The following is a 71,414-nucleotide window of genomic DNA, read 5'->3' on the forward strand; positions in this document are numbered from 1 at the left end:
TACAATGGGAACTTGTTTTGCGTAGATAGTAATGGAACTTTAGGAATTTTTTCTCCTGAACTCTTTGGGTGGTATGAACCTGGCAAGCTCCGAAGACCATGTAGTTCTATATATGAGTGTTACTTGATGGAGTGTGAAGGGAAGCTTTTATCTGTAGTTGTTGGTCATTCTGGAAGGAAAGTTCGTGTTTTCAAACTGGATTGGGAAGAGAAGGTCTGGGTTGAAGTTAAAAGTTTGCACAAGAATATGTTGTTTATCAGCAGTACCTCATGTTTGTCAGTAATAGCTCCAGATACTTCCATGGAGAACAGAATCTACTTCTCCAGATTCCACGACGAAAAGATTATATTTTTCTCCCTCGACACAGGTAAGTATCATTCTGTTGGGGGTCAACACTCTGCTCAGGATTTCACCAACTGCGATGAACAATTATATAGCAGTTGGATTGAACCTAGTTGGTCCAAGAACACAGTCGACGAGCTCAATTGGCTAAATAAATTATCTGAACATGAGGTAGAAGATGGTGTTACTCTTGAAAAATGCTGAACCAAGCTTGAACATCAACTACCCATCTTGACTTCTATCAGAAGCACCGAATTTGATTGATAACATTCATTTGCTTCTATAAGATTCTCTCATTTTGATGGGAAATGGCTGAAGATATTATATTGCGGTTAAGAATTCGAAGCTTCTTGTCAAATCGGTAGGTTCGACCCACGTCTGCTAGGGCTAAAGTTTTTTGTGTTAAACCTAAGCCGTTAGATATTGGAATCAGAACTACTCAACTGGAGTGAAATTAATTATCTCTTTCTTTGTTTTTCGTTCTGGGTGTTCACAGCTTATAGATGATCCACCTGAAATTAATAAAGTTTTATATTTGTTTTCTATTCTTGGTGTTGTTGTTAATCTTCTATTAATATTATTCTTTCTGGGGATCTCATGTAACATTACTGTTTCTACAGATGGTCAAGTAGATAGGGTAAGAGAATAGGGAGTTCAACAAAACGTAAAGCTCAATAACTATAAATGCACTGAGTGTCATCTCTGTTTTGAGACACTCAGAATTACAACTCAAAGTTCCTTCCAAAACCAAATAGCTTCCACAAAACTTACTGATTCTCGGGCTGATTCACCGAAGATTTTATCTTCTGTATCTGTACTCGAATCTAAGGTCAACCCATGAAACAAAATCCAACTCAAGTCCAATAACATTTTGAAAATCTCTTTATTGTCGGAAAGCCACCACCTTCTTTGGTTCATTCATATTCAGTTTTCTTTGATGTGAAGTTTTATTGCCTAGATCTTTATGGAAGTTTAGGAGTTTACTCTCCAACAAACTCTAGTTGGGGTGTCTTTTATCAGCCCAAAACGCCATGTCTATTTATCAGTCACTTGGTGGAGTGAGGAGGAAAGCTTCTCTGAGTATTTGTTGGTTATTCCGGAAAGTTGGTTCGAGTTTTCAGATTAAGAGGTAGAGTGGGTCTGGGTTGAAGTTAAAAGTTTGCAGAAGAATATGTTGTTTATTAGCAATACCTCTTGTTTGTCAGCAATCGCTCCGGATGCTTCTACGAAGAACAAAATCGCGAAGAACAAAATATGCTTTCCACAATGAAGCGATTTTGTATCTTTCTCGACACTGGGTATGTAACACCCCATTGGGGGGGTCCAAGTGTTGCTGCTCAAGATTTTTAAGTCTACTAAAGAACAACTATACTGCAGTTGGGTTGAACCTAACTGGTCCAAGGCCACACTTGAAGAGCTCAATTGGCTTGACAAATTGTCTTCCCATGCAGTCACCTGGAAAATGTACCTATCTTCTTAAAAAAGTAACCTTGGTTTAAAGGTTTGAAGACTGACCTCATGGTAATTTAAGAAATTCAAAATGACCAGGGACCTCATGGCTTTGGAGTTGTATTAAAAAACACTTGCCATCATCGATTGACATTGTCGGAAGTTGGATATGGAAATGATATAAACATCTGGAGTGAACCAGCTCATTACTCCTTTAAGAACACTTCCTACTTGAGTCTAACACTAAACCTCAATCAGTTGGGTCAGGCAAAATCAGGGGATTTTAATGGATCTTCCTTGGATGCAGGCCAGTAGATGAAGTTGAAGTTTGCCCGCTTTCAGTGCACTACCCTTTGCCAAGTAGATGCAGATCTCAAAGCTCATTTTGGGAGGGGATTCAACTAGTGTCATAGCATGACCAATCGAGATTATCTCAAAGAAGACTATTCATAGAGTGTATTCTTGAAATATCTCTAATTGTCCAACTCATCAATATTTGAATTTGAACAAAATAGGAATCAAGTCTTAGTATAAATCTACATCACCATCATAGTCCAGATCTAGGGCAACTCATTTATAAATCTACATCACCATCATTAGCCAACAACTATTCACACTTCAAGGACAAGCATCTCTACAAGTTATTGCTGATACAGAAGATTCAACTTATCGAACACCGGATGGGCGGAAAGATTAAACAAACTAGTCGATTTAGCTGCTACTTGGAGATCCCCTCAATTCAACTATCCAGGGAGTATTAATCCTCTATACCTATCTTGTTTTTCAAATTTCATAGGATGCATGCAATGGAATGACTATGTTTTGTGATGTCTTGTTAATCTTGATTTTTTATTCTTCTCAAGCTTTTAGTTCTGTATATGCTTAGTGGTATTACAACTATTTTGATGTCTTGTTAATCTTGGTTTTTTATACTTCTCAAGCTTTTAGATCTGTATATGCTTAGTAGTATTTCAACTATTTTGATCTCATTTTTAGTAGTTTTTTGGTGTCAGTCCTCATGCTATCTAGATCTTTAATATATCCTAGCTTTTGTTGCTTGACTCCATTTTAGCTGTACCACCTTTCTTTTCTGGTAGTAGTTGTGTGTAGTTTCTTAGGGTTGTTTAGACTTTGGTTTTTGCTTCGGTTTCAGTGTGCAGGATTCGATTTTGGGGGAGCTTTGTTGGGTTCTTCTCTTTCCCTTTCTTGAGTGAGTGCCTTTATTTTCAGAGGGTAGGATTAGATTTTAGGAGTGCTTGTATCGGTGAGTGGTTTTGGATCAGGTTGAGTTCAGAATAGGTACTAGGACCATTCTAGGGTGCCTTTAGAGTGGGGCTTAGTTTTGATTTTAGGTAGCCTGTTTTCTCTGGTTTGTGCAGGTCTAGTTTAGGGGCCATCCAAGAGCGCCTTTAAAGGGGTAAGTTATTCTTTAAGGTAGCAGTCTTTTCTTGGGCGGTATTTCCTTTGTGCTTCTAGGTTGTGCCTGTTCTTCGGAGGTTGCCTTGAGATATCGGTTCTTGCCTTCAGTGGGAGCGGTTTAGGTGGAGGGGGATTTGGTGTAGTATCTGGCCTCTGCCTTATGGATTTAACTGTTTTGGCTTGGAATGTTCGTGGTTGCAATAATTTTGCTAATCGCAAACATCTACTCGGCCTTATTAAAGCTCACAACCCGGACATTCTTTTTCTGTCCGAAACTAAATGCATGAATGTAAATATAGACAAAATGTTGAATATCACTAATATTTACAATAAACATGTCATTGAACCTGTTAATAAAGCCGGTGGCCTCGCCCTTTTCTGGTCTACCAACTATGGCATGGACGTTATTCACGCTGATAACAATATGATTCATGTCAAGAGTACACAGGTTGTTTCGGGTAGTAAGATTTTTCTCACGGGTTTCTATGGTTGCCCATATAAAAACAATAAGATGAAACCCTGGGAAACTCTAGCTAAACTGGTCCCTAATGACAATACCCCGTGGCTAGTTGTAGGTGACCTCAACTGCATTCTTGATCAATCGGAGAAGTCGAGAGGTCAACCGGCTCATCTTCCTACTATTCAACAGCACAAGAATATTATTAATAATCTGGGCCTACATGATTTAGGTTTTATTGGATATCCGTATACTTGGACTGACAGACAATTTGCAGGAAATCTTATTGAAGAGCGACTGGATAGAGTAGTGGCTAATTATAATTGGCTCACCAGTTACCCTCATTCCAGGATTAATCATCTCGCCACTCTTGGTTCTGATCATAACCCTATTCTTCTCTCTACCAAGAATCAGTCGGCTCTTGGCCGTAAACCCTTCAAATTCATTCGCACTTGGATGTCACACCCCAATTGCGCCAGCTTCATCAATTCCAATTGGCTCACTATCCCCAATCTGATTCAATCCAAGCTTAATTCCCTTGCCATTAAACTCTCTAAATGGAACAAAGAGATCTTCGGAAATCTGGAAACTAATATTAAGTAGCTCACCCAAAATCTTCAGATGATTAAAAACGCAGAAGAGTTCAAAAATACATATTCCCAGATCGAAAATCTCCTCCTTCAGCAAGAGAGTCTATGGAAGGAAAAATCAAGAATAGCTAATATTAACTTGGGAGATAGAAATACCCAATATTTCCATGCCAAGGCCACCACTAGACTTCGTAAGAATAAGATTCTGGCCATTAAGAGGGAAGATAATACTTGGGCTAATGATGAAGTGGAAATATCGATGATTTTTTCGAATCATATTCAGCAGATTTCCACCACAGCGGGATCTACGATATCCTCGACTATTAAGGATTGCTTCTACCCGCAAATCTCGGCTATCCAGAATGAGTCTCTCACAGCGCTTCCTCAGTATGATGAGATTAGGATGGCCACTTTCTCTCTCAAGCCTGGGGCGGCCTCCGGGCCCAGATGGCTTTCCTCCGTATTTCTACCAATCTAATTGGGAGACTGTCAAGGAAGACATTCAACTCATGACTTCCTCCTTCTTTCAGAACTCTACCTTACCAGCGATGTCTAACCATACTCATATTTGCCTTCTTTCCAAAACTAAAACACCCCAATCGCCGGCCGACTACCGTCCTATTAGCTTGTTGAACACCACATATAAAATCATTACCAAAATTCTAGTTAATAGACTGAAACCCATTCTGGCTGATATCATCTCTCCTTTTCAAGGAGCCTATGTTCCTGGTAGACAAATCACTGATAATATTATCATCAGTCAAGAACTCATTCATTCTTTCAAAAAAGTTAAGGGTGCCAAAAACTACTTTGGTCTAAAGTTAGACATGTGTAAAGCTTTTGACAGAATTGAATGGAGTTATCTGGAGAATGTTATGAATCTGATGGGGTTTTCGAGCACTTGGATCAATCTCATTCAAACTTGCATCTCTACCAGCTCTATGGCGGTGTTCATCAATGGGCGTCCTTGCAGTACTTTCAATGTGAGCAGGGGCATTAGGCAGGGTGATCCTCTCTCTCCATTTGTTTTTGCCATAGCCATGGAAGGTCTTAGTCGTCTTTTAGAGAAAAATCATAATGATTCCTCTTTCATAGGCTTTCCAATTCCTCACTCGAACTTCTCTATCAAACATCTCCTTTTCGCTGATGACTGTATCATTTTAGGGCAAAACTCTCTAGAGAATATTTTCAATCTTAAACAAATTCTGAAGGAGTTCAGCGAAGCGTCTGGCCAGATGATTAACTATACTAAATCGAACATCTTTTTCTCTAAAAACTCGCACCCTAAATTCAAACGTATGATTATTAGAGAACTTAAGGTTCATCAGTCGTCCTCTGGGGATAAATACCTGGGCACTAAACTTTTTATCGATCGTAACAAGAAACATGCTTTTAATTCCCTCATAACCTAAATAAAAAATAAACTTGCCAAATGGCAAACTCATCTCCTCTCGCAAGCTGGCCGCTCGGTAGTTCTCTCAACTATCGCAGCGGCTGTTCCCCGATACCAAATGCAGTGCTTTGCCCTTCCTAAAGGCATTAGTGACAGCATTGAGTCTATTCAAAGGACTTATTGGTGGGGAAAATCCAAAACTTTCCATACTATCAACTGGAATTCAATTTGCAAACCTCGCAAACATGGAGGACTTGGTCTGCGTCTACCCCAACTCGATAATCAAGCTTTTCTGCACAAATTTAACTGGCGCATTATCAACAACCCGGATGCTATATGGGTTCAAGTGCTTAAAGGGAAGTATTTTCATAACTCTCATAAACCCAAGCCACCCAAGAATCATCATTCTTGGCCTTGGAAATCTATATCTAAACACTACCATCAGAGTGAGAGTCTTATTTTTTGGAACATTAACAAAGGTGAACAAATCAATATTTGGACTGACTATTGGATACCTAATCATCCGCCACCAATTACGAATGATAGAGGTTGTACGTTAGATAAGGTATCCCAACTTATTACGAATGGTAAGTGGAACTTAAACGTCATAAATATGTGTTTTAACAATGATATTTGCAGTGCTATTCTCAGCATCAATCTTAATCCTAGCGAGGAGGATAAAGCCATCTGGACATTGACGAAATCAGGTAATTTCTCTCTTAAATCCATGTATAATTTTTTACGGAACAATACACTTTACACTACAAAAGATCAGATGGACTGGTTCTTTATATGAAATATGAACACAATTCCCCGGATTAAACTATTTCTTTGGAAATGTTGCACGAATAGCTAACCAGTAAAAGCAAAAATTGGTAAATTTATTGGTAATAATTACTCCTGTGTTAACTGTAATGAGGAGGAGATTCTTGATCATGTTATGCTGCATTGCTCTTTCGCGAAAGCAATCTGGTTTCATTTCCAAGTTAGAACGGATCATATTACTACCACAATTCAGTGGATTCAACAATGGAAACCTCTAGAGGAAGAAACTATTAATCTATATGCTAAAATTTTATGGTTTCTGTGGAAAGCCAGATGTGGGAACTGCTTTATGACGAATAAACAAAATCCATTACAGATGATAGAGAGGATTAACAATACCACAACCACTCCACTCAGAACTGAGTCTAGCATTACCACTAAATGTAAGGAAAAAACGAATATTCAAACATGGAGACCTCCATCGACACCATATATTAAGATCAATGTAGACGCCTCCTTCGTTAACTTAAATGAACAGGCTGGAATCGGTTACATTATACGAGATGCAGAGGCCAACTATATAATAGCTGTAGTAGATACGGTACGAGGGCAACATGCGGAAGAATGTGAAAGCTTAGCGATATTATCTGGTCTTCTAGGTGCTATACAACTTCAATTATCTTATGTGCATTTAGAGAGTGATAATCAGGCGATAATCCGAGCTCTCAATGGCAATGGAGGAAGTCTTCACTGGCAATCACAAAGTATCATCCAACAGATCAAAGACATCAAGGACAAATTCACAGGAATTATATTCACCCATGTGTCTAGAAATTGTAATACTTATGCAGATGCTTTAGCTAAATGGGGTCGAACCCACGGTCATAAGAAAATTTGGAATGATGTCGCATCCTTTATTTCCGAATTTTAGTTGGTTTGTAATAGACTCTTTTATTTAATGGTATTTCTCTTCATCAAAAAAAAAAAGTCTTAGTATATTTCCAAAAGGGACAATAACTAAAAAGGTCAAACTAACATTGAAAATAAGTAAAAAAAAACACAAAACATTTCATAATTATTATTTAGGTAAAAACATGCAGAGGCTAAAAGTAACATTTTATCATTTTGTGTAATTATTTGTTTTATACTTTTTTTAAACTTTCAACCTATATCACTTTTTATTGAAATGTCGGATTTTTATGAAATTTATATATTTAGAAAGGATTTTTCATTACCATTCTAACAAGATCCAATTTCAATGCATTTTTTTTCGAAAAAAACTCAAAAAAACATCATTTTTTCTTTTTTTACGCAAACTATGTTTTCAATATTGCAAATTCGAGTTTGCAAAATGTAAATTGCAAACTAGGATATGCATAATGTAAATTGCAAACTGGATTTCCAAGCTTTACAGAATGTAATCCCAGGCTCAGATTTTGCAAACTCGATTTGTAAATCGATAAAAAAAAAATGAAGTTTCTTCTTCAAATCTGAAAATTTCATTTTCATCACCATTGTTGCATCTGAGTCGACAATCATGTTCTCTTTTATTTGAATAAACACCCAATTCGATTTTCTCAAACTACAATCGTAGTAGCTAATGTAGTGAACTTCTCGATCGTCGCCCTAATCGTATTTAGACTAATCTTAATTTTGCAAATCCATGAAGATTTGAACCATGTAAGAAGAAGATTTCATCGTCCATTGAAGAAGAGAAGAAGATAATGATATTTTTTTAGAGAAAGAATGAGTTTTATCGGGTATGATTATTTTGGGAATGAAAAAAGATGACCTTATTGATAAGGCCACGGATTTGGGGAAATAAGAAAATTATCTGGGTTATCTGGGGTGAAATTTTTTAAATGGAAGATGAGAAATTTAAAAGATTTTTTGGAGAAAGAAACTTTCTGGAATAATCTACGTTAAATTTTACAAAAAATCCAACAAATTTAAAATTTTCTTATTTTGGTGTTTTTCCAATTCCCCCTTTCCCTCTACTACTTGTTCCCTTTTTCTTGATCTTCCCTCTTTAAAACAAAACAGAGAAAGCAACTTCTAGAGAGAGAGAGAAAGACGAAACTTCAACAATTTCGAACAATCAAAGTATGGGGCGTTCAAATCAAACTTCATCATCAAACAATCCTCCTCAAGAGAGGTAGTAATGTTTCTTCTACTTCCATTAATTGTTTTTCATGCCTAAAACCCTAAAAAAAATCCAATTTTGTAATCTAGGGCTCTTAAGGTTTAAATTTGTATTCGTTTTTCTTCCTTAGAAAATATTGGTTGTTAGGGTTTAGATTTGTGTTGTTTTAGAGATCATAATAGTGTGAGATGAGTCAATGAACACGAACCAAATTCTGTGGAACTGTCGAGCTTCGAGATATTTCGTGAGTCTGTAAGTCACAAAACGTTTCATGGGTCAGCAGTTCCACGAAATTTTTAGTGGGTTGGGTTGTTCACGTAATTTTTCGTGGGTTTGGGGTTGCTCACGGAATTTTTCGTGCCTCTTAGACCCACGAAATTTTGCAGAGTTGAGTTACATCAGTTCGACTTATTCAATGGTCCATTTTGGTATTAGTCAGTATATTTATTTAGAATATTTTGTTATGTAGGCGTAAAAAACCGAAAGTGGACGAACCTACTCAACCTTCCCCCACTCGTGTTGTGGTTCCTACCGGTAGGAGAACCCCTTACTATGTCTGAACGTGTCCGACATGAGGAATTATGCTCCAAAGGAAATGCTGAGAAAAGTTGTTGTGGAACCCACAAATTTTGGACGAGGAGGAATCAAACGAGGAGGAATCGGGCAAGGAGAAGTCGGTGAGGAAGAGCCGGTGAGAAGGAGTCGGACGAGGAGGAGTTGGCCGAGGAAAAGTCGGGTGAGGACCGGACGAGAAGAAATGGGCTAGTAAGCGGGCGAAGAAGCAGGGGAAGAAGTGGGAGCAGAAGCGGGAGACGAAGATGGAGAAGAAGAGGTAGAAGAAGCAGTAGGAGAAGTAGCGGGTAACGAGGCAGAACTAATTGTTGATAAGGACGGATTCCCTGCGGACTGATCCTTACTTAAGTACTACAAGTTGCACACTACCAACCATATATGGCATGGCAAGCTAAGTGTTTATCTTGGAATGATCAATTATTTTAATATTTTCTCTTACATATGTTGTTTAATTTTGGGTTAATAACAAGTTGATTTTCAGCTTCTGAATCGAGTTTTGACTGCCAAGCCCACGACTGGTGGAGTGATAAATGGAACCTCAACAAGGAGTACAATTTCGTAAAACAAAAGGTTCAAAATTATTGGTTTCAATCAATTATTGAACATGTGTATCGAAGGCTAGACGAGGCACTTATTAATGCCTTTGTAGAAAAGGTTTTTTTCAGAGACCAACACCTTTCATTTATCTTTTGAGGAGATGATGATCACACTTAACGATGTGAAACACATCGTCAATTTCCCTATTGATGGAAATGCGGTATATGGCGTGACAAGTGGTTTAATGTACTTGGATGATGTGTTAGATCTAATGAATAAAACTCTAGGACTTAGCCGTAAAGATGCGAAGGATGAATTAAACAACGGGAATTTGAAAACAGTGAAACTAGAATCTCTGATAGATATATTTGAAAAGTCGAAGAATAATTCTTCGAAGCAGAAGGAGTATTGCGCAAGGGCATATCTACTTTACATCGTCGGATCTTGTATTTGCACAAAATAGCTCTGGCGTGTTTAAGAGTTAAGTCTTTTTGTGTGGTTGTAGACATAGGTTCTGTTTCAATATTTTTTCGTGCAATTCAAACCCACAAAAATTTCGTGTCTCCTAAATCTACGAAATGGTATAGGCGTGTTTAAGAGTTAAGTCTTGTTTCATGGGTTGATACATGGGTTTTGTTTTGGTGTTCTTTCGTGTAATTCAAACCCACGAAACATTTCGTGGCTTCAAAAGTCACGAAATGACGTTTTTTTTTCCGATGTTAATTATTGACAAAAAAGGGTTGTTTTCCAAATGACCCCCTACTTTATAACCAACTTCCCACGTAGCCCCTTACTTTATCGAAAATACCCAGATGACCCCCTTTGACTGTTACGGTCCATTTGACAGTTAACTTCTTTTTGGATTTTCAAATATACCCTTATTTTTATTACTTCACCCATCAATCAAATTGTTTCTCTCTCTTCTTCAACTTTCCCGAATTGTATCTCTCTCTTCTTCAACTTTCCCAAATTGTTGATCTCTCTTCTTCATCTTCTCCAAATTAATTCTCTCTCTAAAATCAATTTTCAGGCCGTTCCTTGAAAACCCACATATACATATTCTCCATATCATATTAAACTAAGAAACGTCAAGTTGAAGATCCAATTTATCGAATCCAGAAACTCCGTTACTGTCTTTAGTGATCTTTCCTTTTGCTTTATCATTCAAAACATGCTTGAAGTATAAATAAATTCCCTCTCTCACTTTCTCTCTCTAAAACTTTACCTCTCATTTGGAACTTAGATAATAGCTTTCCCAAGCCAAGTACCAGTTTAAAAAGAAGAAAAAGCAAAATAGAGATGTCACCATCGTCTCATTTTCTTACTATTTTGTGGGTTTTCCGCGCAACCTTGGGGAGATGAAGAATTGTTTATGTGTCATAGACTTGAGATCCAAGATGAAATCTAGAAGATTACAATTATTAGGATTCCACGAATGAGGAGGTAGGTTTGGGTCAGCCGAAAGCGAGATATTATATCAGGTGGTCGGGAAAGAATGATTTGACGATTCATCTCTCTATTTAATCCAATGTGAGAAGCAGAAAAAAAAAATACATGGATAAAAGTGTTGATGGTTGGTGTCTTGGTGATGCTTCATTGACAAAGCTGTAAGGAGGGTGTTTGCCATTTACCCTTGTTAGTCACCTTCAAGATTTTTCTTGAAGGTGAGCGTGGAATTTAGAAGTCCCACCACAATCACCAAAAGGACTTCATAAATGAATCTCAGAAACCCACCAATTAACTAATCCTAGATCCATCAATTAATAATCTTCTATAACTAGGAACAAAACTAAACAGGGGAAGTTCAACTAGATCCAAGAGAACCCTATAAACATCATGAAGGGATATCCATACTAAGGGTCTGTGAAACAGTAAGATAGAACAATAGACTACTCAAGAAGCAAATTAACTTTTACTGGATGACTTTCTTATTATTTGAGAAAGCAAAGTCAGGCTTATAAGGCTTATATAGAGCCTTTACAACGGTTTGAAAAAATAAAAAACTAACAACTTCCCTCACTAAATGGGATTCACCTAAGAAACATTCAAACTAAGAGTTATTCAAAGATTTCCTGATTTCTAGGAATTTATTTGACTTTATCTAAAGTAGGTAACTGAAATCTTCACATCCTCCCTTACACTGAATATGGTTAAATAACGTCTATGTGCTTGCTTCTTCCATGCATAATAGGATTTTGGGATAACTTGGTAGCTGAACCATTATCACAAAATATTTGAGTAGGCTCACATTGTGAACAACCTAACTCCTCAAGAAATCTCCTCATCCAAACGGCTTGACATGCACATGTAGCTGCAACTATATACTCTGCTTCAGTTGTTGATAGTGTGATAATGAGTTGTTTTTTCAATGACCAAGCAATAGCCGCGACACTAAACATAAATACATAACCAAAAGTGTTTTTTCGATCATCCAAATCACCAACATTGTCACTGTCACTGTCACTGAATCCTACCATCCTTGCTTTTGATTTTCTTTTGTAGAATAATCCAAAGTCGATAGTCCCCTTTAGATAACGTAGAATTCTTTTTGCTGTTCGGAGATGGAGTCCTATCGGCGATTCCATAAATCTACTCATCAGACTTATAACAAACATTAGGCCAGGTCTCGTGGAAGTAAGATACATCAAACTCCCAACGATTTGTTTGAAAGAGGTGCTATCAACCTTAACTCCATCAACATCTTTGGTAAGTTTTGTTCCTGGCGCAATTGGATTTTCTACAGAATTACAATCACTGATTTGAAATCTTTTAAGAAATTCTTCATCAGCAGCTTGGTTTACTTCAATGCCTAGGAAATAATGCATTTTTCCTTAGTCCGTCATTTCGAACTCTAGCATCATAGATGTATTAAATTCATTGCACATAACCTCATTGTTTCCTGTATATATAGATCATCCACATAAAGACATTATTAAGATTTTACCTTCTTTTCCATGTTTGAGGAACAATGTATGTTCATATAGACATTTCTCTCCTTCAAAAAATATGACTCAATACGAATGTACCAAGCTCTAAGAGCTTGTTTCACTCCGTATAGAGCTCGATTTAACCTGTATACTTTATGTTCTTCTCCATTCTTTATATAACCTAGAGGTTGATGATGAGCACTTGTTCATGTAGTTCACCGTATAGGATAGCGGACTTCACATCAAGTTGGTAGATGAACCAACCGTTTTGAGCTGCCAAAGATACCACCAATCGAATCGTATCATATCTTACCACGAGTGCAAATACTTCTGAATAGTCAACTCCATACTCATGTGCATAACCCTTTTCCACTAATCTTGCTTTGTGCTTGCTATCTCTCCATTTTTGTTGATCTTTGTCTTATATTTCCATTTTACTCCAATGGTATTTACTCAAAAGCTCCCATGTATTGTTCTTCTCAATTGCTTCAATTTCTAAATCTCTAGGCTCATCCACTTTAAGTGTTTTACAACATCTTCAAACTTAATTGGGTCATTCTCAACAAATAATGCTAGTTGAGAATGACTTCCTTAATCTGATAATTCATTACCAATTACATAATATGTAAACCACGCCAGAGTTCTCCTTTGTCTTGATTTTATGGTGTCATGTGTGATTGAACTATCTTCATCTAATTCATTTTCAGCTAAGTCAGTATCTGACTTCGATGATTTAGAGACAATATCATCAGTTGAACTTTCTTCATTCGCTCCATAATCAACAATAATTTCTATTTCCTCTGCATTTGGCCAATCCCAACCTTTGCCTTCATCAAATATTACATCTCGACTTATTATGATTTTCTTCGTGACTGGATTATACAAATTATAAGCTTTGGACTCGTCACTAATTCCCAGCATAATACATTTTATGCTCTTGTCGCCAAGTTTGCTCCTTAGGTTGTCACTCACATGAGCATGTGCTAAGCATCCAAAAACTTTAAAATGTGACACCCGTGGTTTCTTCCCACTCCAAGCCTCTTCGGGTGTAATACTCTTTAAGACAACTGTAGGACATATGTTTAGAACATGAACACTCCATATTACAGCTTTTGGCCAAAATGTTTTTGGCACCTTGTCCTTGCAAGCATACATTGTACCATATTCATAATGGTGCGATTTTTTCTTTCCAATACACCATTCTGTTGAGGTGTATAAGCTGCTATTAACTGTCTTCGAATACCATTTATATCACAAAAATTGGTAAGTTCTTGTGAATTAAACTCACCTCCACAGTCAGTACGAACTACTTGAATAGACATCCATGTTCTTTCTCGACATAAGTTTTAAACTTTTTGAAAATGCTTAGAGCTTTAGATAAAAGATATACCCAAGTCCTTCTAAAATCATCAGTGAGTGTCATAAAATACCTTTTACCTCTGTTTGAATTAGGTTTTATCAGTCTGCAAAGGTTTGAATGAATCAGTTGAAGTATGTGAGAGGCCCTCTAAGTGCTTTTCTTAGGAAAACTTTCACAGTGTTGCTTCCCGATCACACATTCTTCACATATATTTGAGGGAGTATGCAACTGAGGTAATCCAACCACCATGTGCTTTTGTTGCAAAATCTTCAAATCGTTAAAATTTAGATGTCCATACCTGTAGTTCCACAACTAGCTATCATTTTGAGTGATGGATTTAAAGCATTTGTTATCTTCATGTATGAGCTTTGCTTTCATCTGAAACATACGATTTGATGCCATATCTACTTGTAATATTAAGCCCTTCTTAGGATGATACATTTTGCACATATTGTTTCCCATTATGACAATAAGTATTCTTCCTTGAAGCTGACCAGGGCTAATGAGATTTTTTTCAATTCGGGTATGTAAAATACTCCAGAGATACAATGTGCAACTCCATTCACTTCAATTTTAATATCTCCTTTTCCTTTCACACATAAACTAGATATTTGAATAGCCTCTTGTCTCCACTCATATGGTTACTACAACCAGAATAAAGATACCATAAATTCTTGGTTTGATCTTCTTTGGCATCCACATAAGACATCAGAAACATTTCTTCTTCGGCCTCAATGAAATTTTCCTTGATATCCTTTTATCTATGAGGACATTCATATGAAAAATGTCCCAACTCATGACAACTATAGCACTCTATAGTAGATTTATCACATGAACCTTGTCGTCCTCGTCGTCTTTCTCTAGATCCTCCACGACCACGTCCTTGCGTAGGGGATTTATATTCCTGACTCACCTTCAATGCTTGTTCTTCAACTACATGACCAATAATTCTTTGTTCATGGACAAGTAAGCTGCTCTGGAGTTCATCAATCGAGATATCATCTATCTCATTTGATTCTTCAAATGGAGCAAATAACGTAATCATATTTAGGCGTCATTGCTCTCAAAATTTTCTCAATGACCATCACGTCTCTCATCTTTTCTCCATGAATCCGCATCTTGTTAGTGTTCGTGCAAAACAGTCGTTAATAGACTCTCCTTCCTTCATGTGAAGCATCTCAAACTCTTTGCGAAGAGCCAGAAGCTGCGCACTCTTAACTCTAGCTGTACCTTGATACTTTTTCTTCATTGGATCCCAAATATCCTTTGTTGTATCCTTCTTTAAGATAGTTTCCAATATAGATCTATCTATAGCTTGAAATAAATAGTTCTTGGTTGTATCCTTTGTTGTATCCTTCTTTAAGATAGTTTTCAATATAGATCTATCTATAGCTTGGTCTTCAAGTCCTTCAGATTTTGGTCTTCCAAGGTTTTAACTTGTCAATCAGATAAAACCACCTCTTCTGGATATTGCACGACCCTACTTTCAACTAGACTCCAATACTCCTTCAACCTCAAGAAATTCTACATTAACATACTCCAATGGTCATAATGACCATCAAATTTTAGAATTTCAGGTTGTACAAAGTTATTTCATTCTGCTGCCATAGTTTCCTCTGATACCTAATATGAGATAGTAAGGTAGAACAATAGACTACTCAAGAAGCAAGTTAACTTTTACTAGATGAGTTTCTTATTATTTGGGAAAGCATAGTCAAGCTTATATAGAGCCTTTACAACGGGTGACTAGCTAATTGAAAAAATAACAAACTAACAGCTTCCTTCACTAAGTGGGATTCACCTAAGAAACATTCAAACTAAGAGTTATTCAAAGACTACTTCTTGATTTCTAAGAATTTATTTACCTAAACTAAAGTAGTTAACTGAAATTTTCACAGGGTCCCAAAAAGGAAAACTTCTTCAGAAACCCTCACTAAATAAAAGGAAAATGTAAACCCATTTCTCTTTCTAGAAATGAGTGCTCGAATCAAAGAAATTAGCTGAGATTCATACCCAAATAGAGAAAACAACCCAAACATCATGAACATGTTATTTTAACCAATACTTTTATCAGGAAGTAAAAGGAAATTGTAACAGCAACCCTAATTGGGAGGGAAAAAATCTGAATCAGACCATCAAATCCATAAAGAAATTTGAATGAAATACCAACAAATTACGTTGTAAAGAAATTGAACGGGTAACGGGTGAGAGACCTTTGGGAGAATAAAAAAGTTACATTTTTTGGGTATGGATTAAAATCCACAGAAACAGAAGCAATGATCTTCTAAACCATCCTTAACTCTTCTTTCTCTATCTCTCTCTTCACTTCTAGAAATTTCAGGGAATCAAATTTTTTTTCTCTCTCTAAAAGAAATTTCTAGGGAGAGAGTGGTTTAATTGATTTTAGAGAGAGAAACAATTTGAGAAGATGAAGAAGAGAGAGAAAGAATTTGGAGAAGATGAAGAAAGAGAAACAATTTGATTGATATGAAGTAATTAAAAAGGAGGGTACTTTTGAAAAATCAGACGAAAAGTTAAGAGTCAAATGAACGGTAACGGTCAAAGGGGGCCATCTAGGTATTTTCGATAAAGTAAGAGTTATGCGGGAAGCTGGTCATAAAGTAGGGGCCATTTGGGAAATAACTCAAAAAAAAAAGTCAAATATTATTAACACATAAAAAACAACAAATGTAAAATCAAAACATTCAACTTCGTGTTAGTTATATATAATAAAAGTTCTCAATTACATCTCTAAAAAAAACACTAAACACGTGCATGTCGGAAACTTTACAAGCAAGAACGATCATATCCCATTTTTTGTAATTCGATGACCTTGTCAAAGTTGGCAAGAAGGTCCAATTCATATTGCTTGATAATATCACCACCGGGAGAGCAAAAGTCTTTGTTACAATGGGAGATTTGCTGTTTGAACCCCCTTTCATATAATTCACTTGTTGTTTGGACTCCCTTTTTCCAGGGTCGGCCCTGACTTTGTAGGGGCCCGAAGCAAAATCGGAAAATGAGGCCCCCTATATTGTACAAATTCAAAGTTCACCTTAGACCCTCATGGACCTAGGCCAACCGTGAGTCCATCTTATAAAATCTATATAGATATTAAACATCTCTTCCATCATTCACAAACGCATACATAATGGTATTTCTGTTCATTGTGGCTTCATTTATCGCAAAAGTTAGCCATCAGACACAAGGGCGGAGCTGTTAGTAGGCTAACCCGGGCTGCAACCCGGGTCAACCTACTAATTATTTAACCAAAGCAGTCATTCATTTTAACAAAAGCATGTGTTGGTGTAGTGGTATGATGGTTAGTTGTCCACCTCATTGGCACAAGTTCAAGTCCCTGTCCTTACTTTTTAGTCTTTTCTTTACAAACTAACAACATCAGAGCCTGTTTGGTTCTTAATTCTTAATTACCCCATGAATTGTGTGAAACGAGTTAAAGATTCACATGGTGAAAAGTTTTTTTGTGTATTCTTTATATAAAAATTTACTTTTTATCGACGTTAAACTTTTAGCCCGGGCCTGCATCAATTCCTGGCTCCGCCTCTGATCAGACATGGGTGCACCTTGATGCTAAAATGGGACCAGATGATATTTAGGCGATTTTGTCGTCGTTTTTTCCAGACAACTCTTGCTTTAAGCATCAAAGTTGTAGGGCTTCATTCAGTGACTTAAAGCATGAGGTAAATCTAGTTTTCAAACTACATTTAGTACCTAGAAGTAGGACCTAGCGCTATATAACATATTTGGAAGTCAAGTGGATACAAGATTCGTAGTAATGTGTTTGTTATCTACGCGGAGTGACATAGTAAAACATTGAATTTGAGATCTCATATTTGATTCGAAGGAGATAACTCTGAATAAGAAAAATAGTTTTATGTTTTACATTATCAGAGAGAGGACTACAAAATTTTCGCCACTGCGTCAAAATCCCCCACCTCATTGATGAGAAAAATCTGATTTCCTTGCAAAGAGGTTAGTATTTGGAAAGGTTGAAAAATCTTAGTTTTTCGGCAACTCTCATTTGAATATCTTTAATAGGACGAAAAATGATGTAAACCATCTAAAAGCGTAATGAACTCTTGCTTTCGGCACATTACATCGTTCTTGATTACAGCCTTAAAATCAGATAGACACGCAGGGAGGAATTGCCCAAAGAAAGGGGAATAACATGCACTAATAATAAGAGTGTGAAGAGACGATGAATTGAATACTTATAGACTTGCTTACACTCGGGAGAGAGTGCCTTACAAGCAAAGAATAGGAATGGAAAGAAAAAATGGCCGAATTCAGAAAATAGAAGCGGTCGATACTCCGGAGGACGATGCATTAATCGCCAATCTCACCGGAAAGAACGTACTTGCAAGGATTGGCAACTGGAAAGGAAGACTTCTCGCACAACGAAGATACACATACGAAACACCAACTTTGTTAAACTCCTCCTCACACGCGTAAGACGAATATTAATAAGTAAAATTCAAGTTATAATAACTTTAATATATTATACGCAATAACGGTAATGAACTCAATTGATAATAACATAACTAAACATGTACTAATAAAATCAACAGAGAGATGAAGATGGGGATATACCGAGAAAGAGTGGCTTAGAGAGATTAGAAGCGGAGATGGAGTCGGGAGAGATGCACAAAGAGTGCTAGTTAAAAGAGACGTGTCAAATTAGAGTCAATTTGTTGAAAAAAGTTAACAATTTGGTGGGTCCAATTTTCTGGAAAAGAAGTAAAAGGATTAAGACCAGCCCAATCTGACCGCACTCTTAGGTTACTTATGTGCTGGGCCAGCTAAAAACTTTGATTGGTAGGCTTCACTGAAGGCACCTCCCTAAATGTGGCCCCAAAAATGTGGTGGCCCAAAGCGAAGCTTTGCTCGCTTTGGGCCATGGCCGGGCCTGCTTTTTTCCAGAGTTGCATTTTGGACTCCCTTTTTCAAAAAAATAGTTAAATATAACAGTGTAAAAATATTTTTGAGATGAAAGTACTATTTTACCCTAAGCAAATGAGAAATACTATTTTACCCTCTACATAACCTAACCTAACCTATTTTTTAACCCACATGTTAACTAAACCTAAATAGTCAACCCGCTAACTGACCCTGGGATAAAGAAATCCATCGACTGTCAAAACCCTCCATCGACTTTCATCTTCTTTCATTCGAACTCTAGCTTGCAAACAAAATCTGACTGACTGGGAGAGTAAGCAAATGGATTGAGAAGAAAAAAAGAAATGCTAAAAGTAGTATTAGTAATAAGTTGACCTAATTAACTATACCATTATGAACTTACAAGAATATCTGAAGTTCTATTATCAAGACCAGTTCCAGCTGAAGCAAATGTTACTCCGATGGCAAAATCTTTTATATTATACATAGGATCCAAATAAGCTGGTATAGCCGGTTTGATTCCAAATGCTTCAGAAATGAAATCAGTAGCAATTCTACCATTACTAAATCTTCCGGTCGCTATTCCACCTTCGAACTCTCTTATGTAAGGAGCGAAATTGCTCTTCCCTATTGTCGGAATTTGATTATTATTTCATGGTAAATGAATCGAGATTGTTATTTCATGGAAAATCTATTTGTAATGGTATAGTTAATTAGGTTAACTTAAATCTCTCTCCACTTTCTCGCTCTAAATCTCTCTCTCTATCATTTTCTTTCATGGCTGAAGTTGAAGAGTGAATGGAACTCTATTTTTGCTTTCTCTCTCTAACTCTTCGGATTGAACAATCTTGGTACAGATTACAAGCACTAGAACCTGGTTCATTTTGTTACTCAATCCTCATTTAAAGGTAAAATTGTTGTTCTAAAGCTTTATTTATTTGATTTCTGTTGGAATTGCATGTTTATTAGGGCTAACTCAACTCTGCTTTTGTTAGTTTGAACAGAGATAATGGAAGATTGAATCCAACTTTTGTTTTGATTCATTTAGTAGTCAACGAAAATTAAACAGAACGTAGAGAAGAAGAGACTTTGGCCAATTTCCGAAAGAAGAACAAGAAGAGACTTCAATCCAACTTTTATTTTGATTCATTAGTAGTCAATTTGATAATTATCCATTAATTGATGTAGAAGGAGAGCTCACGATGGTCTCTGAACTCTGAAGCCATAACCTAGGGCTAATAAGACATAACCGTGGGTAAGAGACGGGCCAACGAGTCTCCCATTTCATATGGACCAAATCTTTGGATCCTCGATCTCCGTTCACATGGCACACATCGGCTTGCTTGAGTTAAATAAATTAGGGAGTCCGAAGTGCAATATCAATTATATAAGGGTAAACCGGGAATTATTTAAAGTATAACTTTAGAGACGGAATATTCTCTTTTGATTCTGTCAAAAGGGAATTCAAAGTGCAACTCTGGAAAAAGGGAGTCCAAACAGCAAGTGAATTATATGAAAGGGATCCAAACAGCAAATCTCCCTACAATAAATCCACATTATGGCATCATAAACCAATTTTTACAGGGAGGGATATCCCCCATACACATTATAACTTCTTTTAGTGCAAGAATGATATTATTATGCACATTAACTTGTAAAAATCTTCATTCGCAACACTGTGATCATACATCTTATGCCAAATTTCTTTACCCATCACTTGACGTCCTTCGGTAATTGCTGTATCTACAAAGTGAAAGCCACAATGCCCGTCCCCCGGGAAATTTATTATGTTGTGGACAAATGGTTTCATGTGATTAGGGATTGACTCCATAAGACATGATCCTATCATTGGAGGATATATCATTTGGAACATCCGTGGAATGAGTTTATGCCTTTCCAATGTCTCTCTATTGCTTTTAATCTTCAGATCGAGCTCTTCTTCATTCATTGACTCAAATGGTTCTTCATATTTGATTTAGTTATGGAAAACACAATCTCGTCGGACCCTTTTCTTTGCATATCCACCATTTTTTATATCTTCACTTCTTCTCCCTTGTGCATATCCACCATTTTTTTTTTTTTTTTTTGCTTTATTTTTTTCTATTTTTTCTCCAACTTCTCGTTTAATGTCTTTCTTTTTTAATTTCTTCTCTAATTTCTCTTTTAACGCTTGTTGTTTTCTTAAAATCTCAAAGCTAGATGGATCCCGTTTAGTCGACCTATCATTCTGACTTTGGTTTTTTGAAGGCCGACCTTTTCGAACAATCGGATCTTGAGGTTCTCTCGTGTTTGTTGTTTAGGAACATCGATTAACCTTAGTTCAATTCTCATTTGCTCCCTCTCCAGTTGTGAGGCTTTAACCACCTTTCTCTAACTATCATATGTTCAGGTAGATCATCATAGTTCATTTGCTCGACCTCAATCAAGACATCTTTGAAAATTGTCTCCAATATCTATTGATGGTATCAAGAGGTATATGTACTTTATTGCCAAGGTGCTCCAACAACTCATGTTTACATGGTAGCACATGCGTCCACCTAAGTATATAAAGGCAAACATTCCCGCTCCCGTAATGATCAACCTGGGTCATTTATGCCAACATCATAGTCATCGCGTTGTGTGCAACCACGTTCCTTAATTTATCAAAAGGTGTCTTTGATGGGCATGCATCACATTTCTCAAAATTTTCTGAAATTAGTCTGTGATGCCAAGAAACTGAAGATCTAAGCACTTGTATGCAGCTTCCCAACATAAAACAAAGTTTCCTGTCGAATTAGTCAAGAAACATTTTAGCCTACCGTGTTCTCCCTCAGCTTTACTTGTTGATGTGGTGTCGTAATGCTTCATTTTGTTCGTCCAAAAATTAACAAATCTCTCTTTGTAGAGTGACAACCATGTATCTTGACAGTAACTTACCAACTCTAAGGAGAATTTTGTCCATTTCTCTACGAGATTATTATATCGGGTCTTGCATACTTGCTCAGTGTCTGCCCACGTGAGAAGCTGTCATTCATTGAAAAACTCATCAACCATTTTATCTTTCTCAATTTTTTTCAAACTTGTATCCATCTTCTTATCCTTATCTACGTTCTCTAAGTGTTTTTCAGCCTTGGCCGGACATTCTTGTTTATATACGATCTCAATTGCATTTATCAACATGAGTTTCCTGTCAGTAATGAATACAGTAGGAGAGTCACCAGCACTATATAACTGTTGCAAACATTTCATAACCCAAGTATAGTGTTCTGTCTTTTCGTTGCTTATAAATGCGATTGCCACTTAAAATATTTTCCCAATCGACGCGACTAAGACTACCTAGAGCATTTGTTTGAACTTGTTGGTTTTATAAGTGCAATCAATGACAACACACTGAGGGAAACACCACGCAAGCTGAACAATTGTAGGATGTGCAAAAAGTAAATCATTCACCTCTTCTGAACTTCCATAGTCTCTATACTTGACTACATAGTGGTACTCCATGTACAACTTCATAGATTGTTGCATTACTGACCTACCTTCACTTTCCTCACACTTGACTTTTCGTTCTGCATTGTACACAACCCTCATAGTAGAAAAGTTATCTTTCTTTGTTTGTTTTATATGCAACAATATATCTCTTAGTCGTGATCCACTTTTGGTTAATTCAGTAAGTAATTTCGTCCATATTCTTTAAACCTAGGCGCATATGCATGACCTGTGAGATCTTTCTCTAATTGGTGGTTGGTGTCCATCGATTACTTCAAGAATCCACTTGCCATGAGATACGTTATATTATAACTTTATACATACCACAACTTCACACCACCACAACTTCACACCACCACCATTCCGATCACCATTGCCACCTCTTCTCTTCTCTAACTCACTGTAATTACCCCCTCTCTCTCTTGTTGCTTTCGTTTTCTTTCCCCCTTCTCTCTCTGATTATCTTTCTGTCGTTCTCACTCTAGATCTCTCCCTCTTTCATTGTAGATCACTTTCCTTATTTTTCTCGTTGTAGACATATCTCTCTCGCAGTCTTTCTCTCTATTTCTCGCAGTCTCTATCTCTCCCTCAGCTTGTGTAGATCTCTATGTGGAAATCACAGAGTTCGTGGCCACAAAATGTCTTGTGGCCAAGAAACGTCTAGTAGCCACGAAATGGTTATCCCCACAAAACGTTGATGGCCACGAATGATTTGTAGCCACGAAATAGTCATGGCCACGAAATCCTCGAGGAGGGTCTGACCAAAAACCCTCATCGATGTTAGGTTTCGACGAAGGGAACACTTCCCTTTGTAGGAACAGTGCCTGTGTGAGATAGGGAGAGAAACAATGAAGAGATCGATAAAGAAATAGTGAGAAATTGAGACAGAAATAGTGAGAAATCAAGAGCCATAGATAGTGAGATAATAAGAGATAGACAATAAGGAATCGAGAGAGAGAATAAGAGATAGACAATAAGAGAAGAAGAACGAAAGAATAAGAGAATAAGAGAGATGGTGAGAGACCGTGGAGAGAGAGATAGAGAGAGAGGGAGAGAGATAAATAGGGAAAGCTATAGAATCTAGTAATGAACTCTTCAAGGTTATTAAATATATTAAATTACATGGATTAAGGGAAATTATTGATTTTAAAGTCTTCAAGATGAATTTCTCTGTGATGGTGTGGGAAGAAGTTCACGACTTGGGTGATCATGTACTTTTCTGTGGCGAAAAGACTACAGCATCTTGTTCATCTATGGACTTGGGTCTAACAAGGGGTTGTATCTATTACCCTCAAACGCGTAAAAATATCTTGTACAAATTTGACCTACTTTTGCAAAGAATTTCAGTTTCTTTATCATGCATAAATTTAACAGCGCCTTCGTATAGGCCGTCTTGGATGTCAATGCCTACAAATTTCAGGTAACTTTAAACAATAACACAGTGTTTGATGTATTAATCGACTTTGGGTTTACTTATATGCATTGTTTTACGAGTGATATGTTTGATTTAGTTGATCATAATATGATTTGTAAATTATATCTATTGAATAGTTAATAATCTTTTGGTGCACTTAAATCTTGTAGGGTTGCTGAGGGAAGCATAGAAACAAATATATTAGGCAACGCTAAAGTTGAAGAAAATGACGATAGTTATGATGAGGGCAGCAAGAGGAGCAATGGGGGAGAAATAAAACAGACAGGAGTTTGGGCTACTCTTAATGAAAATGTTATAGGCTTAATTGCTAGTTATCTCCACGCTGTAGATTACCTGCGTTTCCGTGCGGTTTGTGGAAAAAATCGATTAGCAATCCCTGAAGTAAAGTCGAGAATGTCATCTGCAGATATCTTGCATGCCACTGTACCTCCATGGTTGGTTTTCTCTAGAAAAAACGATACCATCTATAACTTTGTAGATCCAATGTGTAACAACAAAAGGTATCTCATGAACCTCTCGGAGTTTTTGTTAGATTCTACAATACGATTCTCAAAGGGTGGTTGGCTATTAATGTCAAAAGGAAAGAAATCCATATTCTTCTTCAATCCTTTCACGAGGGATATTATCCATCTTCCGCAGTTACCAGTTATACCCTTTAGCATGTTTGCTGGAATGTCATTCTCGTCCGTACCAACGTCTTCTGACTGTAAAGTTTTTATCTTCACAGTACATCGTCTGGATACAATTCATTGTGAACTCTTAATCACTTCACGAGGAGATGCTGCTTGGGTCGGGCGAAGCGTTCCTTCGACTGAGTTACACATGGAATTTGTTGGAGGGATTAATAATCCAGTTTTCTACAATGGGAACTTGTTTTGCATAGATCGTGATGGAACTTTAGGATTCTTTTCTGCGAAAGACTTTAGGTGGGAAGCACTTGAGGAGTCTCGAAGGCCATGTAGTTCTATATATGAGTGTTACTTGGTGGAGTGCGAAGGAAAGCTTTTATCAGTAGTTGTTGGTCATGCTGGAAACGGAGTTTGTGTTTTCAAACTGGATTGGGAAGAGAAGGTCTGGGTTGAAGTTAAAAGTTTGCACAAGAATATGCTGTTTATCAGCAGTACCTCATGTTTGTCAGTAATAGCTCCAGATACTTCCATGGAGAACAGAATATACTTCTCCAGATTCCACGACGAAAAGATTATATTTTTCTCCCTCGACACAGGTAAGTATCATTCTGTTGGGGGTCAACACTCTGCTCAGGATTTCACCAACTGCGATGAACAATTATATAGCAGTTGGATTGAACCTAGTTGGTCCAAGAATACAGTCGAGGAGCTAAATTGGCTTGATAAATTATCTGAACATGAGGTGAAAGATGGTGTTACTCTGGAAGAATGCTGAACCGAGCTTGAACATGAACTATCCATCTTGGCTTCTGTCAGAAGCACCTAACTTGGTTGGTAACGTTCAGTTAAGAATTCGAAGCTTCTTGTCAAAGCGGTAGCTTCGACCCACGTCTGCTAGGGCTAAAGTTTTTTGTGTTAAACCTAAGCGGTTAGATATTGGAATTAGAACTACTCAACTGGAGTGAAATTAATTATCTCTTTCTTTGTTTTTGGTTCTCGGTGTTCACAGCTTATAAATGATCTACCTGAAATTAATAAAGTTTTATATTTGTTTTCTATTGTGGGTGTTCTTGTTATTCTTCTATTGATATTATTCTTTCTGGGGATCTCATGTAACATTATGTTTCTACAGATGGTCAAGAAGATAGAGGTAAGAGGATAGTGATTGATGTGGTGTGGAGGAGGAATCCTGTACACATCTTTTTGTTCAATGTGGGGTGACAAGAGGAGTGTGGAACAAATTCTTAGTTAGTCTCAATATTGCTTGGACTTTTCCCGAGGCCATTGCTGACATTTTTCTGGCATGGAAAGGAATTAAAGGCAACAGCCACAAGAGAGCTATTGTGAATCTCATCCCTTTTGGGCTATTTGGTTAGGAAGGAACGAAATCATCTTTAGGGATAAGAAGCGATCCCTAGACTCTTCATACTTCGCGGCTAAATGTCTCATTTTCCAATGGAGTAGAAATCTTAAGTGGGCTTGCCCTCTTTCATTTACAGAATTGGTCGTAGGGTGGGATGCTTTCATCTTGAGTTTGTTACTCCTATAGTACTATAGGGGCAGATAGTTTTTGCCTGTTTCTTTTCTTGTGGGTTTTTTCTTCTTTAGTTTTCTCGCCCCTGCTTTGGGGGCTAGCTTTGTATTGATTTTCCCTCACTTTTAATATTAAATCATCTTATTCAAAAAAAAAATGACTATAAATGCAAGAGAGTCATCTCTGTTTTGAGACACTCAGAATTACGACTCAAAGTTTCTCCTTCTCGATTAGGGTTCCTTCCAAAACCAAATAGCTTCCACAAAATTTACTGATTCTCGGGCTGATTCACCGAAGATTTTATCTTCTGCATCTGTACTCGAACCTAAGGTCAACCCATGAAACAAAATCCAACTCAAGTCCAATAACATTTTGAAAATCTCTTTATTGTCGGAAAGCCGCCGCCTTCTTTGGTTCATTCATATTCAGTTTTCTTTGATGTGAAGTTTTATTGCCTAGATCTTTATGGAAGTTTAGGAGTTTACTCTCCAACAAACTCTAGTTGGGGTGTCTTTTATCAGCCCAAAACACCATGTCTATTTATCACTGTCACTTGGCGGAGTGAGGAGGAAAGCTTCTCTGAGTATTTGTTGGTTATTTTGGAAAGTTGGTTCGAGTTTTCAGATTAAGAGGAAGAGTGGGTCTGGGTTGAAGTTACAAGTTTGCAGAAGAATATGTTGTTTATTAGCAATACCTGATGTTTGTCAGCAATCGCTCTGGATGCTTCCACGAAGAACAATATATGCTTTCCACAACGAAGCGATTTTGTATTTCTCTCTCGATACGGGTATGTAACACTCCATTGAGGGGCAACCTTGTGCTGCTGCTCAAGATATCTAGTCTACTAAAGAACAATTATACTGCAGTTGGGTTGAAACCTGACTGGTCCAAGGCCACACTTGAAGAGCTCTCAGTTGGCTTGACAAATTGTGTTCCCATGCAGTCACCTTGAAAATGTACCTATCTTCTTGAAAAAGTAACCTTGGTTTAAAGGTCTGAAGACTGACCTCAAGGTAATTGAAGAAATTCAAAATGAGCCAGGCAAAAGCAAGGGATTTTAATGAATCCTCCTTGGATGCAGGTCAGTAGATGAGGTTGAAGCTTCACTGGCTTTCAGTGCACTACCCTTTGCCAAGCAAATGCAGATCGCAAAGCTAATTTCGGAAGGGGATTCAACAAGTGTCGTAGCACGACCTAATCGAGATTATGCTGTCATTGGACAAGCAGGAAAACTATCGGAAAAAAAACTGAATCTCTGATATATTCTTTTGATCTTTCATCCATTAAGGATGTAAATAGAAAAGCAAATGATTTGGCAGATAAGGCTGCTAAGAAATCTAGACAAAAAACAATGTCTCACAAGAATGGCATAACGTAAAGCCGAGCTTGATGATAAACTGCTCAAATATGTCTTTTGCAAGCAGCTTCTTTGGAAAAACAAAAAAAAACTTCTGCCGGAAACAGTGAACTTTATCTGTCTTGTTCATTTACTCTATTAGACTCTTTCATCATAATTTACATCTAACTTCCTTCATAGTTTGGAGGGCTCTAGAACAGAATATCAGGCAACACAGATATGGGCCTGCAAATTTTTGTAGCTTATGGATCCATGGGACATTGCCCACACTTTTAACTAGGACTTCCCAGACGCGTCTAGGACGTGTTTGGTCAAGTCCGAATTCATGGTGTCTCGGTCTGTAAGACCGAGACCCACTCGGATATCCTTGGGCGCGTCCAAGACGCGTCTAGGAAGCTTCCGGCACTCGTTTCGGTCACCAGGACCAGACGGTCTCGACCAGATTTTAGAAACTCCCACGTATTGAAAAGCTTCCTTTTTTTTTTAGTTTCCAAAAGCTATTGTTCTATAGATTTAGAAAACTTCTAAAAACCCAAATTTTTTGGTTTTAAACAACTTCTAAATTTGATAACAACAACTCTTTTCAAAAACCGAAATAGATCAAAATTGAACCTTTTTGAAATTTTTCCAAGAATCAACTTGAATAACTTTAAATCACATTCAGAACTAATCAAATTGATGCGTAAAATACTTTTAGACACAACTATCTATCTAAACAAGCATAGATTGGTCCGAAACATGGCAATAATTAGCAATATGCAAGAGGCTCCGACGCCACTGTTGAGTTATGGTGTCTCCTAGTTTGGCAGCGGAATCTCAGACATCTAATGTCTAACACTAGGATCCACAGGATCTCATGCATAAGCTAACGATTTTACCTAAGTTAACTACTTTGAAGATTACCTTAATCGTTAGTTTTCCCTCGAACCTTTCCAATCACTTTTGGGAAGACCAAGAGTTGCAATTGTAGCTCCTCTACTTGGGACACCGAGCAATCACCTTGATCTCTCACCTTGTTGTTAGCTAGAACTTCAATGGTGGTTAGATTGAAGAACACTTCTTATTTGACTAGATAGATAGTATTGGGAATTATCTCTCTTTCTTCTCTACTTGATGTTGTAGAGATTGAAAGCTTCTTGAGAATGTATCACACCTTATTCAACTCTTAAGAGACATTGTAGAACCCTCAGTTAGAGTAAAACCCTTTAGGTTTCTTAAAAGCCCTTTTGAATAAGATTTAGGGAATAGTCAAAAATAACAACTAGTTGTTATTTTCTCTTTCCCTCTCTCTTGGCCGAACATAGCATGCCCATCTTGGGCAGATCTGGCCGGCCCCTGTAGGGGCACACGGCGAGCATGGCCAGTTCTCTTTTGGGCCCAAAATCTCCCTCTTGGTGCCCGGCCCAAATTCCCTTTATTCGGGTTTTTTGTACTATCTTTGCCTAAACTTCTTTAGGCTTTTTGGGCATATTTATGGGTCTTACCCATGGTTATATGTCTCATCCCTCTAGTCATATCTTCCGATCACGTTGACACTCTGTGGTGTAACCCGTTCTAGGATCCAGACGAAGTTAGCCGCGAACCATTTCGCAGTCTGACGATCGTAGTTGATTTCTAGCTAAACACTACGACCCTAAATCATCCAGACTTGATGATCTTTTTCATCAATTGTCCTATCCGACAAGTTGCTCGCATTGCATCTTTAGCCGAAGGACATCTCCTTCACAGTGACCATTATAGTTAACCACAAGAGTTTTTTATGTAGATTTTGGCGGAAGCGTAAAACTAGAAACCTGGTCGTCAGACCCACTAATACTATGGCCGAGAGGCCCAAGAGGGAGATGTTCGCCATCAGTTTTACTTCCAAGCTCTGCCCTAGGCCTGACAGACAAAAAAAATCATAGCAAACAAAGCAACAATGTTAAGATAAGAAAAATCAGAATCTTTCTAAATCCATAACACACAAGTTAACCATTCTAGTTCTCTAACTATACAATAACATTGCAAATAAGTATTGTTCTCAAAAATAGGAGAAGACAATGCTCTCATTACAGAGTATGAACATTTGCAAAAATAAAGAAAAATATATGCTCTCTTACAGAACAACATCATTAACAACAATCAATTATGATATGGACTATCTCATACATAGCAACATCACTACCAAAAAAACTAAAAGAGAACATTGCAGGACGAGATGAAAACATCAATATGAAAGAAAACCCTAAACTCGAGACTGAAAATAACAAATATTGAGTGTATACAAAGAAATGACCCTCGCTCAAATGGTAAATAAACAAATAAAGAAGTTTGCTTAAGAGATACTTACAAACCTCGTAAGAATCAAACAAACCAAGATTACTCGACTGACCTAAAGGAAACAAAAACGGACATGAATATAGTGAAAGATGCTCAAAACCCCTTTGATTCGGCCCTGATTCAAGTTTGTAGATAAGAAATTGGTTTTAGGATTTCGTTCGTAGCTTTCGCTAAGAGAGAAGTCGAATGAGAAAAAGTAAAAGATGATGGTAGTTCCCGCCTTCAACTGGGTAGGTGATCAGTTGATGAGACAATTTTGAACGGAAGGATTCGATCTTGGTCGTCGAAAGTGTTAGCCTCCAGTGGTCGTCAGATTGTGGTGGGGTACTCTCTTCCGATAAGAAGCACGTGACTCGCACCCCACTACATAACGAACTTTTGACGTAAAAAAGGGCTTTGGGGGTTAACGCATGATAATATTTTTAGGGGTGTAGCCTAATAATATTGCTAAATAAGTGGGAAGGCGTTTACTAAAAAAAAAGGTTTCGAGTTTTGTATTGCAAAAATACAAGAAATAAGGTTGCATTTATAGCCGCCCTTTTTTACCTCTTGGGCCTCTCTTTCATAACCCCCATGGATTTGGGCGCAGGAAATTGGGTTGAAGACCTAAATTTCAATTTTTTTGGTTAAAAAGACAAGTTAAATTATTTTTTTGTTAAAAATCCAAATATTTGCGATTTGTTTGGTTAAAAAATCCAATAAAGGTGTTGCAAGACGTTGCAAAGATGTTGTAAGGTGTTGCAAGACGCTCCAAAGTTATTGCAAAACAGTAATAAAAGGTCAGCGCTTTGGGGAAAGCTAAATAGTTTCCGGGGTGTGAAGACTTGGTCAAAAATTAGTCAATTTTGTTTGACAATTTTATTTTGTAAGTTGTTAGAGGGAAATAAAAACCTCCACCTCACCTCCCTCCACCTCACCTCTCTCTCTCCACCTCACCTCTTCTCTCTCTCCTCCATCTCATCTCTTCTCTCTGCCACCTCATCTTCTTGCCACTTCATCATCTTCACCGGCAAAGGTCGCCGGCCAGCGACCTTCAAACATAAAAAAGTTTTTTTTTTTTTATTTCATCTCTCCTCTTTCTCTCTAAAAAAAAGTTTTTTTTTTCATCTCCTCTCTCTCTCTCTAAACTCCAGCAAAGGGGGTTTCCCTTCGCCGGAGTTTAGAGAGAGAGAGAGAGGAGATGAAATAAATAAATAAAAACTTTTTTTCCTTATTTTTTATGTTTGAAGGTCGCCGGCCGGAAAGTTTGCCGACCGGCGACCTTTGTCGGTGAAGATGATGAAGTGGCAAGAAGATGAGGTGCAGAGAGAAGAGATGAGATGGAGGAGAGAGAGAAGAGGTGAGGTGGTGACTGGTGAGAGAGAGGTGAGGTGGAAAATTTCTCCAGAATATTTTCAAAATTTTACATATTCCCTTTAAAATTTCACACCCCGAAAACTATTCAGCTTTCCCCAAAGCGCTTGTCGTAAGGCATTACAAAACTGTCGCAAGACGCTGCAAAGTTGTCGCAAATTAAAAAAGTGGTCAGAGCTGAAACCTAAAGAAAATGAGTAATGCTACTTGGAGCAAACTAAAAGTTAAATCTTTTAAGAAATTTTAACTAAATTAAAATCTTTTGAGCAAACCGTTTATTCCCACTCAAGAGGTTCGTCGTCTATCATATGTAATTTCAAAATTTTAGACTTTCTAAACAATGGGAGTCCCTATGGAATTAGGGTTTATGGTCGATTAGGAAGTTACTAAATTCAGATGATCCTACTGACGGGTATTACTAATTCAGAGTTCAACATGAAGAAGGAAAACCTTTTAATAATCTCAAACTCTTCCAATAAAAAGGTTAGACTTCTTCTCTTCTCCCTTGTATTTATTCATAAGTCAATACTCTCTGCTATACAATTACGTCTCTCTTTCTCACACACACACATCCATGGAAGAAAATTCAATAGTATCAGAAAATGGAAAGAGAACCTTACACCTTCAGCCACCACCTCCCATGGCGGCACCTTGGCTCGTCTACCCCACTGGTGAAGATGGAGAAGATCAAGATTTCGTTAATCTATGTGAACCCCACAACAAAATTTACAGAAAGTGTATACCAGAATTGAGTAGAACTTCTTATTGGCAATCTAATTCTCATCAAGGATGGTTTATTATACTTTTTAACAACCCAGATTATCATTACTTAAATTGGAAATATGGGGATTGTTTTTTATGGAATCCTGAGACTCTCGAAACAGTTGAGCTACCTAATATGCTTACATGGGTCGAACAGGAAAACTATATGGGATTCTATGGTTTTGTATTATCTTCAGCTCCAACTAATTCTGATTCCATGGTTTATTTCAACCTTTTTAAAAGTAACGATCTTATGTTTTGCTGTCCTGGAAGAGACACAAAATGGAGAACCCAGAAACTCCCTGTTGAGGATGATTATAATACGGGGTATCATAATATCTCTTCACATCTGATTTGTGTTGAAGGTAAGCTACACATTCCATACAACACTTTCCGCAAAAAATTTCACATCGTCGTGGAGAAAAAACTTGATCTTCATGATGATGATGATGATGATGGTGACAGTCTCTCTATAAAGCAGTTTGAAGTATGTGTTGAGAATGAATATTCAGCATTAAGAGGATATCATTTAGTTTATCCCCGCGTAAACTATATAGAATCTAGTAATGAACTCTTCGAGGTTATTAAATATGTTAAGATACCTGGATTTACAGACATTCTTGATTTTAAAGTCTTTAAGATGAATTTATCTGTGATGATGTGGGAAGAAGTTCATGACTTGGTTGATCACGTACTGTTTTTTGGCGGACAAACTACAGCTTCTTGTTCAGCTATGGATTTGGGTCTAACAAGGGGTTGTATCTATTATGCTCAAGATGGTAAAAATATCTTGTACAAATTTGACCCACTTTTGCAAAGAATTTCAGTTTCTTTATCATGCACAAATTTAACAAAGCCCGAGTATAGTCCGGATTGGATGTCAATGCCTACAAATTTCAGGTAACTTTGAACAATAACACAGTGTTTGATGTATAAATCGACTTTGGGTTTACTTACATGCATTGCTTTACGAGTGATATGTTTATTTGGTGTTAATATAATAATTGGTGCACATAAATCTTGTAGGGTCGCTGAGGGAAGCATAGAAACAAATATGTTAGGCAACGCGAAAGTTGAAGAAAACGACATTAATTGTGATGAGGGCAGCAAGAGAAGCAATGGGGGAGAAATAAAACAGACAGGAGCTTGGGATACTCTTAATGAAAATGATATAGGCTTAATTGCTAGTTATCTCCACGCTGTAGATTACCTGCGTTTCCGTACAGTTTGTAGAAAAAATCGATTAGCAGTCCCTGAAGTGAAGTCGAAAATGTCTTCTACAGATATCTTTCATGCCACTGTACCTCCATGGTTGGTTTTCTCTAGAAAAAACGATACCATTTATAACTTTATAGATCCAATGTGTAATAACAAAAGGTATCTCATGAACCTCTCAGAGTTTTTGTTAGATTCTACAATAAGATTCTCAAAGGGTGGTTGGCTATTAATGTCTAGAGGAGAGAAATGCATATTTTTCTTCAATCCTTTCACAAGGGATGTTATCCATCTTCCGGAGTTACCAAATTTACTTGGCATGTTTGCTGGAATGTCATTCTCGTCCGTACCTACGTCTTCTGACTGTAAAGTTTTTGTCTTTACCGCATTTCGTCTATCAGTAGATTCAATTCATGGTGAACTCTTCATCACTTCACGAGGAGATGCTGCTTGGGTCGAGCAATTCGTTCCTGCGGCTGGGTTAGGCATGGAATTTGTGCCAAGGACTAATAATCCAGTTTTCTGCAACGGGAACTTGTTTTGCCTAGATCATAATGGAACTTTAGGAATTTTTTCTCCCGAAAACTTGAGGTGGTATGCACATGGAAAGTCGCGAAGACCATGTAGTTCTATATACGAGTGTTACTTGGTGGAGTGCGAAGGAAAGCTTTTATCAGTAGTTGTTGGTCACGCTGGAAAGGGAGTTCGTGTTTTCAGACTCGATTGGGAAGAGAAGGTCTGGGTTGAAGTTGAAAGTTTACACAAGAATATGCTGTTTATCAGCAGTACCTCATGTTTGTCAGCAATAGCTCCAGATGCTTCCATGGAGAACAGAATATACTTCTCCAGATTCCACGACGAAAAGATTATATTTTTCTCCCTCGACACAGGTAAGTATCATTCTGTTGGGGGTCAACACTCTGCTCAGGATTTCACCAACTGCGATGAACAATTATATAGCAGTTGGATTGAACCTAGTTGGTCCAAGAACACAGTCGAGGAGCTCAATTGGCTAAATAAATTATCTGAACATGAGGTAGAAGATGGTGTTACTCTTGAAAAATGCTGAACCAAGCTTGAACATCAACTACCCATCTTGACTTCTATCAGAAGCACCGAATTTGATTGATAACATTCATTTGCTTCTATAAGATTCTCTCATTTTGATGGGAAATGGTTGAAGATATTATATTGCGGTCAAGAACTCGAAGCTTCTTGTCATGTCTAGTAGCTTCGACCCACGTCTGCTAGGCCTAAAGTTTTTTGTAGTAAACCTAAGGGTTAGATATTATTGGAATTGGAACTACTCAACTAGAGTGAAATTAATTATCTCTTTCTTTGTTTTTCATTCTCGGTGTTCTTATTATTCTTCTATTGATATTATTCTTTCTGGGGATTTCATGTAACATTACTGTTTGTACAGATGGTCAAGTAGATAGGGTAAGAGGATAATGATGGATGAGGTTGTTATCTCTGTTTCAATTGACTATAAATGCAAGAGTGTCATCTCTGTTTTGAGACACTCAGAATTACAACCCAAAGTTTCTCCCTCTCGATTTGGTTTCCCATCAAAACCAAATAGCTTCCACAAAACTTACTGATTCTCGGGCTGATTCACCGAAGATTTTATCTTCTGCATCTGTACTCGGACCTAAGGTCAACTCATGAAACAAAATCCAACTCAAGTCCAATAACATTTTGAAAATCTCTTTATTGTCGGAAAGCCACCGCCTTCTGTGCAGCGGAAAAAGGTTACCCATTATGTTCCTTCGTCTTTGGTTCATTCATATTCATTTATTCAGTTTGTTATGATGTGAAGTTGCATTGCCTAGATTTTTTGGAACTTTAGGAGTTTACTCTTCAACAAACTCTAGTTGGGGTGTCTTTTATCAGCCCAAAACACCATGTCTGTTCATCACTGTTCATTTACTCTGTGAGACTCTTTCAAGTTTCACCATGTCTGTTTATCACTGTTCATTTTGAAAAAACCTTCTGCCGGAAACAGTGAACTTTATCTGTCTTGTTCATTTACTCTATTAGACTCTTTCATCATAATTTACATTGCCCACACTTCTAACTAAGATCCACTGAAATCAGTACACAAGAAAGTGAAGGAAATTGAACCCAAAAGCTCATTTCTATTAAAAAAAATATATGAGACTACATAGTATAGCTATATTTGTCTTTCCTCAAACAAACCATGTGAACTAAATAACATTTCACCTGTAAATTTAGTTCTACATTCCCCCTGATACGACAGTTTCGGTAAACAAAAATATAGGCAGGAGTAGCACAAACTGGGTAGGTTGGACAACCCATGAAGAAATGCAGTTCTTTATTTATTAGATTAGGGCTCAAATTTCTTTGTGCTTATCACTTGTATTCTGAACTCTTTCATCTGTGTTGAGAGCATTGATTTGGTTAGCTTTGTCGACATCTAGAGGGCTTCCATTTTCGACAACTACTTGATCTTCACCATTTTCCCTATGATTCGCTTCTGTATCAGTGTCCGCTTTGGGAAGTTCCCTAGCAGGAGTAGGAGTTGGAGCTTGAGTCGGAACTGATGGTCAATAGTTGACTAACTCCATCAAATAAACTTTTCGAGTTGTGATCAAAGTCGCCCCACCAGGATAACATCGTCTAAAGCATGTGGCACAATGTGGATAGGCAACCTAAAGATTGAAAAATTCAGAATGAAATTTCCAAGCCAACAAGAGAAATGCAAAATATAGTTGCTAGTTGTCAATACGGGTACAGTGGATACATCTACTCGCCTATTCAACCTAGTTTCTCATTCATAATATAAAAAATAAAAATAGTTGTCCTTAAGTGAAAAGAGAGTGCAAAATTTGTCTTCAGGTCCGAAATGTTAATGAAGTTTCACCTCAAGAATTGCTCAGGAGAGAGAGAGAGAGAGAAAAAAAAAAAAAGTTGAGATTCGTTCGGTCTCAACATTCGAGTAGCATTATACAAGATTAGAGAATCCAAAACTGCTCGTAATCCCTCTATGACTTCCTGATCCAGCAGAACTTTTAAGCATAATGGAGCACAAGGTCACAAGATTAAAGAAGTTATACTGCAGTTGGGTTGAACCTAACTGGTCCAAGGGCACACTTGAAGAGCTCAATTGGCTTGACAAAGTAACCTATGTTCTTGAAAAAGTAACTTTGTCTGAAGGGACCACATGGTAATTTTTTTTTTGATGAGATGACCTCATGGTAATTTAAGAAATTCAAAATGAATAAGAACCTTATGGTGTTGGAGTTGTATTAAAAAACACTTGCCACCGATCGAGAATGCCCTAAGTTGGATACGAAAATGATATAAACATCTGTAGTGAACCAACTCATTGCTCCTTCAAAAACACTTTTTACTTGATTCTAACACTAGACCTTGGTCAGTTGGGTAAGACAAATTCAGGGGATTCTAATGGACCCATCCTCCTTGGATGCAGGTGTTATAAAATTTATCCTTAAATCATAATGTAATCATGCTACTAACCCGATTATGATCAAACAAAATATTATACATAAACTTATTAACATAACTCCATTAGACTCAAAGAGATGACGGAACATGAAAGCGGAAGCGTACCTTTTGGTTCATACCTTAATTGAGTTGATTGGCTTGATATGATCTTCCATTTGGTTCTTCTTCTCCTTAGAATTTCTCTTGTGATGAATGGACGTCATACAAATTAGAGAGCTTGAGAAGAAGCCCAAATGGAGACTATAACCCCTATTTATATAGACTTTTATTTCTAATTTGGCCCCTCATCAAATTAGAAATCACTTAATGGTCTCTACACGTTTATTCCACGACACTTTGATACCTTTGGTCAATATTTAACCGTATTAGATCACCATTTGACTTAACCATACTTTAAGATAGTCATACACACACCTTTACATATGTGAGCCCACATGTGTTGGATTTTTCCAACAATCTCCCACTTGGGTCACATATGTTATATGGAATACATCCTTATGAGCTCAAAATGCGCTATCATATATCAGCTATCCAAACACAATCTGGTCTATTAGTTGTGCTAGTATGGGATTAAAGGGACTTTCCTAACATTAAATCGTCACTAAATCCATCAGTAGTCACACATACCAACATAACCAAATGACATAGATTAATCATGGACGTGTAGCATGGAAATTACATGCAATGTGATCTTACCATGCCTATTTCCAACTAGTCTTTAGTGAGATCAACCTTAACATAATAGGATAGATTGTTAATTAGCTTTAATACTTTATTTCTGCAAAAAATACCAAAAACCAAAACATAGAGCAATGTTTGAATAACACCAACCCATATGTGTGCAAACTCCCACTAAACCTTATTATCATATAATGATATAGCACCAATGAGAACAATGTTCCCATTAAACACCTTTGGTGTTAATCCCTCAGTTAGTGGATCCACGATAATGGAGTTTGTTTTAATATGCTCTATCAGAAATCCACTCAGTGTCCTTTCTTTCACAACCAAAACTTTATGGCATAGCTCTCATTGTTGTTAATATGAAACAGATGCAAAATAATTGCCACAATATAACTTTAATGGTATTTTCATACCCTTAAAATGACATTTTTGGTGACAAAATACTGCAAACCTAATCCAAAGTTGGATGTACTATCAGTTGCTACAAATTCTACTACATGACAAAGAAGCTATGAGTATTTATTAATACTCTTCCTAACATAGCTCTTTCAGCAAATAGACGAATGTAGCCTTATACCGACTCTGCAATTATTTACATTCACTATGGTCAGAATCAAATGCTTTATGATCTCCCAGAGGATCCGACTTCTTGATGTGGGCACAAATTTCCTAATTCTTTGTAAATAGCAAAACTTATTTTGCCTGCTTTTAATAAATTGTATCATAATTAACTACAACACAAGCTAATACATATTACATATGCATTTTTTTAACTTTAATATCGCTTTAGAGCGCTGATTAAGACAAAATTTATCTATGTTGCCGACAAAGACGTCTCCTAGGTTAGTGTCTGCCAAACTATATATCTTACAAACTTTTTCTTTTGTAACTCTTGTAGGGTGATCTAAGAAAGCTCTTGGAGTGACTATGATATACTAATCCAAATCTCTCCTAGGTTAGATTTCTAAACTTTATGCAACATTTCCATTTTGATGATAAATCTAGAAATATTACTATACTCCCACTGAATCGTGATACTTACAATTTTCAACATCTATGTCAAAATCAAATGAGACTACACCTTGATGAAACTTGTAGTACCACTCACACGAAGCTTGCTTGAGCCCATAGATAGATTTATTTAATTTGCAGTCAGTTGATGGTCCAAGGCCACACTTGAAGAGCTCTTAGTTGGCTTGACAAATTGTCTTCCCATGCAGTCACTTTGAAAATGTACCTATATTCTTGAAAAAGTAACTTGGTTTAAAGGTCTGAGGACTGGCCTCATGGAAATTTAAGAAATTCAAAATGAACAGGGACCTCATGGCGTTGGAGTTGTATTAAAAAACTTGCCATCGATTGACAATGTTGGAAGTTGGACATGGAAATGATATAAACATATGGAGTGAACCAGCTCATTACTCCTTCAAAAACCTTAGACAGTTGAGTCAGGCAAAATCAGGGGATTTTAATGGATCCTCCTTGGATGCAGGTCAGTAGATGATGTTGAAGCTTCGTCAGCTTTCAGTGCACCACCATTTGCCAAGTAGATGTAGACCCCAGAGCTCATTTTGGGAGGGGATTCAACAAGTGTCATATACCATGATTGAATCGAAATTATCTCAAAGAAGATTCTATTTCTATAGTGTACTCTTGAGATATCTCTAATTGTCAACTCATCAATGTTTGAAATTGAACAAAATAGAGATCAAATCGTCATATATATTCAAAATAGCTAATTATTTCTTTACAAAAATAACCGTGCCACATAAAAGATACAAGTTTAGAACTGAGGGTACGTTTATAGGGCACATAAGCAATGATCTCTCTTAACGCCCCATGGATTGGTCTTTGGCATAGGAAGAGCATTGCTTAGTATAGGTAGTGCATTAGATAAGGAGATCATTGCTTTTAGTATAGGGATGGATACATCTTATTTGTTTGCAACATATCCCGAATTAATTGAGATAAAATAATCAGTCCTTCCCCTAAACTTTTACACGGTCAAAAAAAGATGGAAACCCTAACAACCTTGGCTTAGAAAGATAATGAAAATGTAAACAAATATCGCCAACATCAAATGAAATATGTTGTATTTTTTGTGATGAATGATTGAAAACGTAAAAGCAATTTCATCCGTTTTGGTAGAAATTGGGATTTTTTCACTCTAGCCAATTGAAAATCCTTTATGGGCTGGAACAAAAAAACGACCTAAAACCTTAAAAATGTTTGTCTAACTGTAGAGAGAATTTTTCTTTACCTGAGACATATATCTTCATTATATATGTCTTAGTTTAAGTCGATGCATGTCTTCGTTTGAGACGAAGGAATATTCTTTCTTGATGTTAGTTGCCTCTTACATTAATGGTGATTCCTCTCGTTCACGAGATCTTAAGACATTATTAAGATTTTGTATTTTTTTTTTGGAAAATCGACTACGATCAACGTTAGTCGTTACAAGGCATTGATACATCATGACGATGTGATGAGCACGATAACCGCCTAATTTAAAACCATAATGAAAAAGGCCTAAAGCCCGACAAATTAATTATACGATTTACTTTACATATTGCATAAATTACATGAGATAAATCTTGATGGCAAACTGCTTCCACCGAGACTCGAGCTTGCGACTTCATGGGCTTAAGAGGGGGTGTGAAGGAGATGTCCTTCGGCCAAAGATGCAATTCGAGCAATTTGTCAGATAGGACAATTGATGAAGAAGATCATCAAGTTCAGATGATTTAAGGGTCATAGTGTTTAGCTAGAAACCAACTTCGATCGTCGAATCACGAAGCAATTCGCGACTAACTTCGTCCGGATCATGCATCGGGTTACATCAAAGATTGTCAACTTGATCGGAAGATATGACTAGAGGGATGTGACGTATAACAATGGGTATGACCCATAGATAGTACAAAAGGCCTGTTGCACGTACCTAATTTTTGCTAAGTTTCAGACTAATCTATGCTTGTTTAGATAGATAGTTATGTCTAAAAGTGTTTAAGGCCTCAATTTGATTAGTTTTGAATATGATTTAAAGTTACTCAAGTTGATTTCAAAGTTGATAATTGAAAAAGGTTTCAAAAGATTCGATTTTGATTGATTTCGGTTTTGAAAAATTTCTCAAAAAAGTTGATGTTCATTTAATTTATTTGATTCTCCTGCAATAATTATATTTCTCTAGCATCTTATTGATTCTAACAAAATTTGTCTGGAATTATATTATGTTAACCAAATTTTTAGTATTTCTCTAGCATTTCTCTAGAAATATTTTTACAAAGTGAGTTTTTTTTTTGCATTAATATTTATGATTGGGCCTCCTTTCCTATTATCTCCCATATTTTGGGCCTTAGAATTACGGGCGCCCGAAAAAAAAAAATTTGGAGTTCCTTCCATTTTTCTTTTTTTATTTTTGTTTTTTCACAAATATGAAGTTACCGAGTCAACTCGGGTACTAGAAGGGCCACCATATATAACACAAAATTTCTCCTACGATTCCTTCTAGTCGAGCCTCTCGTTCTCACATTATACCTCGGGCAGTAGAAAGAATTACAATTCCCCTTCCTCTTAGGGATTCGTTGATAGTTAGAATAGAATCGTAGAGAATTTTTTTTTTGAGTTACACTAGAATTTCATTCATAAGTTGGAAATCAATCCAGAACATTAAATGGTTGAGAATTGTAACTCCTCTGAGTACAACATGAGAGTTACATAAGTATAGTACAACACATAACTTCCAAACGTAAATAACCTCATCAAGGAAAAGGAGTAACAACACAAAAATTAAATAAAAAATCCCTAAGAGTCATAAAATGAAAAAGACCGTAAAGGTCATATAATAAAAAGATCTTCAAGATCGCGAATGAAAAGCCCCTAAAGATCATAAAATTTTATTATACTAAAACACAAGTAGAATGGCAGGAAGACATGAATGAGATTTTCTCCACTTTTACTACTCACCTCCACAAACTCAACTCCACCTCTCAGGTGTCTACTGATCCCATCATCTCCAATCTTTTCCAACCTCTTATCTCTCACTCCCAGAATGCAGAGCTCATTGCAATTCCAGACAAATCTGAGATTGACTTAGCTATTAATTGGCTCAAGAAAGATGCAGCGCCTGGTCCTGATGGTTACCCTCCTTATTTCTTCCAATCCAACTGGGACACAGTCAGTGGCGATATATACAATCTTGTTTAGAACTTCTTCCATACAACCTTTCTTCCCCTGGGTACCAATCATTCTCACATCTGCCTTATCCCCAAAACCCCCACACCTCAAACCCCAGCGGATTATCGTCCCATCAATCTTCTAAATACCACTTATAAAATTATTACTAAAATCTTAGCTGAAAGATTAAAATACAACCTTAATCACATCATTTCTCCCTTCCAAGCAGCCTACGTCCCCGGGAGAAAATATCTGATAATATCATAATAGGTCAAGAACTCATCCATTCTTTTAAAAAGATGAAAGGATCCACTGGATACTTTGGCCTAAAATTAGATATGTCGAAAGCTTTTGACCGCGTCGAATGGTCTTTTCTGGTGGATATTATGAGGCGGCTGGGTTTTTCGGATCACTGGATTAATATGATCTCCAACTGCATCTCGACCTCCTCTATGTCTGTCCTCATCAACGGTTGTCCAATCCCCACCTTCTTCCCTACCAGGGGCATCCGACAGGGTGACCCGCTCTCTCCTTTCCTCTTCACTTTGGCCATGGAAGGCCTCAGCAGACTTCTTGCTTCCAACTCGGACCAAACACCTTTTTTGGGGTTTCCAACCAACAACCCTAACCTCACTATCTCTCATTTATTGTTCGCCGACGACTGTATCATCTTTGGCAAAAACTCGATAGCTAACATCCACAACCTCAAAAACATTTTGAACCTCTTCTGTGAATCCTCGGGTCAAAGTATTAACTATACCCAATCCAATATCTTCTATTCAAAAAATTCTCATCTTAAGTTTAAACGCATCGTTATGAGAACTCTAAAAGTCAAATATGCTTCCATCTCTGATAAATATCTCGGGGCCCAACTATTCATCGGAGCCCAGAAAACTAAGGTCTTCCACACTATTTTGGACCATATCAAATCCAAACTCTCCAAGTGGAGCCATTCTTTCCTTTCTCAGGCTGGCCGCACAGTTGTCATCTCAGTTGTTGCTTCGGCCGTTCCCCGATATCAGATGCAATGCTTCGCATTCCCGAAAAGCGTTAGCAAAAGCATAGCGACTTTGCAAAAATCCTTCTAGTGGGGAAAGTCCAAAGGTATATGTACCAAAGCATGGTCATATATATGTCTTCCGAAGAAATAAGGAGGGCTAGGTATCCATGATCCTCATCTCGACAACACCGCCCTCCTAAGCAAACTGGCTTGGCGCCTCAAATCCGACCCTGAAGCTCTGTGGGTCCAATTCTTGAAAGCCAAATATTTTCATAACTCTAATACTCCTGGGCCAGCCAAATCCCACCATTCGTGGAATTAGAAAGTAATCAAAAGACATTATGACAACATCGATCATCTTATTACATGGGAAGTACACTCGGGCGAAAACATTAACATCTGGACTGACAAGTGGATCCCAAATACTACCAGCACCATTCCTAACTCCAACAACTCTATTCTTACCAAAGTTTCTCAACTTATCACCAACAATCAGTGGAATGATGAGATTCTCCGCGCTACTTTCGATGTACATACCCAAAATCTCATCCACACCATCCCCCTGCATAATGATGGTCCCGATCAAATGAAATGGGCTCTTACGGAATCAGGTAATTTCACTGTTAAATCTATGTACCATCATCTTAGCATAACTAATCAATCTCAATCTCAATCTCAACCTCCTCATAACTGGAACTTCATCTGGTCTCTCCCAACTATCCCTCGAATAAAACTCTTCATTTAGAAGATTTGCTCGAAAGCTACCAGTCCGCGACAGAATAGGTAAGTATATCGGAAACAATTACACCTGCCCAAACTGCTCGGAAATTGAAACCATTGAACATGCACTATTACATTGTCCATTTGCGAAAAATATTTGGTTTTACTTTAATATCATATCGACTAACATTGACTCTCTAGTAGATTGGATCTTCTCTTGGCAGGATCAAAACCAAAGTAGTTGTACTTCAAATGATATCCATTTTGTTACTATATTATGGCACATTTGGAAAACCAGATGTGACCATTGCTTCCAGCATTCAATTAATAACACTAGATCGATGATAAATATGATCATGGCATTCTCAAATACCCATATAGTGCATGCAAAACCTATCCTTGATAAAACTGAGAAATGGAATCCTCCTATCACTCCTTTTTTGAAAATAAATGTTGATGCATCTTTTACTAATATTAAAACCAATATAGGTACTAGTTTCATTGTACACTATGCTCAATCTAAGTTTATGAAGGCTCAAGTAACTTCATCCCGCGCAAGAAACAGTGAAGAAAGTGAAGCTATAGCAATCCTCAACGGAATCAAATGGGCAGAGGAAAACTACCACAAATGTATTGGGATAGAAAGCGACAATCTCAATCTGATAAAACACTTGAAGAACCCGAGACATAAAATTCACTGACAATCGAAGATCCACATCAAAAAAATCATAGACATCGAAAGGAGATTGGACAACGTCATATTCAACTACACGAAGAGATTACAAAATGTTCAAGCTGATAAACTAACGAAATGGGCTCGCAAGAAGAATAGATCGAAAAACTGGAACAATGTTCTTTACTTTTTAGTTCATATGTACTGTAATAATACTCTTGTGGCTTAATGTAATTTTACCTTTCAACCAAAAAAAAAAAAAAAAAAAAAGAGAACCGGAGATTCATAAAGAGAATTAAGAGTGCATTTATAGACGCTTGGGCCTCTCCCTGCCATCGGACTCCCCCAATCCGTGAAAAAAGGACGGGTTTGGAGGGAAGATCATCTATGTAGATCTATTTGAGAGTCTTTAGCTTGTAGTATGAAAATTGTAGACTTTGTGGACAAGGGGAGTTCCTCTGGGACTAGGGTTTATTGTCGATTAGGAAGTTACTAAATTCAGATGAACCCACTGGCGGATATTACTAATTCAGAGATATCCATGTTAAACATGAAGAATGGAAACCTAATAATCTCAAACTCATCCAATAAAAAGGTTACTCTTCTCCTATTCTTCCTTGTATTTATTCATTCGATAATACTCTCTGCTATACAATTAAGACACTCTTTCTCACACACACACATCCATGGAAGAAAGTTCAGTAATACTAGAAAAGGGAGAGAGAACGTTAAGCAGTCTGCCACCACGTCCCATGGCGGCACCTTGGCTCGTCTACCCTACTGGTGAAGATGAAGAAGATCAAGATTTCGTTAATCTATGTGAACCCCACAATAAAATTTATAGAAAGTGTGTACCAGAATTGAGTAGAACTTCATATTGGCAATCTAATTCTCATCAAGGATGGTTTATTATACTTTTTAACAAACCAGATTATCATTACTTAAATTGGAAATATGGGGATTGTTTTTTATGGAATCCTGAGACTCTCGAAACAGTTGAGCTACCCAATATGCTTAAATGGGTCGAACAGGAAAACTTTGCGGGATTCTATGGTTTTGTATTATCCTCAGCTCCAACTAATTCTGATTCCATGGTTTATTTCATCTTTCGCAAAAGTAAGGATCTTATGTTTTGTCGTCCTGGAAGAGAAACAACATGGAGAACCCAGAAGCTCCCTATTGAGGATGGTTGTAGGTGGTATCATAGTATGTATTCATATCTGATTTGCGTCGAAGGTAAGTTACACATTCCATACTACACTTCCTACAAAAAATTTCACATCGTCGTGGAGAGAAAACTTGATCTTGATGATGATGGTGAAAGTCTCTCTGTAAAGCACTTTGAAGTATGCGTTGAGAACGAATATTCATCATTAAGAGGACAATACAGTTTAGTTTCTCCCTGCGTAAACTATATAGAATCTAGTAATGAACTCTTTCAGGTTATTAAATATGTTAAGATACCTGGATTTACAGACATTCTTGATTTTAAAGTCTTTAAGATGAATTTCTCTGTGATGATGTGGGAAGAAGTTCATGACTTGGGTGATCATGTACTGTTTTTGGGCGGACAAACTACAGCTTCTTGTTCAGCTACGGATTTGGGTCTAACAAGGGGTTGTATCTATTACACTCAAGATCGTAAAAATATCTTGTACAAATTTGACCCACTTTTGCGAAGAATTTCAGTTTCTTTATCATGCACAAAGTTAACCCCGCCTGAGTATAGGCCGTATTGGATGTCAATGCCTACAAATTTCAGGTAACTTTGAACAATAACACATATTTTGTCGGTTAAAAATCTACTTTGGGTTTACTTATATACATTGTTTGACGAGTGATATGAATTAAACTTAGGTTTTCTTTAGTTGATCATAATTTGATCTATGACATTATATGTATGTAATAGTTAATAGTTAATAATGTCTGGGTGCACTTAATTTTTGTAGGGTCACTGAGAGAAGCATAGAAACAGATATGTTAGGCAACGATAAGGTCGGAGAAAACGACATTAATTGTGATGAGGGCAGCAAGAAGAGCAATGGAGGAGAATTAAAACAGACAGGAGCTTGGGCTACTCTTAATCAAAATGCCATAGGCTTAATTGCTACTTATCTCCACGCAACAGATTACCTGCGTTTCCGTGTAGTTTGTCGAGAAAATCAATTAGCAATCCCTGAAGTGAAGTCGAGAATGTCTTCTACATATATCTTTCATGCCACTGTACCTCCATGGTTGGTTTTCTCTAGAAAAAACGATACCATCTATAATATTGTAGATCCAATGTGTAATAACAAAAGGTATCTCATGAACCTCTTGGAGTTTTTGTTAGATTCTACAATACGATTCTCAAAAGGAGGTTGGCTATTAATGTCGAGAGGAGAGAAATCCATATTTTTCTTCAATCCTTTCACAAGGGATGTTATCCATCTTCCGGAGTTACCAGATATAGTTGACATGTTTGTTGGATTGTCATTCTCGTCCATACCTACGTCTTCTGACTGTAAAGTTTTTGTCTTCACAAAATTTCGTCCATTACTGGGTACAATTCATTGTGAACTCTTCATCACTTCACGGGGAGATGCTTCTTGGGTCGGGCGAATCGTTCCTGCGACTGGGTTAGGCATGGAATTCGTTCAAGGGATTAATAATCCAGTTTTCTACAATGGGAACTTGTTTTGCATAGATCGTAGTGGAACTTTAGGATTCTTTTCTCCGGAAGACTTTAAGTGGGAAGCACTTGAGGAGTCCCGAAGGCCATGTAGTTCTATATATGAGTGTTACTTGGTGGAGTGCGAAGGAAAGCTTTTATCAGTAGTTGTTGGTCATGCTGGAAAGGGAGTTCATGTTTTCAGACTGAATTGGGAAGAGAAGGTCTGGGTTGAAGTTGAAAGCTTACACAAGAATATGTTGTTTATCAGCAGTACCTCATGTTTGTCAGCAATAGCTCCAGATACTTCCATGGAGAACAGAATATACTTCTCCAGATTCCACGATGATAAGATTATATTTTTCTCCCTCGACACAGGTACGTACCACTCTGTCGGGGGTCAACATTCTGCTGAGGATTTTACCAACAGCGATGAACAATTATATAGCAGTTGGGTTGAACCTAGTTGGTCCAAGAACACAGTCGAGGAGCTCAATTGGCTTGATAAATTATCTGAACATGAGGTAGAAGATGGTGTTACTCTTGAAGAATGTTGAAGCTTGAACATGAACTACCCATCTTGACTTCTGTCAGAAGCACCTAACTTGATTGGTAACATTAATTTACTTTTATAAGATTCTCACATTTTGATGGAAAATAGTTGAAGATATTATAATGCAGTTACGAATTCGAAGCTTCTTATCGAAACGGGCTTCGTCCCATGTCTGGTAGGGCTAAAGTTTTTGGCATTAAACCTAAGAGGCTAGATATTGGAATTGGAACTACTCAATTAGAGTGAAATTAATTATCTCTTTCTTTGTTTTTCATTCTGTGTTCCTAGCTTATAGATGATCTACCTGAAATTAATAAAGTTTTATATTTGTTTCCTTTTGTTGCTACTCTGATTATTCTTCTATTGATATCTTTTTGGGGATCTCATCTCATGTAACATTTTTTTTGTTTGTACAGATATAGGGTAAGAAGATAGGGAGTGTAACACAGGCGTAAGAAAGAGAATTATTTTGTATTTCTTAAACTACGTTTCCCCCGGGTCCTACAGATGCGACAGATCCCTCTTGGCTAATGCTGTAACATTCTCAAATTCTATTGTTGGAATAAAATGAAAAGAAAGTTGGTGGTAGTTATTTTAGGGATATCTTAACCGTATTTAAAAAAAAATTAATGACACTATTACCCTTCCCTTTGAGTTTATTTACATAAAGAGGAATTTATATCAGTCGTTGGGATGTGAACTCTATCAAGCTCCCAACAAAAATGGACAGCCACACTTATCCAAAATAACCGACTTACTTGTTTTTATATATTAGATGTTTAAGAGTGTGTTAGTGGTTGATGAGGTTGTTAAAAGCTCAATGAGCTCTGTTTGGATTTCTATTTTATGATCATGAAGAACGGTATCTGGGGAACTTGCTTAAAGAGAGTTACAGAATCAGGTATCTAGCTCCTTGGTTAAAAAACACCCATCACAATTGGGCAGAATAGTGTTTGGATTCTAAAACTGAAAGTGAAGAGAATGACAAATATTTAGAAGCTCAAGGCACAAAAGCCCTCTCCGGGTAAAAGATCTCCAGCTTTAGAGTATTGTCCCGATCGTAATTTAAGAAATTCAAAATGAACATAAACATCTGCAGTCAGTTGGGTCAGACACTAAACCTCAGTCCTTCAAATGAAGGGAATATACCAAATAAAGGCGTTCCGCTTGATTCAAACACAAAACCTCAGTCGGTTGGGTCAGACAACAAAATCAGGGAATTTTAATGGATCCTCCTTAGGTGCAGGTCAGTAGATGAAGTTGAATTTTCGCCGGCTTTCAATGCACTAGTACTCTTTCCCAAGCAGATGCAGATCTCAAAGCTAATTGGGATGGGATTCAACAAGTGTGATTATTCTTTTATGCACTCGTGTCACTATTCTTTTGTTGATATTGATTTCTTTAGGGGATGAAGGTCTGGGTGTCTCAGCCACTTAGGCAGTGTAGTGTTTGTTTTTTTCTTTCGGTGACTCAGATTCAGAAATTCTAGTTTTTGTTGGTCGAACTCGTAACGTTTGCCTGGTACCATTGGTTGTTTTGAGTTGAGTTTGGATTTATTTGATTCAGATGATTTAAATTCAGACAATGAAAGAAAAAAACCTAATTCTTGCAATTGTATTTGTGAAACTCTAATCAATGAGTGGAAAAGGTAGCGAAAAAAGAGCAAACAGTACGTAGCGCAAAAGTTCTGCTTGTATTGATGGTAGATCTCTCACAGGAGCATTGTATGTATGGAGGGTTAGCATTAGCTTGCAAGAACTCGTGGCCAACCTACAAACTTGACATATCTTGTTAGAAGTCCGTAAGTGCAAAGAGTTCATATCATTACTTCTTTGTCGTGGAAGATTGTTGGAAGCGTCTAAAGGATGCGAAAAAATTACCAATACTTCGGAACGAAGCCCATGCATAGTTTGGAGGGCTCTAATACAAAATATCGAGCGAGGTAGATATGGCCCTGCAAATTTTTGCAGCTTATGAATATAACTGGAAATGTAGAAAGCATAGAACCTCTCCCATACCTAGGTCAACAAAAGATAACTTTGGACATTGGTCTATCCAAATGAGTGTATTGTTGGGATCTCAAGATTTATGAGATATTGTTCAAAATGGTTATGTAGAGCCAACTTTAGAAGCAGAGGAGATTATGAATGACTTGCAAAAAGGTGTCTTTAAAGATTCAAGAAAGAATGATAAAAAAGCTTTGTTTCTTATATATCAAGGGATTGATAGTTCTACATTTGAAAAAGTGTCCGAAGCAAAATCATCGAAAGAGGCTTGGAATATTCTCAAGAATTCTTTTAGAGGAGTTGATAAAGTGGTGAAGGCTCGTCTACAAATTTTGCGTGGTGAATTTGAAAGGTTGAGTATGAAGGAAAGAGCACTTGTCTCCGATTATGTTTCAAAAGTATTGTCCATTGTTAACGAAATGAAAAGGTGTGGTGAAAAATGTCATGATGTTAGGGTGATGGAGAAGATTTTACGCTCTTTGACACCTAAGTTTGATAATGTGGTTATTGTTGTGGAAGAGTCAAAAGACTTGGAATCTATGACGGTGGATGAATTGATGGGAACATTGCAAATTCATGAACAACGGGTGAATAGAAATGTTTCAAGCTCTTCAAGTCATTCGATGGATCAAATACTTCAAGCAAAAGTCAATTTAGAAGAAAAACAATATTCACCCCGAAGAGAAAAATACTATGATGATTATATATGATAGAGGTTATGATAATAGTAGAAGTGGTTTTGGAAGTCAAAGAGGAAGAAATTTTTTTAATAGAAGAAGAACAAATGAACCAAGAGGAAGATAAAACTTTACTAGACCTTATAATAGACAAGGTAGAGATAAAAGAGATATTGAATGTTATAATCATCACAAACTTGGACATTATAGTAATGAATGTTGGTATAATAAAAAAATGAGGTACGTGAAGATGCAAATTTTGTTGAGAATGATGTAGAAATCAATGTAAATCCTACATTACTTTTTTCTTGTGATGGACTTGATAAATCACAAACAAACACTTGGTATTTCGATATTGGTGCAAGTAATCATATTTGTGGAAAAAGAGAATTATTTGTTGAAGTGAATGAAAGTGTGAAAGGGTGTGTAAAGTTCGGTGACTCCTCAAAGATACCGGTGCTAGGGAAAGGTAATATCCTCATTCAACTAAAAAATGGAAAACATAACTATATTTCCGATGTTTATTATTTTCCCGTAATGAAAAATAACATTTTGAGTTGGGTTATTTCCCTAATGGCCCCCAACTTTGTGACCAGCTTCCCGCCTAGCCCCCTACTTTACGAGAAATACCCATATGGCCCCCTATTTCCGTTAACTTTAACTTTCCGTCACTCTCTCTCCTCCATCTCTTTTTCTCTCTCTGCCATGTCACGCCACATCATCTGTTACGCCACCTCATCACCTTCTCCGACAAGGTCGCCAGCCGGCCAAATTTCCGGCCGGCAACCTTCAAACTAATTTTTTTTTTATTTCTCTCCTCTCTCTCTCTCTCTCTAAGAACTCCGGCGAAGGAACCCTTTTTTATTTTTTTTATTTCTTTTTTAGTTTGAAGGTTGCCGGCCGGAAATTTGGCCGGCCAGCGACCTCGCCGGAGAAGGTGATGAGGTAGCGTAACAGATGATGTGGCGTGACATGGCAGAGAGAGAAAAAGAGATGGAGGAGAGAGAGTGACGGAAAGTTAAAGTTAACGGAAATAGGGGACCATATGGGTATTTCTCGTAAAGTAGGGGGCCAGGCGGGAAACTGGTCACAAAGTTGGGGGCCATTAGGGAAATAACCCTTTTGAGTTTTGGATAACTTTTAGAAAAAGGCTATGATATGAGATTGAAGGATCTTCATCTCACATTAAGAGATAGATGTGGAACTCTAATTGCGAAGGTGAAGATGGCAAAGAACAGATTAATTCCTTTAAATATTCAACATGGTGATGCAAAATGCTTAAAACCTATTGTGAGAGATAAATCTTGGTTGTGGCATTTGAGACTTGGGTATTTAAACTTTGATGGAATGAAAGATTTGACAACCAAGAATATAGTAAAGGGTTTACCATATATTGATCACCCAAATAAAGTGTGCGAAGGATGTATCTTTGGGAAACATCATATAACATATTTTTCTAAAGAAAGAAGGTGGAGAGCTCACAATCCTTTGGAGCTTGTGCATACCGATGTGTGTGGTCCATCGAAACCAATGACAAATGGAGGTAACAATTACTTTCTCACTTTTATTCATGATTATAGTAGAAAAACATGGGTATACTTCTTGAAAAATAAATCCGAAGTATTTGAAGTGTTTAAGGAATTCAAGAATGTGGTTGAGAAACAAAGTGGGTATGTGATCAAGAAACTAAGATCGGATAGAGGTGGAGAATTTACTTCAAAAGACTTTGATATGTTTTGTAAGGAACATGAAATTTATCTCGAACTTACCCCATCATACACACCACAACTAAATGGAGTAGCCGAGAGAAAAAGTCACACCATATTAAATATGACACGAAGCATGTTGAAAGAAAAAATGTTACCTAAAGAATTTTGGGGAGAAATCGTGGAATGTGTTGTATATTTATTAAATAGATGTCCGACTAAAAGTGTTTATAAGAAGACACCAGAAGAAGCATGGGGCTATTACAAGCCAAGTATAGCTCATCTAAAAGTATTTGGGTGTATTGCTTATGCAAAGATAACAGAAGCAAGAAGAACAAAACTTGATGACAAAGGTGAAAAATACATCTTCCTTGGTTATAATGAGCAAACAAAGTGTTACAAATTATTTAATCCAACAACCAATAAAGTCGTAAACATTTGCCGAAATGGGATGAGAGTTGTTTTAGGAGAGAGAGGGTCCGAGATGACGTAAGCAAAGGCGATTTTTTCCCTCTTTCCTTTTTACTCAGAACCCTAGAAATCCATTACTTTAATTTCACCCAAATTTCTTTCAATAATCGAATCTGCAGCTACATCAGTTTGGAAGATCATATCAACAACAAGCGATCCTTCTTAAACCACCTTATTAATCTCTCCATACCAATCCCATACCTGCGATCAAACATAAATCACGACCTAGGTTCTCTTAACACAAACTCAGATCCACCAAATCAGAAAACTTCATAGAAAGAAGGATTCTAGATATATAATCTCCTATTATCACTTTCTATGATCAAGAATCATCAACCGAGCTAATCACAACATACAAAGGAGCCAATTTGGAGGTATAAGGTTTTGGCGTCACTCTAATCATCATCAATCAATGGGTTCTCTGAATTAGAGAAGACACACACAGCAGAAAGCTTCATCAACTACATGCAAGGGGAGTACTTCTAATCTCTTTATTTTTGCTCTTATTAATAGATTAGAGATTTATTTTCTTGCTAGATTCAATTTCTTGCTGGTATTTGTAGTTCTTCTTTTACCCTCTAGCTTTTGTTCTTGTATAGCCTGAGTTCTTAATTCCTTTACTACTTATAAGAAGTAGAAATAGTTATTCATTTCTAGGCTGATTTTAGGTTCTTCTTGGGACAATAATATTAGTTTCTTGTGTTTTTTGGTGAAAACACCGGTTATTGATAGTTGTTTTGTAGAATTAGCTCAACTTCACTTATCGGGAGAGGGTTTTTTGAGAGGAGAAAGAGAGTGCACCGTGACGTCATCAATTTCTTGAGAGTTCTCCCTCTTTCAGCCGTAACCCTAGTCTCGAATTTCATCCTTCAACCCTCAACTATAATCCACATAACCTAAAACCAACCAAGCTAAAAACTTTTGAAGGTGTAGTGTAGTGTTTAGGATTCTTTTAGGAGAGGCATACTAAGTCAGTTAGTTATTAGCTTACTTAGTCAGTTAGTTTTAAGGAGAGGCATCCTAGTCTCTTCTTTGTATGATTTCTTGGCTATAGTCTAGGCATACTTAGTCTGTTAGTTAATTAATTAGTAGCATCTCTGTGTGATTCTTCTTGGGACAGTGATATTAGTTCTTTGCGTGAGGTTTAGTTGATGTGTATGGAAAATTCATGTATAATTTGTTATGATGTTTATCTCTATTAGTCTATGCCTATCAAGTAAATAAGTGATGTGTTATTAGCCGACTGTTCATGTTATTAGCTTACTGTTTGCTTAGTTTCTTGTGTTGTTTAGTTGTGCATAGTATGAATATTAACACACCAGGTGAGGAAAGCCCCTCAATCCTAAGTTGGAATGTGAGAGGTGCTTCTACCTTCCTCACCAAAAAACACATTCTCAATCTCATCATGAAACACCAACCGGATATTATTTTTCTCTCTGAGACTAAAAACAAAGAACACAATATGAACAAAATCATACCAATACACAAACATTATGTTGGTCACTTTGTTGACCCGATCAACAAAGCGGGAGGCCTTGCGATTTACTGGAAGCATCACTTAAATGTCAAGATCAAGCACTCAGACCACAACACCATCCATGCAGAGCTTATTATGAATAAGTCAAATATTCTTATCAACATCACTGGATTCTACGGCTCCCCGTATCACACCAACAAGCTTAAGCCTTGGACTACTCTTACTCATCTCTGCCCCAATAATGATGAACCCTGGCTAGTGATAGGAGACTTGAACTGCATTCTTGACCCTTTAGAAAAATGTGGTGGATCTAAAGCTTCTAACTCTCATACCCCTAAAATTATAGACATCATAAACCGTTTAGGTCTTTTGGATCTTGGTTATCAAGGAAAACCTTATACTTGGAGCAACAAGCAATTTGGTGAACACCTCATTCAAGAGAGACTAGATAGGGGGCTAGCTAATCTTCATTGACTGCAGCACTTTCAGACATCAGGAGTCACCCATCTGGATGCTGTGGGCTCGGACCATGCACCCATTTTACTTGACAACAGAGACCTCAGCCAGCTTAGCCCTAAACCTTTTAAATTTATCCGGACTTGGATGACCCACCCGGAGTGTCACAGATTCATTGAAGACAACTGGAATTGCATCACAAACAATCAAAACAGTAATAATATCCAAGGAGATCTCAAGAAGCTGAGTAGAAAGCTAACCAACTGGAATAAAAAAGTCTTCGGAAACATTGAAAACAACATAAAACAGACTATCAAGCACATCCAGGATAGCAACTCTAAAGAGGACTATATCCGACATAACAATAAACTAGAAGAGCTTTACAAACAACAAGAAAGTCTTTGGAAGGAGAAGTCTAGGAATAATTTTCTCACGCTAGGAGATAAGAACACTAAATACTTCCACTCTCAAGCCATCCAAAGAGACAGAACTAACAAGATCACAGCTATTAAAGATAACCACGGAGATTGGAAAGAAGACATTAAAGAGATCCAAGATATCTTCTCTTCTCATCTCCTTAATATTAGCACCACTATTAATCCGAAAGAAGATCCATCCATTCTTAACCTTTTTAACCCGGCGATTACTCAAGAGCAAAATTTGGAACTTCTAGCCATTCCAAGTAAGGAAGAGATTGATCAGGCGATCCAGAGTCTTAAAAAAGAGGCGGCCCCAGGCCCGGATGGTTATCCACCTTTTTTCTTTCAATCTAACTGGGATACGATCAGCCCGGACATCTACACCCTGGTCCAGAACTTCTTCGAAACAGCCTACCTACCACCGGATATCAACCATACCCACATTTGCCTCATTCCCAAAACACCCATCCCTCAAACCCCTGCAGACTATAGACCTATTAGTCTCCTCAACACCACCTACAAAATCATCACGAAGATCCTTGCAGATAAATTTAAGCACACTTTGAACCCTATTATCACTCCTTTCCAAGCGGCGTATGTCCCTGGTAGACAAATAACGGACAACATCATCATTGGCCAAGAAATTATTCACTCTTACAAAAAGATGAAAGGAGAAACAGGATACTTTGGACTCAAGTTAGATATGTCCAAAGCTTTTGACAGAATTGAATGGAACTTCCTTACAGACATCATGAGAAATCTGGGATACGAAGAGCACTGGATCAAGATGATACAGACATGTATCTCAACCTCCTCCATGGCTGTCCTTGTGAATGGTCGTCCGGGAAACACTTTCTACCCTACTAGGGGAATTAGACAAGGCGACCCCCTCTCCCCGTTTCTCTTCACTCTCGCTATGGAAGGTCTAAGTCGTAAATTGATGAATAGCAATGACAACAAGTTCCAGGGTTTTCCCACTAATAGAACTGATCTGGAGATATCTCACCTTCTTTTCGCTGATGACTGTATCATCTTTGGTAGAAACACTATCGATAACATTCACATCCTCAAGAAGATTCTCCAAGAATTTTGTGAGGCCTCGGGACAAATGATCAACTATGCTAAGTCGAATATCTTCTACTCCAAAAACTCGCATCCTAAGTTCAAGAGGCTGATTATGCGAACTCTTAAAGTCAAATATGCTTCCACCTCGGAGAAATACCTGGAAGCTCAGCTATTCATAGGAGCTCAGAAAACCAAAGTTTTCAATGATATTCTCGACCACATCAAAAATAAACTCCACAAATGGAACCACTCGTTTTTATCCCAAGCTGGTCGCACGGTGGTCATCTCGGCCATTGCTGCGGCTGTACCCCGATATCAGATGCAGTGCTTTGCAATACCGAAAGGAATTTGCAAACGCATCAAGTCCATTCAAAGGAATTTCTGGTGGGGTAAGCCGAAAGGAATTTGTACCAAAGCCTGGTCTTTTATCTGCAAGCCTAAGAATCTCGGAGGTCTAGGTATTCATCTTCCGGACCTAGACAACACAGCCCTTCTATCCAAGCTGGCCTGGAGGCTTAAAACTGAACCTAACACTACATGGGCCAAACTTCTCAAGGCTAAATATTTCCCGCTCACAGATAAACCAGGTCTTGCGAAACCACATCATTCATGGAATTGGAAAATCATTAGGAAACACTACAACATGATTGACAACTTAGCTATATGGGAAGTGCAATCAGGCAAGGACATAAAGATATGGGAAGATAACTGGATCCCAGAAACTACCGGTCCTATAAATAACTACAATCACTCTGGCCTTAACAAAGTTTCCCAACTCATCATGAATAACGCATGGAATGACGAGGTCCTCAATGCTAACTTTGATATTGCGACTCAAAACCTTATCAAAGCCATTGATGTGACACTAAAATGTCACATTTGGAGAGCCTAACTTAGACTAATTATTCCTTTTCGAGTGTTATCAATAATATTTTATGTGTTTTTCATGTTAGGTACCTATTTTGGAGTTTAGCATGTGATTCGGAATAAAAGGAGCGAATTATCACTATCATTTCATGTGCCGAAAATGAGAGAAAAAGACTTCAAGCAAATCAAATAACAAGTATAGTCAATGACGAGTCCGACGGTGAAAACGGTATTCAATTCGGAGTTCGGACGGGGAAGATGTGGAAGAAAGAAGTCCGAGGGTATTCTAGTCCTTTGTAAGAATTTGAAGATCTAGAGACAAGGATGGAGGCACTCTCTTGGTTTCTAAATCAAAGCCCAAAACCAAGTCCAAGCCCAAGAAATATTAAGAGAAGAAGAATTGGGTAGAGATTTTATAGGCACCCATTTGTGGTCTAAAGACTTAGTCAAGTTTGACTAAGTCTAGGGTTTGACTCAAGTTAGAGTAAGGGGTCAAAGGCTACTATTCATGATCTTCTTCATTCATCTTCAACCTTGGAAAGGGAGAGAGAGAGAAAAGGAGGCTAGGGCTTTGTTCTTCATCACTAAGGTTTGATAGAGAGAGAACAAGAGAGCAAGAAGAAGGGGGATCCGGCCAAAGCATAGGCCGGCCTAGTGGCCGGCCTAGCTTTGGCCGGCCGAGCAGCAGCTCGGGCTGCACACGAGCTGCTGCTCGGGAGAGCTGCACGGGAGCACGGGAGAGCACGAGACAGTACCCTTCACGGGACTTCAAGGACGCGGCTGCAGCTGGAGCTGCTCGGGACGGCAGCAGATCTGCTCGGGACAGCAGCAGATCTGCTCGGGACAGCAGCTTCACGCCGGCAGCAAGCTCGGACTGTGTGGGTCTCGCTCGGGACGGCACTAGGGACGCGCGCACAACACGGCAGCAGCTCGGGACGGATGCACACGGCCGGGACAGCACCTATGTGGCCGGCACCTCCATGTTTCTTGGCCGGATTTCTTGTTTCTTTGGCCGGAATTATCTAGGGTTTCCGGCCACTTTTTTTGGCCGGAAACCTTAGGGCTTTTACTCCCCATGTCTTGATCTAGCTACCCATGTGATTTGATTTGATTTTGGACAAGAAATTTCTAGAGAGAGAAAGCTAGGGCTAGCTTTAATGGAGGTTGTGTTCTAAATGGAGAAGATGATGGTGGTCGCTATGGGGAACCCAGAATTTTGCTAAGGGGAGATCGGCTGCACCTTAACTACTCATATTTTCCGACGAACCTAGCCTTGAACCATATCGGAAAAGGGGGATTCTCTTATCATTTCCTTTCCATTTCTTATTCAATCACCATATTTAGCTAACTTTAGTTTATCGATTATATGAGATGAAATGTGATGAATTCGTGACTATATTTAATATGATTTGATGTTTTGATTATGAATTGATGTTCATTTAATTCGATTATCGTTTTGGATCGTATTTTCATGTGTCTTGTCAAGCACTTCGCATAGTTAATAGACGAAACGAAGTATTCGATATCGATCGTAGTCTAAGTCATATTTTCATGTGTCTTGTCATGCACTTCACATAGTTAGGCGACTAGACAACACTTTCGTTGACTCGGGATAAACCGGTTATGATGTTTGTTTGACTAAGTATGATCTCCGGATATACGTAGTGCTTATAGACATCACCTTAGGAGTCGAACATCGGTTATACTTTGAAACATTAGATCGGACTACACATAGTCGTAGGTTTATCATCATGGATTCCCGGACTTCAACACCTCTCTCACTTATTTGTTGCCCGAATCGAGTCTTACCGTCTCCCGACTCTTGTTCCTCCGGACTCTTCTCTCGAATCTCTCTCGCCCGTTTACATTGATAATTTAGTTTGTTTTACTTCCTTTATTCTCTTAGTGCTTATTCGTTTAAAAACCTTTCATTATCTTCATTTACTTTCGTTTTTGTCTAAGTAAGACTTTGATATCTGAACCGACGAATAAGACCATTCGATATCCAAACTACATTCCTATCCTTGGATCGATCCCGGCTTTGCCGGATTACTACTTGATACCTCCGCTTGGGTGTGCAACCTTTTCGGGTGCATCAAGTTTTTGGCGCCGCTGCCGGGGATAGGTTTAGTAGTTAGGATAGCGTTGGTTGTTTTGTTCATTAGTCTTGTGTTAGTTGCTTTCTTAGACGTTTTCTCTTTATTTATTTTTGTAGTTTTTTTATCTTCTTTTTAGGTACCGTCGAGAAAAGAGCCAAAAGTGACATAAAGGCGAAGGAAAAGGAAGGATTCGAGAAGTTTAAGAAGAAAGACGAACGAAACGAGAGGAGCACTCGATAGTATCGCATTCTATCTCATCCTTTTTACTTGTGTGATTGTTTAGTTCTATAAGTGTTTGTTCTCATTTTTTTCGATTGTGTGTTAGTATCATTGAATATAGTGAGATCATGGCAAGTTGGTCATTTGATGAGAATGACCTTATGCGAACCCTTTCCAACACTAGTCGACTATCTACAAGTCATCAGGACTACACAAATTTACATAGGAATGTTCTGACTAGTGATAGGAATAAGCGAGTTGAGCCTGACCGACCTAGGATGACCATGGGTGAATATCGACGGATGTATGGAGTCGGTCAGACTCGTCATGAACATGGTTTTAGGGATTATGAGCATGCGGGTAATCAACCCCGTAAGAGTCTTCGAGACTATCAACAAAAATTTGGGATGACCACACCTTCATGTATGAATTTGTCATTTGATGAGGACCGTAGTTCTATTAGTATTGATCGACCACGTCGAAGTCTTCGTGACTATCGACAAGCATATATGAACGGTTCATTTAGTGATGACAATTCCCGACTCGATGATTCCACTCAAGGAGTCGAGTCTATGTATATACATGAAGGTAGTGAAGAAAGGACCTTGGAGACCATTAACCCGGTTTGTGCTATTTGTGCGAGCTTAGACCATTTGACCGAGTATTGTCCCATGATCCGTGTTCCGCGAGAGTCTTCGTCAAGTTATACTCATGTGCCTTATTACGAGGAGATGTCTGAAGACACTCTCCAAGCAATTTTAGAGTACCAAACTAGATTCAATCGAGATATAACAGAGATCACGGAACGACTTCTCAAAATTGTTGATAGACTTGAGTCAGAGCCTATCGTCGACGAGGAAGGGGTTTGCGCACCCCAAACTCAAGAAGAGACTATGAATGATGGTGAGGGTAATACACCTAACTCTAGTCTTAAGTTAAATGTCGAAGAAGCTCTTGATAGACCCTTAGAGCATGAACTGACCGATGAACCTTATTGCTCAATCCCTCGACCATGGTCATCTCACCATGATCCGACTACATTAGATTTTAATGTTCAGGATGATAGCTCTACGAGCAAGTTTGGGAATCACACGATGTTGAACTTTCCAACTTTTACCACTTGTGATTATTTGGATGGGTTATGTAGAATGGAAGGTGTTATGCCTAACTTTGAGGCTCCCGATGCCTTTAAGGGTGTCGATAACATAGTAGTTGAAGAGATAGCGGATAGCCTGTTGGATTATTTACCTAAGGGAATTATGGACCTTGACTTGGTCCCCGAGCATATTGCCTTACCCTTAGAGTCTAGTTCGACCTTCCACATGATCTCAGACTCGGTTGTTGACCCCTTCTGGGACACTTCGGACGTCTTTCCTAGCATGTCTAGGGACTTAGTGGATGTTCTATCCACTAAGCTTGAGAATGACTTTTTACCTTCTACTGACTTCCTGACCCTTCATTTATATGTTGATCCTTTTGACGACTGTTTAGTCGTCGCCCCTAGCATTTATGCGCACTTAGTGGACCGTGCATCCACTAAGTTTGGGGATGGCTTCTTTTCGCTTTTAGTCTCACTTGCACTTCTTGCGTTTAATATTCTTGTGAGACTTTTAGTTTTTGTATATAGCTTTCTTTGGGTTGACCCCCAAATCTTCCGGCTTTTACTATATGATCGTTAGCCGATTAAGATGGCTTTTGATGTTTGTGGGTAGCATCTCTGGAAACCCTCCGCGAGACATAACTCGTGCTCTTGTGTGAAAACAAGAGAATCAAAGGCTAATTGCATAGCTCGATGCAATCGTCTATACCCGCGTTAGTGGTAGACTTTATATGGTCATGTCTTCTTTTGTGCTTCATTCTCATTATATTTTTGGATATTTTAGGAGCAGTTCTTATATGTTTTACTTCTAAGACGTGGTTTGTTCCAAGTTTGGGGAGGGCGCGAGCTTGGCATCAACTTGGAACCTCGTTATACATGAGCCTTGGTAGTATCATCTTTTATCTCCATCGGTTATGGTAATATCTCTCCACTCTACTCTTTAAATTGATGTGCCTCTTTATCTTTTGGTGAGTGTATGCTTAGAACATTGAGGACAATGTTAGTTTTAAGTTTGGGGATGCGGGATATGACCATAACCTATGCATGACCATGGGTTTCAAAGACAAAAGGGTTCAAATTAGCCAAAATTTGAAAATTTTGAACACTTTGAGTAGATTTGCATGTGATTGTAGTGATGGTTTTAAGAATGTTGATGCATATGTGTCGAGTTTATGAGTTTTGTGATTGCTAATGGTCTTTGCATGAAAGTCGAGTCTTTGAGTGTTTGTGTTATACTATGGGAGTAACATCTTAGTGAAGAAGAAACATCTCTAAGAAACCTAGAGTAGTCATTAGTGGAGACTTAACCCATGTGAGAGCTCAAAGCCTAAATTGCCCTTCGAGTGTACTCTTCCGCGCTAACTCCGAGTAGAATGAAGAGCTACTCAACCTCGTAACTATTAAAAGAGCTCATTTGATCTCGTGTGCTCAACTTCCTTAGCCACTAAGAGTGACATTAGGATAGCGAATTAACCTTGCCCTTGTAGTCCATGAAACCCAATAAGAGTGTCAACTAGAGGAAAGCGGATACTCCATCATCATCCATCATCTTATATCCCGAGAATGAAGACATGAGAAGAAACAAAGAAGAATGTCAAAAGCAAGTATGAAAAGGAAGTTGATTGCAAGAATAGAGTATTGTGTGAGTTGTAATTATTTTGTTTTGTGTGATTTTGTGTTATGAGAAAAAAAAAAAAAGGAATGAAGAAAAAGATTAAAGAAAAAAAAAGAAGTGAAAAAAAGAAATTGAAAAAAAAAAAAAAAAAAAAAGAAGGAAAAGAGAAAGAAAGAATGAAGGAAATAAAGTTGTTCATGTATATGTTTGAGCATGTGTTAGCTCTTATGTGTTGTGATGTGAGTGTATATATGTGTTGGTGTTTGTTTTCATGAATAAGTATTCGAAGCAAGAAACAAATGTGAAGATGCTTGAGAGGTTCATCATGAAGAGGTCGATATTCTCGGGAATCCACCATCTCATCCATCTTTTGTATCCGTCAACCTTTGGAAGGCATCCTTAGAGGGTAGAATAGGTGAGAAGGGCGAGTGAGCTTCCCCACTCCGTTTAGTGGCTAATTCCTTTTCGAAGATCATTCGTTCCAAAATGTTGTCCTCACCCCTTTTTTTATGTGTTGAATCCATGTTAGTGATCACACTCACACATACGAGCGAACCATTCTTGAGTGATTTCATATTTGGAGTGTATGTCCGTGAGGCCGAAGTCGAGACGAAATGTACTAAACTTAGGAATCAAAGTTTTGTGACTTCGGAACATAGATGTTGCTCATTATGGCATGACACTAGCACTTTAGGGTAAGATCATTAGTGAAGGGGCCTTTAGCTTTTACAAGAACTTATTTACTTGATTCATTATGTGTTGACATGCTTAAACCCTTTACTACGTGAACTATGCTTATCTATGATTTGGATGTTGGACCCTTGTATATTTGAAACTCGATGTTTGTGGGTGTCATCTATGGAAACCCTCACGAGACAACACTCGTCCACTAGGGGTAACCTAGGGGTTTAACGGCTTGTTGCATATGCTAAATGCAACCGGGATTCCTCCGAAAGTGAGTTAGGCTTTTATTTTGTTTTGTTTGCTCGAGGACTAGCAATGTTTAAGTTTGGGGATCTTTGATGTGACACTAAAATGTCACATTTGGAGAGCCTAACTTAGACTAATTATTCCTTTTCGAGTGTTATCAATAATATTTTATGTGTTTTTCATGTTAGGTACCTATTTTGGAGTTTAGCATGTGATTCGGAATAAAAGGAGCGAATTATCACTATCATTTCATGTGCCGAAAATGAGAGAAAAAGACTTCAAGCAAATCAAATAACAAGTATAGTCAATGACGAGTCCGACGGTGAAAACGGTATTCAATTCGGAGTTCGGACGGGGAAGATGTGGAAGAAAGAAGTCCGAGGGTATTCTAGTCCTTTGTAAGAATTTGAAGATCTAGAGACAAGGATGGAGGCACTCTCTTGGTTTCTAAATCAAAGCCCAAAACCAAGTCCAAGCCCAAGAAATATTAAGAGAAGAAGAATTGGGTAGAGATTTTATAGGCACCCATTTGTGGTCTAAAGACTTAGTCAAGTTTGACTAAGTCTAGGGTTTGACTCAAGTTAGAGTAAGGGGTCAAAGGCTACTATTCATGATCTTCTTCATTCATCTTCAACCTTGGAAAGGGAGAGAGAGAGAAAAGGAGGCTAGGGCTTTGTTCTTCATCACTAAGGTTTGATAGAGAGAGAACAAGAGAGCAAGAAGAAGGGGGATCCGGCCAAAGCATAGGCCGGCCTAGTGGCCGGCCTAGCTTTGGCCGGCCGAGCAGCAGCTCGGGCTGCACACGAGCTGCTGCTCGGGAGAGCTGCACGGGAGCACGGGAGAGCACGAGACAGTACCCTTCACGGGACTTCAAGGACGCGGCTGCAGCTGGAGCTGCTCGGGACGGCAGCAGATCTGCTCGGGACAGCAGCTTCACGCCGGCAGCAAGCTCGGACTGTGTGGGTCTCGCTCGGGACGGCACTAGGGACGCGCGCACAACACGGCAGCAGCTCGGGACGGATGCACACGGCCGGGACAGCACCTATGTGGCCGGCACCTCCATGTTTCTTGGCCGGATTTCTTGTTTCTTTGGCCGGAATTATCTAGGGTTTCCGGCCACTTTTTTTGGCCGGAAACCTTAGGGCTTTTACTCCCCATGTCTTGATCTAGCTACCCATGTGATTTGATTTGATTTTGGACAAGAAATTTCTAGAGAGAGAAAGCTAGGGCTAGCTTTAATGGAGGTTGTGTTCTAAATGGAGAAGATGATGGTGGTCGCTATGGGGAACCCAGAATTTTGCTAAGGGGAGATCGGCTGCACCTTAACTACTCATATTTTCCGACGAACCTAGCCTTGAACCATATCGGAAAAGGGGGATTCTCTTATCATTTCCTTTCCATTTCTTATTCAATCACCATATTTAGCTAACTTTAGTTTATCGATTATATGAGATGAAATGTGATGAATTCGTGACTATATTTAATATGATTTGATGTTTTGATTATGAATTGATGTTCATTTAATTCGATTATCGTTTTGGATCGTATTTTCATGTGTCTTGTCAAGCACTTCGCATAGTTAATAGACGAAACGAAGTATTCGATATCGATCGTAGTCTAAGTCATATTTTCATGTGTCTTGTCATGCACTTCACATAGTTAGGCGACTAGACAACACTTTCATTGACTCGGGATAAACCGGTTATGATGTTTGTTTGACTAAGTATGATCTCCGGATATACGTAGTGCTTATAGACATCACCTTAGGAGTCGAACATCGGTTATACTTTGAAACATTAGATCGGACTACATATAGTCGTAGGTTTATCATCATGGATTCCCGGACTTCAACACCTCTCTCACTTATTTGTTGCCCGAATCGAGTCTTACCGTCTCCCGACTCTTGTTCCTCCGGACTCTTCTCTCGAATCTCTCTCGCCCGTTTACATTGATAATTTAGTTTGTTTTACTTCCTTTATTCTCTTAGTGCTTATTCGTTTAAAAACCTTTCATTATCTTCATTTACTTTCGTTTTTGTCTAAGTAAGACTTTGATATCTGAACCGACGAATAAGACCATTCGATATCCAAACTACATTCCTATCCTTGGATCGATCCCGGCTTTGCCGGATTACTACTTGATACCTCCGCTTGGGTGTGCAACCTTTTCGGGTGCATCAAGTTTTTATCCCGGTGAACAGTGAAGGCAAAGATCAGATCAAATGGAAGCTTACAGATTCCGGTAAATTCTCTGTTAAATCTATGTACCAGCACCTTAGCACCAACAACATTAATCTAGATCCCGCAGAGCCGAATTGGAAGTTCATCTGGTCCATTCCCACGGTTCCGCGTATCAAGATCTTCATCTGGAAAATCTGCACTAAATCTCTACCGGTCAGAGTTAGAATCGGAAAATACATTGACAACAATATAAATTGTCCTAACTGTACTAACATAGAAACAATCGAACATGCTCTTTTACACTGTGCGCTTGCGAAAAACATATGGTTCCATTTTAATATTATTTCGGAGAACATTAATTCAATTACAGACTGGATCTTTTCCTGGGAAAAGGACTCAAATCTCAATTATACCAGCGAAGATATCCACTTCGCGACCATTCTATGGATCATATGGAAAGTTAGATGCGACCATTGCTTTCAACATGAGGTAAATGACCTGAACAAAATTATCAAAATGATCGAATCATTTCCTAGAAACAACAAAATCTCGGGAGAAAAGAATAAAAAAAACTATAGAAAATTGGCAACCTCCACCCGCTCAATTCATAAAAATTAATGTTGATGCATCTTTTATAGGAATCAGCTTAATAGCTCACAACACTGAATCTAAATTTATCGAAGCACAAGTTAAATATTCGAGGGCGAGAAACACTGAATCTAAATTTATCGAAACCCTTGATCATGCTCTACTACATTGTCATTATGCAAAAGCTATTTGGTTTTGTTTTCAGGTCAGACCAGAAAACATAACATCGGTCAAACTATGGATCCTCAAATGGAAAGTTCTAGAGGAAGAACTAACGACTTTATATGCTAAAATTCTCCGATTTATTTTGAAAATCAGGTGCGAATCATGTTTCACCAGCAAAAAACAAACCCCAATGCAAGTGGTTCAAACAATTCGGGCAATGGTTACTACTCCTTTAAAGGTAACTACAGAGGTTAAAAAACTAAAGCAACAACAATGGAGCCCTCCATCGACACCATATCTCAAGATCAATTCGGACGCGTCTTCCACAGTCTTCTCTGAACCAGCAGGTATCGGATGTGTTATCCATGACGAGAACGCAAAATTCATCACATTACTGGCAGACACAGTCAAAGCTCAAAATGCGGACGAATGTCAATGCTTGGCAATCATTGCAGCGCTTCTCTGGGCCAACGAAATGCAACTTCGACACATTCATATTGAAAGTGATAGTCTCAATGTGGTCTCAGGCATAAATACATTTCACCTCGCAGTGGCAATCGAGGAAGCATCTTAATGAAATTAGCAAATTAAAAGGCAAGTTCAATAACGTCTCTTTCTCCTACATCCCTCGTACGATCAATACTAAGGCAGATGCTCTTGTTAAATGGGGAAGACAGCATCAATGCAGACGCACAGGGGACCACGTACCAGATTTTATAGTTAGGGATAGTTTTGGTCCTTCTTTATAGTTATTCTGTTTACTTTAACAAAAAAAATGCACGATAGCTACCGAATTACTACTGGTCTAAAGCCCAGCGAAATTTATAGCTAAAAGCCACCTAGACTACTTTATTGAAACCCAAGTTTAAAGTTGGTGAGGGTTCTCCTCTCCCTCTTTCTTCTATGTTTTATTCTCTTCTTCTATTCTATCTCTATTTACCAAGGGATTAATATGTGGTGGTGTGTTTTGAAGTTGGCGTATCACGATCCGGTGTGTGGTGGTGGGTTTTGTGGTGGTGGGTTTTTTGGTGGTGTTAATGGTTAAAACTGGTAGTGATGGATCGGATGATGGTGGTATTGGTGTTCGATTTGGAGGTGTGATAATGGGTAGTGTTGGGGATAGGATCTGGTGATGTTCCAGGGTTAGCAGTGGTGTTTATGGTGGTGATGTTTATAGTGTTTATGGTGGAGAAGAGGGTAGGGATTATGGCGGTGGGGGTGGATCAGTGGTGTTTATGATGGTGGTATGATCTTTGATGTTTCTCACTACATTTAGTTCCATGGCAGTCGCGGTAATTCGGTGATGGCGGCGGTTTTTCGATGACGGTGGCGGTTTTTTGGTGACGGATGCGATTTTTCGGTGACGGTGACTGTTTTCCGGTGACAACGACGACGGTTCTTTTATTTTTTTTTCTTGTTATTTTGTTGACCTTTAGGGTCCTTTCATCCGTGATCTTTAGGATCCTTTCATTTTTCGACCTTTAGGGTCAATTTATCGAGTCGGTGTGTAATCCCATTTCTTTCTCTTCATGAGGCACTTTACATTTATAGGTATGTAACTCTCATGAAATTTTCAGAAGAGAGAAATAATTATGATCCTTTTTTTTTGAAGCCACGGGAATCGATTTCCATTCATAAGTGATAAAATCACATTGTTTACATGGATGAAATTGTTATTTCTCTCTTCCAACTTCATGAGAGTTGCATACCTTTAAATGCAAAGTACCTCGTGAACAAGAAAGAAATTGGACTAGACTCTGGCGAAAAAGAAAGAAAAAGATGAAAGGATCCTTAAGATCACGAATAAAAGGACCCTAAAGGTCAACAAAACATAAAATAATACAGAATAAAGAAAAACTAATTTAAATCTCCGTCACATTCGCCGGCAAACCGCCATTGTCGCCGGAAAATCGCCGTCATCATCGGAAAACCGTCACCACCATAGAAAAAAACCGCCATCATCAACTCTTGAATAGTTAGATTTCACTGCCTACCATGGTTCATAAACTTGTCTTTTCTACTCACATGGTTCATAATCTTCTTTTTCATCTTCTTAATCAACATCTTTGTTAGAACAGAGGAGAAACTCACAACAAAATAATTAAAACAACCAAGAATAATAGAAAAATGAAGTAGTAACATTCATTTTCATTTTATCAAGAGAGGTCGAATAGTTGTTCTCTGTGTACAAAAGTAACTAGATGGAAGAATAAATTTATTGCGAGAGTGAAAGAGATCATTATGGTAGTTATAATGGTTATGGGTAGTAGTGATTTTGGGGGAAATTACAGAGAGGATCATGCTCTTCAATGAAAGATGAGCGACAAACAGATGAAGTAAAGGTTCTTCTTCTTACTTTCTCTCTCTAAAGAAATGGAAGATGAGAGAAGAAGGATTGAAGATATAATATGTACGTATAAAAGAGGAAATTCCGGCGAAGGGAGACCCTTCACCGGAAAACTAAAAATAATTATGATCATCCATGTAACAATGCGATTTAATCGCTTATAAATGAAATTTGTTTGGTTTGGATTAAAAAAAAATATATATATATATATGTCTCTATTTACACCTCAATGGGATGGAACTAGGGACTGGGTTACTTGGCGAAGGAAGATTATCAAAATAGATCTATTTGAGCATTTAGTTCGATATCTCCGTCTCTGGATTTCAATGGCAGTCAAATTTGGGGAAACCATATATTCCAACTCAAGAGGTTCGTCGTCCATTATATGTATTTTGGACTATCTAAACAAAGGGAGTCCCTATGAGATTAGGGTTTATCGTGGATAAGGAAGTTACTAAATTCAGATGATAGATATTACTAATTCAGAGTTCAACATGAAGAATGGAAACCTAATAATCTCACAGTACTCATCCAATAAAAAGGTTACTCTTCTTCTTCTTCTTCTTCTGTTCTTCCTTGTATTTATTCATTCGATAATACTCTCTGCTCTACAATTACTACACATCCATGGAAGAAAATTCAGTAGTACCATTACCAGAAAAGGGAAAGAGAATATTAAGTTGTCGGCCACCACGTCCCCTGGCGGCACCTTGGCTCGTCTACCCCACTGGTAAAAACGGAAAAAATCAAGATTTAGTAAATCTATGTGAACCCCACAACAAAATTTACAAAAACTGTATACCAGAATTGAGTACATCTTCTTATTGGCAATCTAATTCTCATCAAGGATGGTTTATTATACTTTTTGATGAACCAGATTATCATTACTCAAATTGGAAATATGGGGATTGTTTTTTATGGAATCCTGAGTCTCTCGAAACAGTTGAGCTACCTAATATGCTTAAATGGATCAAAGAGGAATTCTATGGTTTTGTATTATCCTCAGCTCCAACTAATTCTGATTCCATGGTTTATTTCAACCTTTTTAGAAGTACTGATCTTATGTTTTGCCGTCCTGGAAGAGACACAACATGGAGAACCCAGAAGCTCCCTATTGAGGATGATTATATGTGGTATCATGGTTCCTCTTCATGTTTGATTTGTGTCGAAGGTAAGCTACACATTCCATACAACACTATCCGCAAAACTTTTCACATCGTCGTGGAGAAAAAACTTGATCTTGATGATGATGGTGAAAGTCTCTCTGTAAAGCACTTTGAAGTATGTGTTGGGAATGAATTTTCAGCATTAAGAGGATATCCTTTAGTTTATCCCCGCGTAAACTATATAGAATCAAGTAATGAACTCTTCAAGGTTATTAAATATTTTAAATTAGATGGGTTAAGGGAAATTCTTGATTTTAAAGTCTTTAAGATGAATTTCTCTGTGATGGTGTGGGAAGAAGTTCACGACTTGGGTGATCATGTACTCTTTTGTGGCGAAAAGACTACAGCATCTTGTTCACCTGTGGACTTGGGTCTAACAAGGGGTTGTATCTATTACACTGAAGATTGTAAAAATATCTTGTACAAATTTGACCCACTTTTGCAAAGAATTTCAGTTTCTATATCCTGCATAAATTTATCAAAGCCTTGGTATAGGCCGGAGTGGATGTCAATGCCTACAAATTTCAGGTAACTTTAAACAATAACACAGTGTTTGATGTATTAATCGACTTTGGGTTTACTTATATGCATTGTTTTACGAGTGATATGTTTGATTTAGTTGATCATAATATGATTTGTACATTATATCTATTGAATAGTTAATAATCTTTTGGTGCACTTAAATCTTTTAGGGTCGCTGAGGGAAGCATAGAAACAAATATATTAGGCAATGCTGAAGTTGAAGAAAACGATGTTAATTGTGATGAGAGCAGCAAGAGGAGCAATGGGGGAGAAATAAAACAGACAGGATTTTGGGCTACTCTTAATGAAGATGTTATAGGCTTAATTGCTAGTTATCTCCACGCTGTAGATTACCTGTGTTTCCGTGCAGTTTGTAGAAAAAATCGATTAGCAATCCCTGAAGTGAAGTCGAGAATGTCATCTGCAGATATCTTGCATGCCACTGTACCTCCATGGTTGGTTTTCTCTAGAAAAAACGATACCATCTATAACTTTATAGATCCAATATTTAATAACAAAAGGTATCTCATGAACCTCTCAGAGTTTTTGTTAGATTCTACAATAAGATTCTCAAAGGGTGGTTGGCTATTAATGTCGAGAGGAGAGAAAGGCTTATTCTTCTTCAATCCTTTCACAAGGGATGTTATCCATCTTCCGGAGTTACCAGTTATACTCTTTGACATGTTTGCTGGAATGGCATTTTCTTCCGTACCTACGTCTTCTGATTGTAAAGTTTTCGTCTTCACAGTATATCGTGTGAATTCAATTTATTGTGAACTCTTCATCACTTCACGAGGAGATGCTGGTTGGGTCAAGAGAATCGTTCCTGCAGCTGGGTTAGGCATGGAATTTGTGCCAAGGACTAATAATCCAGTTTTCTACAATGGGAACTTGTTCTGCCTGGATCATAATGGAACTTTAGGATTTTTTTCTCCCGGAAACTTTAGGTGGTATGCACTTAGCAAGTCCCGTAGACCATGTAGTTCTATATATGAGTGTTACTTGGTGGAGTGCGAAGGGAAGCTTTTATCAGTAGTTGTTGGTCATTCTGGAAGGAGAGTTCGTGTTTTCAAACTGGATTGGGAAGGGAAGGTCTGGGTTGAAGTTAAAAGTTTGCACAAGAATATGCTGTTTATCAGCAGGACCTCATGTTTGTCAGTAACAGCTCCAGATACTTCCATGGAGAACAGAATCTACTTCTCCAGATTCCACGACGAAAAGATTATATTTTTCTCCCTCGACACAGGTAAGTATCACTCTGTTGGGGGTCAACACTCTGCTCAGGATTTCACCAACTGCGATGAACAATTATATAGCAGTTGGATTGAACCTAGTTGGTCCAAGAACACAGTCGAGGAGCTCAATTGGCTTGATAAATTATCTGAATATGAGGTAAAAGATGGTGTTTCTCTTGAAGAATGCTGAACCAAGCATGAACATCAATTACCCATCTTGACTTTTATCAGAAGCACCGAATTTGATTGGTAACATTCATTTACTTCTATAAAATTCTCTCATTTTGATTGCAAATGGTTGAAGCTATTATGTTGTGGTTACGAATTCGAAGCTTCCTGTCAAAATGGTAGCTTCGACCCATGTCTGCTAGGGCTAAAGTTTTTTGTATTAAACCTAAGCGGTTAGATATATTTTTTTTTTTTTTTGATTAAGATAAGCGGGGTAGGGCCCGAACCGTTACAATAAGATACCAAAAAACACAAAAAAATACAGAAGTCCCATCATATTAGCCCCAACCCTTCCTTACTCTAGCAACTCCTCTAGAGTCCATATCCACAATATGCATTAAATCCCTGGCAAATCTATAATGTTCAATTCAGTTATCCCCAAGCCTAGTCTCATCTTGGAAAGGTAGTCTGCCGCTTGGTTACACTCCCGAAAGATGTGAGTGACCCGAACACTACTAAATTGCTCTCTAAGTTGTTGAACTCTCCTCCACGTCCGGCGCACCCTCCATGGCATGTTTTGGTGTGTCTTCGTTAGTAATAGTTTAACATTCATTGAATCTAGGCCAATGTCCACATCCCTAAGCCCAGCTGTGACGCCCCGTGTTCCGAATCACGGTTTGCCAGGCAGTTTATAAAAGAAACTCGGTCTAATACTAACTCAAACCAGTTTCAAATATAAACCCAAGCCAAAACTCTCATCACGGGTTACAAACCCAGAACAAACACAGCGGAAAATCAAATATAGTTTAAACCTTTGAAAATACGTTCGAAAAATGTATAACCCAAAATAGTTTTCATAAAGAGAAAAACAATTTGAATTCATGTTTATGAATAGTTCACAGAAGAGACTGAATTTGGACAGAATCTCCTCTAAAAATTGAACATATCAAACCTGAAAAACCTGTCAAACATTTATACATTTTTCATAAACTTCAACATATCAATAACATCAAATTCAAAGTGATAGTGTGCATACTATTTACATGTGTACAAT

At 37.9% G+C, this 71,414-nt stretch overlaps 6 protein-coding genes, 1 long non-coding RNA gene and 1 pseudogene across 10 annotated transcripts in view; 6 read left to right on the forward strand and 2 right to left on the reverse strand.

The window, feature by feature from the left end:
* LOC147539200 (uncharacterized) overlaps positions 1-887 on the forward strand; it is a 4,143-nt gene extending 3,256 nt beyond the window's left edge. Inside the window, exon 4 of the mRNA XM_086642094.1 lies at positions 1-887. This exon is cut by the window's left edge and continues 709 nt beyond it. Within this exon, the coding sequence (XP_086498220.1) occupies positions 1-546 (546 nt within the window). The 3' untranslated portion in view covers positions 547-887.
* A 2,481-nt stretch (positions 888-3,368) lies between these two features.
* On the forward strand, positions 3,369-7,402 carry LOC147539201 (uncharacterized). 2 transcript variants are annotated; one of them, XR_015225731.1, is made up of 2 exons: positions 3,369-6,357; positions 6,503-7,402. XR_015225731.1 is itself a non-coding variant. In XM_086642193.1 (2 exons), exons 1-2 carry the CDS (start codon positions 5,769-5,771, stop codon positions 7,344-7,346), a joined length of 951 nt encoding a protein of 316 aa, XP_086498319.1. In that variant the 5' UTR covers positions 3,369-5,768; the 3' UTR covers positions 7,347-7,402. The 2 variants fall into 2 exon arrangements, 1 of the variants encoding a protein (XP_086498319.1); XM_086642193.1 differs by having other exon boundaries at positions 6,985-7,402.
* Positions 7,403-11,818: 4,416 nt separating this feature from the next.
* Positions 11,819-12,493, reverse strand: LOC147539202 (secreted RxLR effector protein 161 pseudogene; annotated as a pseudogene).
* A 10,922-nt stretch (positions 12,494-23,415) lies between these two features.
* On the forward strand, positions 23,416-25,457 carry LOC147539203 (F-box/kelch-repeat protein At1g57790-like). Its single transcript, XM_086642095.1, has 2 exons — positions 23,416-23,757; positions 23,922-25,457. Exons 1-2 carry the CDS (start codon positions 23,498-23,500, stop codon positions 25,174-25,176), a joined length of 1,515 nt encoding a protein of 504 aa, XP_086498221.1. The 5' UTR covers positions 23,416-23,497; the 3' UTR covers positions 25,177-25,457.
* A 5,696-nt stretch (positions 25,458-31,153) lies between these two features.
* LOC147539204 (uncharacterized) lies at positions 31,154-34,289 on the forward strand. The gene is made up of 2 exons (XM_086642096.1): positions 31,154-32,626; positions 32,753-34,289. Exons 1-2 carry the CDS (start codon positions 31,539-31,541, stop codon positions 34,008-34,010), a joined length of 2,346 nt encoding a protein of 781 aa, XP_086498222.1. The 5' UTR covers positions 31,154-31,538; the 3' UTR covers positions 34,011-34,289.
* A 9,618-nt stretch (positions 34,290-43,907) lies between these two features.
* Positions 43,908-47,542, forward strand: LOC147539205 (uncharacterized). Of its 3 annotated transcripts, none has more exons than XR_015225706.1 (3): positions 43,990-45,442; positions 45,630-46,942; positions 47,300-47,542. XR_015225706.1 is itself a non-coding variant. In XM_086642098.1 (2 exons), the coding sequence occupies exons 1-2, from the start codon at positions 44,367-44,369 to the stop codon at positions 46,885-46,887; spliced, it is 2,334 nt and encodes a 777-aa protein (XP_086498224.1). In that variant the 5' UTR covers positions 43,908-44,366; the 3' UTR covers positions 46,888-47,217. The 3 variants fall into 3 exon arrangements, 1 of the variants encoding a protein (XP_086498224.1); XR_015225705.1 differs by lacking the exon at positions 47,300-47,542 and adding an exon at positions 46,992-47,217 and having other exon boundaries at positions 44,101-45,442; XM_086642098.1 differs by lacking the exon at positions 47,300-47,542 and having other exon boundaries at positions 43,908-45,442; positions 45,630-47,217.
* Positions 47,543-66,714: 19,172 nt separating this feature from the next.
* LOC147539206 (uncharacterized) lies at positions 66,715-70,487 on the forward strand. Its single transcript, XM_086642099.1, has 2 exons — positions 66,715-68,963; positions 69,128-70,487. Exons 1-2 carry the CDS (start codon positions 67,897-67,899, stop codon positions 70,380-70,382), a joined length of 2,322 nt encoding a protein of 773 aa, XP_086498225.1. The 5' UTR covers positions 66,715-67,896; the 3' UTR covers positions 70,383-70,487.
* Positions 70,488-71,309: 822 nt separating this feature from the next.
* Positions 71,310-71,414, reverse strand: part of LOC147539207 (uncharacterized) — a 2,527-nt gene continuing 2,422 nt past the window's right edge. Inside the window, exon 3 of the long non-coding RNA XR_015225707.1 lies at positions 71,310-71,414. This exon is cut by the window's right edge and continues 154 nt beyond it. This is a non-coding gene — a long non-coding RNA (uncharacterized LOC147539207).

Source organism: Eschscholzia californica, unplaced genomic scaffold (genome assembly GCF_041429995.1).
Source record: "Eschscholzia californica isolate CP2 unplaced genomic scaffold, dmEscCali1.0.p SCAF_5, whole genome shotgun sequence".
Classification (NCBI taxonomy): Eukaryota; Viridiplantae; Streptophyta; class Magnoliopsida; order Ranunculales; family Papaveraceae; genus Eschscholzia; species Eschscholzia californica.

Bases quoted from the DNA above. Each gene is read 5' to 3' on its own strand.
- LOC147539201 (XM_086642193.1), top strand. From the start codon at position 5,769: ATGCAGTGCTTTGCCCTTCCTAAAGGCATTAGTGACAGCATTGAGTCT. The intron at 6,358-6,984 runs GTAATTTCTCTC...TACGAGATGCAG, and splicing joins CTGGACATTGACGAAATCAG to AGGCCAACTATATAATAGCT.
- LOC147539203 (XM_086642095.1), top strand. From the start codon at position 23,498: ATGAATTTCTCTGTGATGGTGTGGGAAGAAGTTCACGACTTGGGTGAT. The intron at 23,758-23,921 runs GTAACTTTAAAC...TAAATCTTGTAG, and splicing joins TCAATGCCTACAAATTTCAG to GGTTGCTGAGGGAAGCATAG.
- LOC147539204 (XM_086642096.1), top strand. From the start codon at position 31,539: ATGGAAGAAAATTCAATAGTATCAGAAAATGGAAAGAGAACCTTACAC. The intron at 32,627-32,752 runs GTAACTTTGAAC...TAAATCTTGTAG, and splicing joins TCAATGCCTACAAATTTCAG to GGTCGCTGAGGGAAGCATAG.
- LOC147539205 (XM_086642098.1), top strand. From the start codon at position 44,367: ATGGAAGAAAGTTCAGTAATACTAGAAAAGGGAGAGAGAACGTTAAGC. The intron at 45,443-45,629 runs GTAACTTTGAAC...TAATTTTTGTAG, and splicing joins TCAATGCCTACAAATTTCAG to GGTCACTGAGAGAAGCATAG.
- LOC147539206 (XM_086642099.1), top strand. From the start codon at position 67,897: ATGGAAGAAAATTCAGTAGTACCATTACCAGAAAAGGGAAAGAGAATA. The intron at 68,964-69,127 runs GTAACTTTAAAC...TAAATCTTTTAG, and splicing joins TCAATGCCTACAAATTTCAG to GGTCGCTGAGGGAAGCATAG.